The following is a 68725-nucleotide window of genomic DNA, read 5'->3' as shown; positions in this document are numbered from 1 at the left end:
GAGCATATTGAATAAACGCCCATTTCAACATGGACAGCAACTTTCTACTTAAGATGCACAATATTCCTGGACAATAAAATCTAATATTCTCCCACAAGATTTCAACACAACAACATATCAGATGAAAAAAAACATGATTTTACCTTCATTCCTGCAGAACTGAATGCATTCAATCCAATAATGCATAGATTCCTTTAAGAAAGCAAAAGAAAAACAGACTTAGAAATGACAGAATCACAAGATTATGAAGCTTAATAATCAGTTTTCAGATCTGGAAAAACACATTTTCTAACCAAAACAGTCACATTAATTTTGTATTGCCGAAAACAAACATCGAGCGCCATTTTTGCACCACTTTCACTTAACATAAATATTCCCACCCCTAACAATGGGTCATATTTTACAACCTGGAATCATCTTTCAAGTACATTTGTATTTATCTCCCATTAAATAGTGCATGTCTGAAATGCAAAGTTGTTTTCTAAAGGGTTGAGAAGGTTAAAAAAAAACAAAAAAATCTTAATGACTACTAGTAAATGGTGCTTATTTGCATGTCTGGTGGTCCACAGATGTGGAGGTCTTATGTGGAGGTATGTGGTGGTCACTCATTCAGCTGGTCTAGACACACATGACACGGACCCCCTCAACTTCTTGCATGCAAATGTTTTGGCGCCATGTCTACATACACACACATACACAGACATAGACAGACACACACACAATAGATTTTGGGTTGCCTCTCATTGAGCGACTCCCAACATTTGGGATTATCATGTTAATTAAGGGAAGCTTGTCGGGACCATGGCAGACAGTAGCAGCATGCAGTGGCTTTTTTTTGGGTGGGAGGGAATACAAGGCTTCACTTTCTGATGTGTTTCAAAGTGTTTATAGATGATACTTTCACAATGGCTCAGTCTGTGTGTGTGTGTCTTGTTTTTAATAGGACTTTATACGGCGCATATCTATAGTAGGCCAGTTTAAGATATTCCGATTTTATTTTTCTACTTGAAGGACCTTGTTGAAAATATAAACAATATATTTGTTCAAACTTTTGGCCTTAGTTTCATCCTTTTGTCTTTTCTATTTTAAATATAAGAGTGGAATTTGATTGCTTTTTGATTAAAAAAAATAAAAATGTATTTGTTCCACCATTTATTTTGAGACATGAGACAAAAGATGTATTTTAAGTGCCGACTTTGGGAATAAAATGCGTTTTTGACATCATTTGAGCTTTCTTTTATTATTTTACTATATTTATCATGTCATTTTCTTCCATTTATGGGATTAAATTGAACACAACTGACCTAAGTTTACCCACAAGGTTCATCATTTTCACCTCCTGGACTTTTAAACCCTATTTTAACAATAATACATAAACTTCTAATTGACTCCTCAACTAAAAGTAACCATTCACCATAAAGTATTACAAAACCTCTCTCTCTGGGACCCCAAATTTCTTGGTGCAAAAAACAGACATTTAAGCAGCGCAATTTGTGACAAACGTATCCAAAAATGAAAAACTCTTGAGCATTCATATTTGTGCAGAGGCATCTCACTGGAGAATCAAGAGGGTGTGGACCACTGACTCACAAAGAGGGGGCGTAGCCTCAGGGGGTGCATATATGATTTAGGACAAATGAGTCGCTCGTGCACTCGGAGGGATTCGACAGTGGTGCGTGCGCCGGTGGTGCTGGTGCTGATGCTGAGGCTACTCAAGCCGGGAGGATGGACTTAGTTAGTCCTCTTCCGCGCTGTGGAACGTGCCATATTTGCTTCCTACCATGGGGAGGATGCAAAGAGCTCATTTTTTGGAAGAAAAAAGAATGGGAGGGGAGAAAAGAAATGGATGAGGCCGTTTTGGGACGTCACGCCGTGAGTGGTTGCTCCCTTATGGGATGCCAGCCGAGGAGAGCACCGGTAAGAGAACGTCTTCTTTGCTGGATTTGACAAGGGATGTTTTTTTCTTTAAATTTGCACTGGTGGGGACGCTGTTGGTAGCTGATGGCGATGGGTGGCTTGAGCTAGTCCGGTGGAAATGTACACCGATGTCTTGGGTAGGGTGGTCGCAACAATCCAAAGTCTGCACGCCGTCACTTTGGCGTAGTGGTTTGGCTCCATGGGGTACCTCCATAAGCAAGGTTTGCGTTGCTGTATGTTTGCTGGGTATTTTTTGGGGCCTGCCGTCGTCATTTTGGGGGGGTCGGAGCGGCCTTGATTAAGGTTGGGGGGATTAGCCTTGTTAAAATGAGAGTGCTAATAAGGTAGAAGGACGTATAAACTCATTAGTCGTGGATTTTTTTCTGGCGGATTGTGCTGAAATAGTTTTTAATTCTGTTTTGAACTTGAACTTTGTAGCTGTAGTTGACAACTTGTGTTGTATTCATACTTCAGCAAAAAGACAGTGAAAATGAGATTAGATTAGAAGTTGATTTTAGCCCGTTTTGGGGGAATTTGTTATGCTTAAATGGGAGAATTTAGACTGTCAAGTGTACATTATTATTAATATTATTGTTATTATCCCAGAATTGATGACGACAGCTTGTAAGAAGAGTAAAACAAGGTGCCGGCAGCTAAAAAAAAAAGATCCCAGATGTAATCCCTGGGAGTTTAGGAGCCTACACGGGATTAACACAAGTAGAGAAAATGATTCTTTCTGCACGGTACAAAATAAAAAATAAAAAAAGAAGAAACACAGGTAGATTTTGACTTAAAATTTGTTGCAATTGAGGCGTCACCAAAATAGAAATGACAGAGGGAGTCTCTAATTCCAAAATGTGTAAAGATTAAAAGTAATACAGGTGGCATTTAATCTACACAATTGTTGCGTTTGATACTTTGTATTGACGTCAATTTGGAGTGTTTTAAACAGACATATGAAGCAAAAATATCATCAAAAAAGTGGACTGCTAATGAAGAATAATTTAAAGTCATACATTACAAGTTAAATGCATGCATGATTTTTTTTTTTAATATTATGTTCATGTTATAAACAGGATTATATCGACAAAAGGATGATTTTAGAAGTTGGAAGGAGAGTTACCTCAAACTAGCCGGTAAGTACTTCATTCTAGTTATTCATATACAGTATAATTATATTGTATGTATGATGTTACTCGACATTGAAGTAATTAGGCGTCATTTTATGTTCCTGATAGTATAATATTTGTCATTTTACTGCAACACACACACACACACACACACACACACACATAGTAGGCCACTTGGGAATAGTGTCAATAATATCATGCCACTACAAAAGTGTGTATATTAAACATTGCTTTTTTCACCAAATTCATATTCCACTATGATGCAAGTACTAGTTAACATTTTAAAATATTTTAATCATTTGTTCAGTTGCTTATTAAAAGTCCTATAATAAAAACAAGTCTTATGAAAATACTCCAAATATAAACAAAACAATTGCTATTTAAAAATATTTAACAGCATTTACTATGTAGTATATATTAATAGTATTTAAAAATAATAAAGTATTTTGCCCTGTGTGTTTGTGCTTTAATGTGTGAGTATTAAGCAAAAGGGAGTTATTGTTAACTTGTGTTCCACATATATTAATTATTATTTTATTTTTTTAACATAGCCATAATTTGTGTGTGTGTGTGTGTGTGTGTGTGTGTGTGTGTGTTAATTAGCCATCGCACCTCTGTGACCAAAAGTGGTGACATCATCCCCCCCCCCCCCCCCCCCGTGAAAATATAATACAGAAAAAAAGCATTATTTACAAAGACATTTCTTGGTCTTATTAAAATTTCAATTCCAAAACGAATTGAACTATTACAAGAAATTATAAACTGGATATATATGGAATCAGTAGAGGACTTTTAAGACTAAATCACATTTTCTTTAAGATAAAACTTACTAAAATACTAAAAGTACAGCCAGCATCAATGATTTTTTTTGCTCATATATTAAACAAAGTGTCACTTTAATTTGGCAACAATAAAAGCCAATGTAAAATGTTCCCTCATCAAAAATTCTGCCTTGAGGCAATTAAAGATGGCTAGTCGTCCTTAATAACTGGCAAAATTTATTTAAGACATTATTTTTTTAGCCATTATGTTGTGTATAATGCACATTTTTGACTCTATGTTGCACATTTTATGGATATATTCAAGGATTTTTCTCGTCTTTTTGGTCCTTACAGGTTCATCAAGGGCAGTGTGACATCTGTGTGTGTGTGTGTGTGTGTGTGTGTGTGCATCTAGGCCCGAGGGGTTGTCTGTTATCTTTGGTTATCTAGCTGTATGAGTGACGTACATTCTTCATAAAGCTAGATAACCGAAAGTAACAAGAATCCCATTACATGCCTGCAACGCTAAAGCAAAAAAAAATGGAGCAGAGCCGTGCCACAAACATGAGCAGAGAAAAAAGGTACGCCGCCATTGTGTGTCTTTTTCAAAATGCTACATGTTCAAAAAGAGTCTTAAAAGAAGGTGCGAGGGGGTCAAATATTTCTTTTAAGAAGGGAGGGGGGAAGAAAATTGAATGTTTTCAAGTTTTAGTGGTGCTGATTAGTAGATTTGTGAGTGTGTTTTATTTTTTTTAGAACAAAAATTCATGTTTTTTTTCATATAATTGAAGGTTAAATTCATCTGTAGGCATTGTTAATGTGTTTTTTTTAAAAGGGGGTTGTATAGGTGAGCCACAGTTTTTTTTACTGTATGCTGTGATGGGAAAGATTAATTTGTGAGATTGACCTCAAATATTTGAATGGATTATAGTAAGATTATAAATAAATGAAATGGTGACAGCTAATTAATAGAGCCGTTTGATGGCAAAGTTTTAGGCACTTTATAAATTCCTCCGAGGGCTTGATTACATTTTAAAATTAACATATTTGGTGATTGCATTGTTGCCAAAGTGACATTTTGAAACTATTTTTGTTAAGTCCAAACAGACAAAAGACAAAAAGTAGGGATTCATTTATATTTAATAAGGCTTTTTGACGCAAATAGTAACGTGTCAATGACTTTAGCACTTTTCTACGTCATGTAGGTTTTAAATATCATTTAAAAAATAGCGTTTTGGTCAAATTCGAACATTTATGCTGTTTTTTCCCCTCATTTCCCTATTCTGCGTCCTCCTAATTCGTCTTTTGACGGCCGTTTTGTATCTTTGCGAGTGGTGAAACAAAAGAAGCAGCGGGCAAATTTGTTCTCATTTGGAGCACCTCCTCTTTCACTTCCTCTTGCTTTTTTCTTCTTCTCCACTTTAGGATTAATTTGCATGCACGCTACTGTGCCATAAAACCTCCTCAAATTCCAAATCTCTATGAAAAGTCTACTTTTAAGCCCCGATTAGACATTTATAAAATATTTAGACCCTCCTAATGAATTAGTTTTACCACTCATCTACATAAACATGAGCTGTAAAGACGTGGTTTTGCTCGAAAGTTAATACCTGACATCATAATACATAAATAACGACTTTATTAGTCGGTTACAAGAGGGCAATTAGTGAAAAGTGGCTAAGTTGCTTTTGTGTGTTTTCTAATTTGCATGAATGGGGAAAAAAGGTTGATTTCTATGATAATAGTTCAAAGTGTAAATACAATTCACTATAGTGGATGAAGCTGTCTTACATTAACTTTAATTGTCATTGATCGAAATGCAATACATGACAAAACTTGAGCGCCAATAATAAACTAAAGTTTTTGCACAAAAAATCTTTTCAATCAGAAAGATCAAAACAACATAACATACTATTTTCCCAAATTTGCATACTTGAATCACTAAAATGGCATCAGGTCAACTTTCCAAAATCTAGCCAACCTGCCAGAAAACTCTGTAACTTCCCCTTTAAAACTCTTTAAATGTGTTCAAAAGTGATGTCAAACTGCCAACTCTCCTCACAAAACCCCAACATAGCATCCACCTTTTAACAAATACTACCATTTTGCCAGCGAAGGCCTCATTTAGCATAAAAAAATCAACAAAAAACCCCAAAAAGCCTAGCACTTTAACAACATTATCTAATTTCACATGGTCCTTTCTCTGCACTTGATTCCCCCCCCCCCCCCCCCCCCCCCCCAACTTGCCTTCTCAGATGGTCGTCCCTGATTTGTATGCATTTGCATAATGAATGTCATTTGCATGCTCGGGGGCAGAGCGTACCATGAGAACGGCTGCGTTCTGCTCGCTCATGCGCGCTTTCTTAATGCGCGCGCCATATATTAACTTCATGTAAATCAACGCCTTTTTTTTCCGCCTTCGCCAACACAAAACCACCACGCGGGACCTCGACCACAATACAACATGTAAACGAAAATAACTTGCGCGCTGCAATCCCATAATCCTCGATCCTACCCCCCCCCCCCCCCCCCCTCCCACAACCCTGCCACCATCTTAGACGCAAGACTGGCACAAAATGGCAGCGAGGGAACTCGTACGTCATGGCCACACCCCCCCTTTTCGGTCTTCATGTTAGCCACCATGTTTTTTTTTCGCGTTGTCGCCCGGTCTGAGGACGGTGTTAATTACCGACACGGTGTTAATTGTAGGCGCCGCTTGGAGGGGGGGGAAAGTGGGAAAAAAAGGATGGCGAACGCCGCTGGCTTTTGGGCGTCTGCCATTTTTTTAGGGGGCAGCTGTGGCGGCTCGGGCGTCGCTGGCGCTTTTGTTTGTGGGCCGACATTTTGTCTCACTTAGCGTAGCTGGTTCGATATGAAAAGGTGCAGATTTAACACCTAGGATGGCGAGCTGGCATAATTGGCAGGTGTGGGGAACTTATATCAATGCACTTCTCACATTTTACATTAAGATTCACTCCTACTCATTATATACGCGTTGGGGGGGGCGGATCCTGGCTTTTTACTTTGTCTCCATCTACAAAAATACGACTTGTTTGGCGAGGATTTTTTTTTTAGCATTATACTTTTGACACGGCTACATTGTGTCGGGTTATAGCAAAAGTGTAGGAATAGTTATCGTATTGATTTAAATTGTGAGGTTGGAAATCTTTCTTTAGTTTCTTGGAGGCCATAAAATGTATTTTTTTGCAGGGAGGGGGGCAAATCTAAAGACTTTTTGGACTCTATGTACTTTGATGACTACACTTTTTTGATGAAAAACGATATTTTAAGCCAGTAAGAAGGTTCACGTCTCCGTGGAGATGCTCTTGACTTTCACCTTTTTTTGTCCAATGGCGGCTAATGTTTGTGATTTGTTTTGCCGTTGCACGACGATAACAAAAGCGGGGACGTTTATCTGAATGTGAAGTTGGAATTTGCAATGGTGTGTGTTGTCAGGGGGGGGGGGGGTTAGTATAAGTAATCGTGAGAAGAAGACGAAGAGGATGGTGAAGGGGGGGGGGGGTGCAGATAGGCAGTCCGAGACAGTGAGATCTCAATAGTGAGAGGCCTTCTTTGTGCTCATGTGTGAGGTTTATTCGAGGGGGGGGTTTGATTGGGTGGCAGTTTTTTTTTTTTTTTTTGCGAGGGGGTGTCCTTTCCCGGGCCTTCAGACAAGTCCCACATTGTCTTGTCCAATGCGCGGCGGCACTTGTGGCGTAACGCCATTATTTAGGCCAGTGGAGGGAGTCTGGAGAGCAGCTTAACCAAAACGCCAATTAGAGCTGGATGGCCCTGATTAATGGGCCAGCCAGCCACACTACTAAACAATGGTGTCCATTGTCGACGTCAGACCCCCCCCTAACCCCGCCGGACGAGCCGTCTATCGTGCCTATGTACGTCGCTACGCAAAGCCCGAGCGGGCCCGTTGCGTTCTCGTCTTTTCTACATATCAATTGTACATTAACATCACAGCCATTGTAAAAAAAATGCATTAATCTGATCCCGGAAGGTACATAAAGAGATGGTCTTAAACTTTAAAAAAAAACTTTTACATTTCCCTATTATATTTAGTATTTAACAATGCAAATCACCTCAATCTCCTCCATTTGAAATATGTTGCTTATGGCAGATGCTCTTAGCACAAAATGAGCTTTTTAGCCCCCTTTTTTTAGTTTTAAAATCACGACAACTTGCACAATTAAGTTTAAAACTGACGAAAGGATGTGCAAATGTGTGTTTGGTCATGATATGCAATATGCTAATGAATAAATAACCGGAGGGAGGGGGGGGGGGGGTTCTCCTTCTCATTTGTTAATCCCCGCTTTTAACGCTTTATTTAGCTTGGCATTGGCCACGGCCTACACTTTGTTTTTGTTATTTTCTTCCCTTCTTAAGCATACGAGCTGCATAATTAGCCCGCGGTGAACGCCAATCAGGACGGTGCCGACGCGGGGTTGTCATGGGAACCCAATCAGGGCTGCTGACACCCCCCACCACCCCGGAATAAGAGCGTGGGAGAAAACGTGTTGGCTAGTTGAGACAATGACGGAGGAATGGGGAGGAGGAGGGGCGGCCTGGCGGCCATATTAGTGTGCCATCTGCGAGCAGTAAACTACAGTTTACAATGTGTGTGTGTGTGTGTGTGTGTGTGAGAGAGAAAACAAAAAGACGCTTCAAAATGTACCACATTGGATACCTTGTCACTATGTCTTTTGAAAATAATGCATCTATTTTTCTATTGTACGCTCTACATGTACTGTAAATATACATATTTAATATATGCTTCATTTTCTTGCAGGTCTTTTGGACTGAAAGCTGTGAGGAAAAACAACTACACACACAATTCATTCATAATGTGTGTTATTCTACTAATGACTTCATCTGTGGACTTTTTAGGGGGTTGTTTGAACAAAAAATGTCCTTTTTAGCAAGCAACTGTGTGACAATCTATGTTGATTAAAATACAATCTGGTGTATGATGTTGTGGATTTTTGTCAGTTATAAGAATTGTGGGCCTTCAGGTGCATTTTTAACCTTTTTAATCTATGCAAACAGGGTTTTCGGGGTATTGCAAATGAGTTTATTTGATTTTGTAAAGGATTTGGATTTATGTTGCGTTCTATGTATACTATTCTTAATTGGGGAGATTATATTTTCCCAAAAAATAGCACTATGACCTACTGTTGCACAAGCTCTATTTGCACATAACTTTGTACTATGCAATTCATTGTTACTATTGTTGAGACGCATAATAAAAAATGTAAAAACAATTAAAAAACGCTTGCAGTTTCATTTTTTTTACATTGCTAATATACTGTTGATATTGTAATGGATGTTTACTCACATTGGTTTTATTTGTTTGGTAACGATGGTGAGATTCACTTAGTAGTGAAGCCATTGTATAAAAAATAAGGGAATATCTAACATTTACAGACCGGCGCGATCGCAGTCAGGCCCACGTTTCGACCAAAAAGAGAAAAAGACATGCGGCCAGTGTGTGACTCATAGAAAGGCAGCCGGCAAATTGACATGAAGTCACAGTGAGAAACCACAACAAAGGCGGCGCAGATTTCGAACAAACAAAGCGCTTGTTTGTGTACCAATACGGGAAAAACTTTCATTTTTGTGGCAATCCACTCGGCTTTGACAAAACGACGACGAGACATGGACTTATCCGATCTGGCCTGATGAAAATGTTTAATTTGAAATTGGATTTCGCACCTGATCTGATCCAAATTCAACATCTGAGCTAAATTGAGGCCTGAAAACAGCAACTTTCCCTCCTTCAGTCCCACTCTGATTGCTACTTGAGCTCGTGTAAACTGGAGAATCCTTGACTCTAACTCATTAACGACACCCTTAGTCCCGATGAGTGAGGGCGGGGTCGGGGGGGTCTCATTGAGAGGTGGGCCCACCGGGCCAGACGGCAGAAAAGTTACGGGAACCGTCTGATTAGAATGGAATCAATGACGAGACAAAAGCTCACTTCTGGGAGGGGTGGGAAGAAAAAAAATGGTGGGAAGTGCCGCCGAGGACCCCATTAGCATGCCGCCTGGCGAATCCCCGTCGGAGGGTGGCGGGCGGGACACTATGGTAAAGAATGGCGATGGGGAGCGGCCAGGGGTGGGGGCCCCCGAGTTTGCAAACGGGCCAGACGGGGGATGCGGAAAGTCAAGGAAGACAGCTTCACAAAGACAGACGTGCTGCGAACGGGGGGGGGGAGCGGTTTTCCTCGGGGGAGGGGGGGTGCTATTCCCCGGGAACTGAGTTCAAGTTCAAGCGCAAAGTCTGCCATGCCAAAACTAAAAAGTGGCCTTGACAAGGATGGAACAATCATGGATTGTTTTCCACCATCATCAGTGACAGTGTCATCTGTACACTTTGATTTGTTAAAAAAAAATCATTTGTAATGGCTCTATGACTGCAATTCAATGAGCACTGGGATGGATAGAAAGTAGAAAGTTCCATTGAATTGATGGTGGTGGGGATGTGACAGGTGTCTTTTTGCAAGGAAGTGACTTTCACGCAGGTCAGAGGTCAATAAACTTGAAAGTTGAAAAGGCCATCGGTGAAGGGGTCACGCCCCCAAGGGCCACACACACACTTACGCACTTACGCACGTCGGTTCATTATGTCTTGTAAGGTGGTGAATTAGGGAGGAAGTGACCATTGTCCAGTTGCCCCAAAGGTCAATTTCGCCCCCCCAAAATAAGACCTTAACACCTCCTTTTACCAATATGGCCATTGTTGATGCGTTATAGTCCATTATTTGTCATTACCAGGCAATCATGTGACATAAAAAAATATATATATATAAAAATAAAGAAAAGACAGCCACTATTTGATGACACAAAACAAAGTGGGATTTGTTATTGATGCATGAATAGGCTCTCATTTTTTTTCTTTTTAAAACAATTCTATGGGAAGACATGTCCTATCTGTATATTTATGCTAAATGTTAATTTTCCAAAACCTATATTGCAATGTATCACCATTTTTTAAGACTTTTCCAACAATCTATTTGAATATACAACAATAGAGCACCCGAATTAAAGTGAATTCTCCATTGACTACCCAATTTCTCTTGGCCTTTCCACGAATTTGTGCAATGGCTATTGAGCGAGCGTTCCCAGAGCGCCGATGGCGGCCACAAAACAATCATTTGAAAAAAAAACCTGATCCGGGGGATACAAAACATCGGGCAGAAATCAACCGTGAGCGTGTCACGGCACGCTGGAGGGTCTGACTACTTAATTAGACGTATAAAAAGCCCGGGTCAGACGGAGCAGACAGCCGGAGAAAAGGCAGGCGAGATGAGGCCCTTCAAACTGTCTGCATCCCGCTGGATTTGTGTGTGTGTGTGTGTGCGAAAATGTGTGTGTGTGAGTGACTTGGTGGCGCTGTGAGAATATGTGCACTATGACTGATGAGTTTATATGTAGGAATGGTAACAATATCAGCTAAAACGTTGGAATTAGCAACATGCTAACATGTTACAATGGGAGTGACATTAGCGTTCCTGTCTAAGCAGCTTTTGGGGGAATTTGTACTGTGATGAATAACTGCCATTGGATGCTTAATGCGTTTTAAAACGGGCCGAGTGTGCCAGCCAGGGCGGAGACGGCGCATAATTAGCGGGGAAAACAAGTCGGGAGTACTTGTAATAATCACTTATTCCCACTCACTCAGTCAGTCAGTGGCTCTTTGTCGCCTGGGAGTCCAGAGAGGAGGACCGTGGATGTTGGTGAGAAGCGACTGGGAGTTCTGCATCCAGCCAGTCGTCCCAGCTGCGGCGTCTCGGGCTTTTTTTTGTCTGGCGAGCACAGAGGAAAGGGTCAGAGTTCAAATAAGTTCACAGGATGAAGCTTCTTTCACATGTTAATGCTTCCAAGGGGAGACACAGACCCACTCGGTGGATATTAGGAAATTGCTCGCACGCCGTTTGGAAAAAAATGCGACTTGTTCAGCAGGTGGTCGTCAAGGAGTTTCCATCATCGGGCAAAATTTTAAGCAAAAAAATGTTTGCAATAATAAACTGGGAGGCTAACAAGTATATAAATGAGGCATTCATTTAAGCTTTCCAAATGAATCTCTCAATTGTTGTTATTTGTAAACTGTTGCAGCACTTTTTAATCACTTAAAAAAATGAGTATTTACAAGAATTTTCTGAAGGAACGTGAGAATGTTACAACATTTTCAACTGTAGACATTGCAATATTACACATCTCAGCTTTCACTAAAGACTGCATGGGAAAGGTTTAATTTCTGTGTATATTTCTCTTCGGAGTATATTTACATTTTATGTCTGATGAAAATTGACTTAAATATGGGTTTTATCGAGTCAGTCTTGCTGCAACAAAGTTGGCGTCTGATGGAAGTCCATTTTACTTCACTCCATCCTTATTTACTGTTATTTAACTGAATTCAAATGACTTTTAAAGTTCCTCATGTTGCCAAATACAAATACTGCTTAGTGGGTGATTTAGTTTTCCTTTGTTTCCAAGATAAGATATAACTATACATATATATTTTTTTAGAAGAGCCAACCCCTCCCGACAAATAATTCCCCGAACATATTGCGCTCTCAGCACGGGTTGGAATGACAAGAAGCTATTTATGTTTTCACACCGCCGCTGTAGCGCAAATTGATGCAGTGTGAACGTGGCCACTCCCCCTTTTGCCAGCTGTAATTGGCCTGGATTAGAGACGACATTATATACCGGAGGGCCCAAAGCCAATTTTATGATCATTTTTAAACCTCTTAGTGAAGCAGGACGATAAAGCAACATGAAACCTTGACGAAATACACCCTGAACAAATACAATGTTAAATGTCAATTACCTCTGTTAACACTTCCCAAAAAGAAATTTCCAACTAAATTCCTCCAAAGATGTAAATGTACGAGTTATGGGTAGTAATTCTTTTTTTTCGTGTTTAAAATAATGAGGATTTGACTATTTTGGTCATTTATATAAAAATAACACCATAAAATGATGGCATGTTGGTTGTGATTTTCTTAACTTGGTGGTCAGATGACGTTATTTTATTGGCAAACATTCTGTAAAATCATGCTCATATTTTGGTTATCTTAATGATGGAACTAAGATTGGTAAAAAAACAACATTTGAGGAACTGGAACAAACTTTTATTCCAATTGGGTATTGCTAAAAGTAGATAATCATTGCTGCACTGCGCTTAACAGCGGCCACAGGTCATTTTGGGATGTCAAGGACCTTTCATTGACGCGTCTTCAATTAGGAAGCCACGCGTCCCGGGGTCAAAAGACACGTCCAAAAACAAGTGCTTAAATGCTGACCTTTTTTCAAACTCCGGCGTGACCTCTCGACCCCGAGGTCTAGGGCCACAATACGCTCCCATCTGGATCCGTGCGTTATTGGCGCCCGATGACCAAAATCACATGTCACCATCCTGACGCCTTTTGGGCTAGAAGAAAAAAAAACATAAGTTGCTGCAAAAAGAATCTCATTTTTACATCATTAGAAATTGTTTTTCAGATTTATATTTATATATATTTTTTTTAACGTTCAGGAATAAATAGATCAAAACTTCTGCTTTTCAAAACTGGCAATCAAGAATATGAAATTGTTTTATACAGTATTCTCATATAATATGGTACGATTATTTTAAAACCAAGATAATTGTAATGACAGCTTGTTAGCTAATTATATTCATGTATTTTCCTTGGGTCAGTGACGTCACCATTTTGGCCTCGCTCTTTTCTTTATCCGCGTATTGTGGGGCAATGTCGCCGCCTTGTGGTGACAAACTAATACTGCGGGCAATACATTCATATTATACACATTGCACTATTATATACACTTACACAGCTACGTTTAGCTTTTTTTGTTGCCTGTCTAAATGAGCTGCGAATTAAATTGAAATATATATTGCATTGCCCTACAAGGTATTACTTTATTTTTACTAAACATGCTCAAATAGAGAATGTAATCAATTTGCAAACACACTTTTAAGCGCACATCGAATCGGAAGGTGCTCAAATGTAAATAATCAAACATTCAAACAAACAAAACACGACCCGAAACGGCAAAAACAGAAATGCATGTTTAGTTTAAGTTTAAGGAGGAACTATGACTCAAATACAAACAATCCGCCTAAGTGTTTCAAAAGAATGCAATGCATAAACAACCAACTCGTGCATAATATGAAACTAAAAGAAAAAGAAAGGCTCTACCTTCTTAAATAAGAGTTTTATGTTGCGGTGCATTTGTTTGCATGCAATTTCAACGTGAGCGACGGCAGGTGAAATCTAGCGTTATCATTAAAAATGGAATGACGTTGACGCATGCGCATTGGGAGTCCAGACATAGTGATGAACTCCTTTGTATTTACATCAGAAGGATGAAAACAACCTGAAATTAAGAGTTCTGTCATTATGGATAAACAGTATATATTTTATATACAACATTAAAAAATATTTTTCACTGTGAAATTAAGAGCACTGCAGGCAACATTGGAATAAGAGAACAGTTTATTCTTTGCTCTGTTCTCCAAAACTTTATTACAACATAAAGCTGACGAACAAAACTGCGTCTCCGAAAATGTGTTTTTAAAAAAGCGGGTGTTACTTTCTTTACACTGGTTGGACAGAAAAAATGTTGGGTATGTACGTATAAGACTGCATGTATTAGCACCATTCTGCAATGTAAAAAAGAATCGCACACTTTATGCGACACTAATCGGTAAAAGCATCGTTTTCACCTTGTCAAGAATGATGGAATGTAGAATGTAATTTCTATAGGTTAAAGTGTAAGGTGCTTTTAAAACTTGATGTCCCAGTAAAGTGGCGTCTCCGTGGTGGTTTGGAAATCATCTTGATGGGCGGCCAAGTTGCTGTCCGTGGAAGAAATCAATTCGGCATCTGGGTTGAGATCTCCATACTCTGCAAGGAGATATTCCTTTGTTTGTGAGCAGTTGAAAATTGAAAAAAAAAATCTCATCTTACCTGGGATGCATCGGATTTGGGGTCTTTCCCACAGCCCTCCAGACTGACAGCGAATCAGCGGGTTGAGTCTTTGTTGGAAGCCTCGATTGCAATGAAAACGAACCACGGCAGCGGTCTCGTAGCGCTGCCGAGGCTTCCCAAACATGGAGGCGTTTCTGACCTTCGGCGGGGGTCCGCACGAAGCTATTTGAGGATAAAAACATACAATTTTAAAATCCTACAGTTGAATGGCGTTTCCTCGAGCGCGCCGGCCAATCCTCACATGTGCCTTTCTTGCACGTGTAAGCTAGATGGTAGTTGCAGGGTACGTCACTCCAGCGCCCGTCATCGTGCCACACCATCACCACGCAGTCTTCACCGGAGAGGAAATAGCTGTCGGGCTGTCCTCGGTACCAGTTCTCGTACAACTGCAGAGATAGAAAGGCCATACAACTTCTGGTACGCTAATGACGGTTAGTAACAACATTGACTCACCAACGGGTTGCCGTCAGACCACCTAAAGTCATTCTCAATGGTCTTATCGTTCAAGCCAGTCCACTGGTATTCTCTGTAGTTGCCTGGAGGTGACGAAACAAAAGAATAAGCCTTTCTGTAGAGGTCTTATGCTCAAAGGTGGGCCGGCAGGTGGTACTGTTGATGTAGGCTTGTTCCTCGGGGGTCATGATGGAGGCCAGGTGGGCTCCCTGCACGCGGCAGTGCTTCTCGGCCACCTCCCAGCTAAGACGCTGGCCAAAATGTCGGTAGCAGAAGCCATGGAACTTGTCCCAGCCTGGCTCGCAGGTCTCCAAGTCTGGGGGAAAGAGACTTTGAAAAGGGGAGATTCACAGACTGGGAAAGAATTAGATGGACAATCCAGCGAGCTCACCCTGTTGGCAGAGGTCTCCTCCATAGGTGGGCAGGCAGAGGCAGTGAATCCGGCCCTCCCGCTCCAGGCAAGTGCCCCCATTCAGGCAGGGATCGTTAAGGCAAGCATCTGGAACAGAGTAGTGTTTCAATTCAAATCCAACTGGGTTATTCATCGCCACTTTGGATGAACTTCATGTCCACTTTCTACCATCCGGGTGTGAACACCATCAGAGGATTTGGAAAGGAGAAGTAAGGAGGACACCAAATCATGAGAAAAATATTAACATTCATTTGGTTTGCGAGCACACCCACATGAAAATACGAGTGAAAAAAATGGAGATGGGATCATCTATTACAAAAATGGAACATTCATTTGCTTTACAATCAGAATATTACTGCATGTGATACATTTAAAACATTTTTCTTCGGAATGTATGTTCAAAAGGGACATATTACGTCAAGTTGTATTTATCGCTAAATAGCTAAAACAGGCCATTAATTGTAACAGTTAACAACCAGCTTTTGAATAACGACAATTGCTCATAAAGACGATATTAAATTGTGTGAATTTCGTCCAGGGTGACTTGCAAAAACAGACATTAAAACAGAATTGACAGACATATCACTGAATTATAAGACAACACTTCACAGAAGTCAAAGAACCAAGAAGGGAACCACACATGTAACGTGAACGGACCGTTAGACCAGCGCCAAAAAGTCAAAAAGGTGGAAGAAAACATGTTGGGAAACGGACAAGATGGGGGGACAAAGACAGACGAGACCAGGATGGCTCTGGGCCAGGGGGAGAAGCTGGGAGGTTTTTAGTGCGTCGTCAGGTAGAAGAAGACTGTTAGGCCGAGGAGAGCGACGTCAGAGTTACCTGAGAATTTTGCTTTACCGCTCGTCTCCGGCACCCTCTCGTCGGGCGAGACGTGGCCGGAGGGAGCCCCGGTGGAGTCAGAATCTGGTTCTGGAGTCGTGGATTTCCAAGAGATGTGGGGGGCGGTTGTGGTTGGGGAACTCCAGCTGTTGGTCTTGACTGTGGACAAGGTGGTGGAGGACATGGTGCTGAGTTCCAAATCCTTCAGAGACTCTTGAGGTATGGCGGGGGTGGTGGTCAGCAAATCCCACTTGGACAGCTCGGAATTAAAGGGTAAGATGGCGATCTCGTCCTCGAATGGCGGACCGGCGGAAGTGCTGCCGTCGAGGGCGCTCGTGGTTTCTTCGGGGCGAGCTCGCGTGGGTGATATTAGGTTCTCTTGAGAAGAAGGCGTGGCAGGTTCTCTCAAGATAGGGATGATGTTAGTTTCTTTCTCGGCGCCATCCGCCGATGTCGTCGTAGTGCCGTCGACATTCGGGGTGGTCGTGGCTTCCTGGTCAAATCGCCGTCTTATATTTTCAAGATTTAGCATAACTTTAGCTTCTTTATAAATGGGTTCGACATCAGTTGATTCTTCTGGTTGTACCGTAGCTTTACTTTCAGGGTCCGGAGCAGTAGTGGTCATTTCAAACATTAACGGCGTTAACGTAGAATCTTCTTCATGTGTTATGGTATCTTTGCTATCGTCTTTAAAAGTTGGCATGACTTTAGTCGTATCTTTCCAACTCGTCGTTGTAATCTCTTCAAACATTTCTGTTGAAGTTGATCCTTCTTTTGGGTTTACAGTAGCTTTAAATAGAACTCGATCTATATTTTCATCTTCGGGGCTTAGCGTCGATTGAGCGTCTTGAAATAACGGAGGAACTTGAGATCCTTCTTTTGGGGAAACGGTCACTTGAGCCTTCTCTTTAATTATTGGCGTAATGTTAGTTGTCGTAGGGTTGAACGACATAGTCATTTCTTCTTCTTCTTCTTCAAGTATTGCCATGACTGTAATGGCGTCCTCTGAGTCCATTGTGGGTGGCGTGGTAACCCCTTCAATCTGGCTAAGGGTAGAGTTTGTCTCCTTTTCAAGTGCTGTTTCTTCATCTTCTTCTTCTTCTTTGGGAGTTGGGGTAACTTGATCTGTTTCTTCAGGAATGCTAGCTAAAGTTGTTTCACGAGCGACATTTCCGTTCGGGGAATAATTGGGTGCAACGCTTTGGGAAACCATAGGTTTTTCTTCAATGGTATCTTCTTCGTCTGTGGTTGAGTTCAAACCAACGCTCTCTCCAGTCCATGCTGGGACGACGTTGGGTTCAAGTCCGCTCGCCTCCTCGTAACTTACGGTGGAGTTGTCGAAGAGGAGTCCATTCCCCGACGGCCGATACAGAGCGGGGTCTGTAGGCACCTCGGTGGATGTCTCGGGAACTTTGGTGGTGGGTGAACTTACCCAAAAATTAATTGGTTGGGTTGGTAGCAGCTGCTTTTCATTGCTCTCCATATTATCTTCCATGTCTAAGTTGGTGCTTCCCTCCTGGAGGGAAAGTGAGGAAAGACTGGCAGAAATATTGGTTGTTCCTGAACTCTGATTTAGAGATTCGGCTGAAGGGTGTTCATTTGAGCCAGAAGATGTCTGCTGTGTTGTGGACTCGGACTTGGGGATGGATTTCAAGACAGAAACTTCCTTGCGATTTTCTGGAAAATAAAGACATGCATACATATTTAGGATTAAATGCCGGTAAATGCATTGGTAGGTCCTAACGTCATTTAGTCATACCTTGAGAAGTATCTCCAGAACCACTCACGGGAACCCAAAATGAGGAGGGATCTGAAGGGGGTTCAGTGGTGGGGATCAATGGTGTGGCAGGCTCACTTTTCTCAATTGGGTCCCAAGAAAAAATTGGATTGCTCGCGTTTTCTTGCATATCAGATAGCGTGATGTTTAAATCTAAACCCGAGAGAGACGTTGTCGTTTCTTGTGTCTCTGGGCTCTGTGTGGAGATGTCCAACGTCAAGTCCTGGCCATTAGTGGCGTTGGACGTGGGTGGCCTTGATGTGCTTTCTTCTTCTTCAGATAGCCAGTAGGAATCTGTGCTGTTGTCAAAATTGGAAGGGATTGAAATGTTTCCTGGAAAGTCATGGATTTCTGTGCTATGGAATGTACGATTTTGCAGACCCGTCATGTATCTGGAGTCAAAGTCTTTTTCCGTTGAAGACGGGATGCTGTCAGAAAATCCTCCGTGATCTAAAGTGCCAACGCTGCTCAAAGGAGGCATTGACGTTTGGGTTGTAAATGCTGGCTGTTCCTCCATTGGCGTTTCTTTCGTTGGAGGAACTGAGAAAAGCGGGATGGTTTCAAGAACACTCTGGATCTCGCGTTCCATTTGCTCTGAACTTTGACTCTGTGGCAATTCTTTGTCTTCGTCCGTTAAGATGATGACGTCTTGTTGAAAGGTGCTAGATTCCTGCGTCCCAGTTGCGTCAGTTGGTGTACTTTGGTAACCTGGAGGTGAAAAAAACCCAGGTTTTCCAAGGCCGGCACCCGTAGACTGATTTAATATTTTTCTATACGAACCTCTGTAACAATACACATCAAAAAGGCTGGACGTCTCTGGGAAGACAGTTTGGTTGCTGAAGCGATACACGGTCTTGACCCCAGCCCGGGGTCCTCCGCAACGTTCTCTGGGGGTCCGGATGGGATAACGTACGCTACCGTCGGCCAGCCAGCCGGGACTGCAGTTATCCAGACCTTCGCTCCACGCTAGGTGGAGCTGCGCCACGGAGGCTAGCTGTGCGCCTACCGCATTGCAGTAAGCCTGGGCCTCCTGGAAGGACAACTGCTGTGGAACGTCATCGTGGAACACCTCCCCTAGAAATTAAATGGTTTTCATTAGCAGACAATGTCCAGTCAAACTGGTAGGAGTGTTTTCCATACCATCCATCTGCTCCACATAGCAATATACGTCAAAAAGTTCCTGTGGATAAATCCGACCGTAGCTTCTCACACCCGGTTCTCCGTCCATGTCTCCGGAGCAGGCTTCTCGGGGATTTTGGATTGGGTATCTGGGGATGTGGTAAAAATTATCATGTTAAGGATTTGAGTTTCTCACCAGGAGAGGATAAACGGGATAGAAAATGGATGGAACATCTGAAGGTACCTGACAGTTCGGTCTTCTAGCCAGCCTGCGTCACATTGTTCATAACCGTCGAAATATGCCGCCTGGAGCTGGATAGGAGTCGCCATTTGGGCCCCAATGGTTTCGCAAGCCTTCTGGGCTCTTTGGAAGTTAAGTGCATATCGACCCATGGCGTCCCTGTAGTGGAACACGACGCCTGCCGACAAAAATGAGTCATTCAATAAGATTTTGCAATCACGTTGTATTCAAAACAGAAATACTACCAAAAAAATGTATTAAGTAAGATTCATTTTCATGTCTACTAAATTAATTGTGCTCTAATTGCTTACTGACAAACAAAGAATCAAAGTCTAGCTATGTTGAAAGTCTGAAATTGAAAAGAAGTTATCTTTGTTTACTTTCAGCCACTCTTTTTTTATTACCTTTGACTTTGAGTCGGACAATGTCGCTAGTGTCGTCCAGTCCTCGCTGCACCTCGCAACGATAGTGTCCCGAGTCGCTCGACCGCGTGTTGGACAGCCGCATTGACAAATCCTCCGGCAAGGACCGGTAGTTGAGCAAATCGGCGCGGCCTCTGTACGCCTGGCTGATTTTTACCCTACCGCCCCGCGCCACCAAGATTTGCGTTTCGTTTTCGCCGGACACCAGCGTCCACTTTACCCGAGGCAGCGCCATTGGCGACGCAGATGACGAGCATGGGATGACGACGGCTCGGCCCAGCGGGGCGTAAAGGACACCCGAGTGGGAAATGTTCACCCATAGAGACGTCTGGACGTCGTCTGGAAAAGAGAGACGGATGATTACATTCGGGTGCGCTACGCTAACGGTCAAGAACGACTCACCCACCGTGTGTGGAAGGACTTTGGGTAGGAAAGGCCAGCGACAGATGGTAAAGTATACTGAGAAGGGCAGCGACTCTGTGGAAGGAGAACGGGTTGCCCATCAGTCAAGGTAAAAATAGGGGTGTAAAGATAATGAAGACACATTATTTCTCCTTAGCAGTTTGCACTTTCCAATTTCACACTCGTCTAAACATAAAGACAGGTAGGTCCCAGTAAATTTCAACCAAAAAATGGATATATGAGGCGTTTTTAACTGCGGTATACAATGTTGCTAATCTATTTCAAGACCTTGTGAACCCAGGAACCCTGATTTTCCACTTTTGGTGCGATAACCAAATGAGAAGGAGCTTAAAGAGTTCAGATCTGAGAAGCATGGTAGTAATGACTATTGGAAAATTGGAACATGATTGAAAACCAAGGCTTGAAATAAACCCTATTCCGGGAAAATGGGTATCCAGATAACTTCCCGAGTCTTGATTTATGGCAAAGCCACTGTACCGGGCCCCCATTTTTTTGTTGTGAATTCTCCCAGACAAAAAGCAGTTCGGTAATTGTACATTTGTAAAAAACAACCAAACTTTTTACCCCGGAAACCTAGCAAAAGTGAAGGCTGTTTTGTTTAGCAACAGCTATTTGAAGGCAGAATGCATTGTGGCAAACTGTGTCTTGACAAGCTTGGCCTGCAGTGGAAAGAAGGAAAAAAAAACATTTGGTTTCCAAGCCGAGGCTCCTTCTGACCGCAAGCCATGCGGCGGCAGCGGCGTCCCCGGGCCAGTGGCGCCCTGCCACATCCCTGTCACCAGTCTGGCCCTGTTATTAACCTACCCGGTAGCTCGTATGCTAGCCGTGCCCTCAAATGACCTCTCCGAGCCAGCAGGAAAAGCGCATTCATTACGAAAGAAAAGAGGCTTAATTCCATTTCACGATCCCTCGTCCATTCTCTGTTCTGACACGCTGCCTTTACATTGTTTCCAGTGGCCGTCACATACCGTGTTGAGGAATCTCAGCATCATTTTGAGCATTCCTGGATTAGGGTTGAAGGTCAGAAAGATAAGAAGATCACCAGAGTAAGATGTCTCCATTTAGGCCAAGTTTAAAAGACAATAGGCTTGCAAAACCCTAATTTCTGGTTGCCAGATTCACACTCATTTCGCATTGTTTTCCTTAACTGCCAATGACATCAATCCATGTTTCTTTAAATGAAATTAGAAGTTACAACAAGTAAACTCATTAAAATGAACGACATCAGAATGACAACAGACACATTTAACATTGTCAATGGCAGGGAAAGACTTTCTCAAGTTTTTGTTAACCGGTCAAGGTCATGTGTGGCTCCACTTTTTTTAACTAGGTCTACAATGTCTTATGTGTCTTATTTCTGTTTTGCTACTGCAACCAAGAAACTTTACCAAATACGGGATGAACTAAAGATCTAACCTAAGAAATGATTCCTCATCTGTGCTTTTTGTAATCGGACCATTGCTAAAACAAGGACGCAAGTGACCGTTACATAATGCGACAACAGTTATGTGACGTCCTAATCAGATCAGCACACAAATGAGAGGCTACCAAGTTAACTTTTCAAGCGTTTTGGCCCTCAAAGGCGGCCATTGAGGGCCAAAGACTTGTTCTAGTGTGTGTTGGCCGGCCAGCTGGGTGGGCCGATGAGCGCCGTCGCTATTAGTATGCTCCGGCAGAAAAAGGGAGAAAGAAAGCGGCGACAGCTGCGCGCTACTGTGCCGTTCAAAAACAGAACACAAAAAGCTGCTGAAAACTTCTTTGCTCGGACACATGAAAGAAGGGGAGGCTGGCACGGTCGCTCGCTGGGATTTTTGGACGGTGTTTCTTTTGAAATTACAGACGCCGCTGTGTCTTGAGAACAGGATCAGATTTGTGGCACCTTCATTGCATGGCTTTGGGGGGGAAACACACAAAACAAGAATGGGACTCAATGATTGGCCCAGAAATAGAGGCTACCACATGATAATTGGCTAAATGAGTTGTGGTAAGAGTTTCTCTTTTTGTTGAGAAATATAAAAGAATCAGAATCAGAAATACTAATGCAGCAAAGAAACAAAAAAAAAAAGTTGGCACGGTGGATAAGTGGTTAGCACATCTGCCTCGCAGTTCTGAAAATCAAGGCTCAATTCCCGTCCATAGCTGGGAGTGAGTTTTTTGTCTTTTTGTGCCTGGCGATTGGCTGGAAAGCGAGTCAGAATGCATCCTGCCTACTAGATTAGATTGTGATGTTAAGGTAAAGTCAGGCAAAGTGGGCACTCAGCGTCTTTGGCTTTAGCTCGACTGCGTGACAGGACAGACGGGTCGGTCGGTGGAGTGACCGTCAATTCATGTACGTGTCCATTAAGGAGCAAAGGGTTAATCTTAAATCACCAGAGGTCCACTCAAGACATAAAAGAAGACGCTTGCATGACTTCATTTGCTGTTACTTCCTGCAAGGCAAGAATGCACTTGGCTGGTTGGACTTTAAAAACAGGCTCACCCAAACATTTTTACTTAAAAATATTGTTAACAAAAGCTTTTGTCTTGGTTTCACACTGACACTTAAAAAAAAGTGTAGATTACGGCATTTGATGAGTGAAGGAAAGAAGGAAGAATTGAAAGATGGGAAGAAGGTGAAAAATGATGTCATGGAGGAAACTAAAATTGAAAAGAGACTGGGATAAACTGCCTTTTTTAGGGTTTTTTATCAAATTAAGATGCTAAATCCACAACAAGGCAATCAATAGCTTTAATTTGCAATTGGAAACCTAAAATAAAAATGCACAGCAAATGATAAAGAGCCAAATGATGTCACTGAAAAAGTTAGTGTGAACAAATTATCCTTCATTTTTGGAAGAATTTGCTATCAATAAAAATGCCACATAAAAAAATGAATGGAAAGCGATACGTTGCAAACCACAATGAGGGGAGAAAAAAAAACTTCTCCATCATTTGGAACATTATAAAAACTAACCAGCTTCTTTGACATTTTTAAAAATAGAACTATGAATGAGCAAAATATGTGGCAAGTTATACTATTCACTTCAAAAGGTTATTCCTTTTTATTACATGAATAATAATCTGGCAACATTTTACCTGAGGGTTTGAAGCTGCATCATTTCATCCGGTGTTGAGTCGTTGTGTTTCTTTGCTGCAGTGCGCTCTGGGGGGAGAAGAAGAAAAAAAAAGTGGGTGTAAAAGAAGGGGGTGGCAGATTTAGTTGCACCGTGCTGCAGGTTCTGCAACGGAGCCCCGAAAGAGAAAGACAGCCGAGGAACTAAAAGTAAAAACAGAAAAGGAAAAAAACTCCTCTCCTCTTCCTGCGCATGCTTGTCAAGCAGGGAGGGAGGGGATGAAATTAATCATGTCTGTGTCCTTAAAGTAGCTTTTTATTTAGCTTGGGGGCACTTATATCAAAGATATTTGGCGGTATAGTGGTATTAATGCAAAAAGTATTTCCCAGGTTAAGAGTAAAAAAGAAAAAAAAAGTACTTGTATGGTCTTGTATTGGCATTACTTGACCACATCCAGAGGATTTAATAATAAAGTACTAAAATAGCCTGAGCAGTAGTCAATGACAAAAAGGGGTCAGCTCTAGAGCCACATACGGCTCTTTTTAATGCCGCCTTACCGACTCCCTGGAGTGGTTTTTCTTTTGGGTTGTTTAGAAATGTTTGTATACTTTTAATTTTTGCAGTTCCATATTTGTTTTTGGGTGTTCAAACACCCGCAATCTCCCATTTAAGAGTGCATTTCGGGTGCCGTTTTTTACAGTTATTGCTTAATAGTGGCGTGTGCGCTCACCTTATTTGGACATCCTGGTCAGCCGTGCTGAAAGGCTCTTTGTGGCGCACACCTGGGGAATGTAACACCCGCACACCAGCGCGGTGCCGTCCGAAGGGGCAACGTCAAGGATGACCTGGCGGAAAAGAAGAAAAGCCACCATGTGTGCTTGCACTTGCCGGTGAGGCAACGCCACTCACACCTGGAGCTAGTCTTGTCCGACATGTTTCATAGTCCATGACAAGAATGGGGAGCAGATGTTTTGACTGTGTAAATCATCCTTTGCCGTCACCAATCCATTGATGGAAAATTGCTTCAGAAAACAATCCCTCGGCAAAGAGGCCAGGCGAGGACATTCCATATTTCTTGGTTGGTGATGCCGACACGGCGGCGAGGTCACGCGCACGCTCAGGAATTCGTCGGAGCGTCGAAATGAAAGGAGAACAAACGCAAATGACCTCTGCAAATGGCATTCGGGCTAACGTGACATCCCTTGTACTGCCTTCAAACAACTCTGTGATTAAAATGCTGCCCACTTTAGACCATTAGCTCACTCAGAGGACTGAAACACAGACATGTTGTTGTTTTGCACAAAAATAAATGAGAATATTTGGGGCATAAAATGCTGGGAATATTTCAAAGTAAAAAAAAAATGCTCTCCATTCACCTTGGTGCAATCACACACAGCACATCAAGGCTTTTGAGTCATTTTTCCTTCTGAAAGAAGCAAGAAAAAAAGCCTCAAAAGCTACTTTCCGCTGACTGGCGAGTTTTATTCCCTCTTGGATGTGAACAACGCAAAAAAGATGGATGAGGATTAAGGGAGGTGGTCTAGGGGGAAAAAAAAATGCTGCCCGCATCAAAAAATTGGCCACTCTGCCCGGCAATGTCGGCAAATTCAGACTGTGACGCATTTACTAAATATGGCGGCTGGACGCAAAATTAAAAAAAGAAATTAGAGCAGGCGTTTCCAAACTATTGCCCGCGGCATTCATTTTCTGAATGGTTACAACCATTCAGGCTTGGGGAAATTTAGGGTAATAATCAAAATATCATTAAATAGGGCCCACAAAGGAACTTCTTTTAAAAGCCTGTTTAACAAAAAAAAAGTAGTTAGTAAGTAAAAAAAAATGTAGGGAAATTGGATGAATTAGTACAGGTTATTTTTTACCATGAAGCTGGTCTGGACTGCAAGGAAAAAGGAGATGAATATTGTGTCATAAAACAAGTTATCGACAACTGACATGTCATGACCTGTACTTACTGACCCTTGACAGTCATTCAACTAAAAAGAGACGTCACCCAGGATGTCTACAAGGGTGAGTGGGTGTCTCGACTGGATGCTAAAGTGGATGTGTGGCGTAAAAAGTCACTTACAAAAAGTTACATAGTATGTATGCGTGTTTGAATGAAAAAAACTGCATAGAGCATTAACGGTGACATTTATTGAGATAAAAAAACAACAACCCACAGGGGGAAAGAAAAACAAACAAACAAAGAGAAAAACAACATCCTGAAAATTAGAGAATCTGCAATCCTAACTTAGTACCAGTAGGAGCGCCGGTGTCTCCGGTCCTCCTTGATGCCCATCTTCTCCATCACTTCCTCTTCCAAGGTCTTCAAGGAAGGCGTGTAGGTCTTCTCCAATGTGTCCTCTGGACTGGTGTCTTTGGGACCATCTAGCAAAAGAACAAGACAATTAAGAAAGTGGCAACCAGAAAGAACAACAACTTTCCTTCACCTTTCCACTGGTGAGGCACAATGCCATCACGTCTCTCCACGACTGGTTTGGGGATGATGCGACCAGTTCGGAGCGATACTCGCACTTTTTCACCCTCTTCTGTAAATTTCCATTCCACTTCTGTTGGCTTCCTAGGAGATGAAAAAAAATACATAAACGAATGTAACTTTTCTTATGTACAGCTTGAAGTCAACGTTGACGTGAGGACATTACAATGAAACCGAAAAGAAGGTGGCAGTACCTGTCGGCAGGGTCGACGAGGCCAACGTCCCGCACCATGATTGGAGATTCGCTAGCGACGTACATCCCACGGTAATCGTTGGTTTTACCAATGTATCTGTAATGCTTTTATGTAAAATACAAGTTCATTAAAAACAAAAAAACAACAACAATATGGGTAAAATTGTGGTAAAAACTAAATAAATACATACAGTGTTGAGACCCTCAAGTATGACCCAGTTTCTTCGTCTGAAGACTTGGGTGACTTTTCCCTGTTTGCCTTTGTCCTTTCCAGACAAAATCTCCACCTTGTGGACACGGAAGATATGACATGACAAGCCATTACCAAGGGTAGTTTATAAACCAGGTGTTTGTGTTTAAGCTTAATGAGTATTAAATACAACTCTGAAGTATTGGTGCTTTAAATTATTACAATATAATCAAGAATTGTCACCGTTTTGACTCTTGAAAGTCATTCTATAATTCAATTAGATTAAAATATAGTTACCCTAGCACCTCTGAATAAAAATTGAGTTTAAAAATAGTCACCGTGTCCCCTCGGAGCACAGTCCAGTCCTCGTTAGCAATGGGCTCCACGAACACCTTGTTTCTCCTCTTGCCCGGCGGATTGAGGCGCTTGGCAGCCACGGTCCACGGCCGGTTGGTCCCGTAGCGGTAGTCCTTGGACACCACCACCCGGGCGGCCATTGACAACAACGCCGTCAACCTCATGATGCCGACCGGCCCCTATAAAGAGGGGAAGAACGGAAAGCTATTGTCCAAAACATGCTGTGAAATGTGCCAGACGTATGGCGAAATTGCGAATAACCTACGGACACCTGTCTCATACAATAGCCATCAATTCAACTGATTTTAAATAGCACCATTTCTCTGAAATTGAGTGAAAAACACGAATTTACGTGAGACTTACCTCTTCTCAATGTCACAACATGAAGAGTGGAAAATGGCTGCAGCACCGCCTGTCGGACGGCATAATCAAATCAGGAACGCTACGCGTCGCAGCATTTTTACGTCATAAATCTTGTGCGCGCCTGAATCATACGCATGCGCAATATTGGGACAGATCATACTCATTTAGGCCCATTCGTGTATAAATAAGCTATAAACACGACCTTTTGTAATAAACATGTTTATTAAATGGAACAGCAGCTACAATAAACTAAGCGCAGCCTTGTAAAATAACGGGGGAAAAACTGAAAGCAACAATTACACTCAGAGAACTCAAATAGCCGTTACTTCAAACTGTAGAGTGAACGATGCATGTGTGTCAAGGTCAGATATTGACCAAAATAAACACTTTTCCCCCTTCTAGTGAGCAAACATTGTGTGAAAACCTTATGGAATAACAACATCACACATTGAACGAAATAAAACATTCTTTGCTTAAAACACCACAATGTTGTTCAACATAAGCCTCGTACATTAGTACAGTAGGAAGGAACAATAATAATAATTTAAAAAGAAAATCACAAGACTCCAGACTTCCAGTTAAAGTAAATTTGAAGGGATCAAATATTTTTTCGATATTTCACAATCAAAAACAAAACACTTGCAAGCACATACTGTATTTCTGCAAATAATGGCCAAGGATAGTGTTTAGTTACGAAACTACAACTGGTGAAAGCATATGTGGAATTTACTGTCTGAGTGGACTTTAAAGCTATTAAATAGGACTATTTGGAAATGCAAACCCAGGGCGAAAACCATATTACTATATTGTATATAGTCCACATAGAAAATTAGTCATTGACATAAATCTAGATTCCCATAATGTGTATAAATGACTTTCTCCCATCAACTTGAGAACAGAATTTTTTTAAATTGTAACGCCACACATGCAAGATCAAGACGTTAGAGGGAAAATTGAAGTATAAACTATGTTTTTCTTTCTCCTTTGGACGACTGGTCACTATTTGAGGAGATACAGTACATGTGAAAGTTGTTAAAACGGGTACATTCTTTGAATGCAAATCCAGTCACATGTCCACCTAACATGTTCTTTTTTGTCATAATCATATTAATTGAACATAAAGAGTGTCACCATTTGCAATAATTTAACTGGATGTTTACACTAAGATGGCCTAGCATGCGGGGAATGTCTTTCTGCTTCCAACGTCGACGGCGATATACGCAAATCCTCTCTAGTAGTAAGATATTCAACGGCAAAATCGCTGAGACAGGCTCTAAATATATGTATATATATTTATATATAATATATTCAATACACAATCAGATGTTAAATTATCACACGTGGACACCCTCAATGAGCACAACACCACCAAATGTAAGCAACCAAATACCACAGTACACTGAACAATACCATATGTTGAATGGCAGGGTTTCCATAACACAAAAATGGATGCCAATTGTGGAGTTTGCTTAACTTTTAAACAAGGATATGCCCCGTGGCAGATGTTTGGTTATGCATGTCAATCATTTGTGTTTATATACAATTGTCTATTGACGTCATGGCGTATGTAATGTGTGATATATACTTTTGGAAACCCTGATTATATAAACCAGTTCAAAAGTGAAGTATCAACAGTTGCCGCGCAGCTAAATGCAAAACAAATTGAAGTGAAACACTTGAATGGAAAGCAGAAAGCATGATTGAAAATGTAATTTTCTTACCATATAATATCAATTTACAATATCCATGATTGGAGATCTCTAAGCGAGACTATTTTTAAATCTGGAGTTCCCTTTTTGTTGACTTTTTTTTACTTTGTTTGACACCTGCCATTCATTCTGAAATTCCTTAATTGCACTTGGAAATAAAAAATATATACACACAATGATCCTCATTTATAAACGAGCCCTAAACGGCTCAATTGGTTGACTTACTCCATTATTATTATTATTACTGTTAGGATATATGATATCCCAAATCGGACAAATGAACATTTGTTCGTCTCGCCGTACAAACATTATTTTTTTTTAAGGTTTTTGAAAAATATGAATTGAACTAGTGAAATCTGGCTTCCCTCCCGCACGCTTCCGTTCCAGATAAGAAGCATCGACCGCCGCCTGGTTGTCTTGCGGGGTTTGACGTTAAGCACTCTCTGTAACCGACTGCAGAGGGAAGAAGAAGAAAAACGAGTCTTAAAATCTGCCCGTTTCCATAAGAAAAGCAGAACTACAACTCTCAAATTTTATGTGGCATTTTATCAACAAATGCATCTTGCCTTGTCCGCGGTTTGCTTCGCCGGTGCCGCGTTGTCAGTCTTCTCGGCCGTTTTGGAGGCAGCCACGTCGTTGCCCTTGCTCTCTGTTTTGCCGTTATCTACGTCAGAAGCACCTTCGGCTTCCGTGTCTTTCGGCCTCTTGGGTGAGACCTGACAGTTTTTGTGTCAACATGAGGTTAAATTTTAAAAAAATCACCTTGATCGACATTAAAAAAAATAAAAAACTCACTTCTGCTGAATCGTCCACTTTGCGTTTACTTCCCGCCCTGTCATTCTTCTCGTCAATGACCAGGGCGCCCTCGTCTTCATCGCTACTGCCCTCTGCGTCGGCTTTCTCCGAACCGGCAGCTTCTTCAGACACTTCTTCGTCCTTCTTTGAAGACTACAAGAGCATGGATACGATAAGAAGAAGAAAAAAGGAAATGAGCAAAAAAACAACTAAGGTTGTTTCACCTTGTAGCCTTCGTGTGTGACGGTGGGGTTATTCTCAATCTCCCAGAGACCCTCGGCAAAGCCTTTTCTCTTGTTGGCCTTTCCGAATTTCTCTTTGCACTCGTCGTAAGGAAACAGGTCTTTGGGCCCAAGGGATGCTCTGAAAAACAAAATGCTCATGTCAAACCCTATTTGGAATACAGACAGAACACTGAACAAAAGTTAAGAGTAGACAATAACAAAGCTTTGTGTTACTTACGTCTCGTGTGTCCCAAAAAAGAACACTTGATACTTGTTGGAGGGCGACTTCACTGCTCGCTCTGGAAATTCATCAATCTGCAAACACAGTAGCATATGTTCACCTCAAACTTGAAAAATAGGAAAGTTCGGCAAAAATGCAACTACAGTTTGCACTCGTTCGAATTTTTGGGGTAGAAAACCTTACATCTGTTCCCTCTGCCCTGATAGAAATTGACCCATGACCCCATATTGGGGAATTAGCTGTTAGCACTGTTTAGTAGCTATTATTTGCAACATTGACAAGCCCATTTACTCCAAATCCTCAACTTATTATTAAATTGCATTATTAAACAATTTTAAGACGTGTTTATTTGTGAACTGGTGTTATAATATCTAAATATACGTAGTGAAGTGTACTAATGTTTTTTATTGTTACCCTGAATTATCCAAGTGGTGCCTGTTACGTCTAATAGCAGAGAATATAGATTATTGTCACATTCTCAGCTTCTCTATTGCAATATTGATTATGCGCAAGGCATTACTTGCATTATATGCTAACGAGTAAGCTAACTAGCTAAAAAAAAAGCGCGGTCGGCTAGTACATGCAAGCTAGTAGGCCTCATGTCCACAAAGCCTCGATTCAATGAAAAAATAAAAACTGTGACATATTCGACAATGCTGGTCACGGAATTGCGCTTACCCTGGCGGGCCAATGCGGATAGCCTTTCATTTTAGCGAAAACCAGGTCTCCCGGTTTGTACTCCCGTTGCCTGTTGGACCTCGGCATGTTTTTTCCCGCACAAAATCGGCGTCGAGATGTCGTCGTCGTCGGAGCAGCCAAACGTTATTTGGAGCAGGATTCCACTGTACACCTGAACCCGGTGTCGTTTTTCAAAGAAATAAACGGCGAGGACGCGCCACTGTTTTTTTGGAGCGAAATGAGCGACTGCGCGACCTTTGACGTTACTGTTTTTAAACAATCGTTATCCGTTTATAATCGCGTTGCCCAATCCAAATGCGCTGGTTCCCTGTGGCCAGGGTTTGAAATTGAATCCCGCTTTCCTTCTAACAGACGCGCCTCCAACCGAGTCGACAGCGTTGAGGTTGCCTTTCACCTTCCGTCCGCAAGAGGGCGCAACGTTTGCCTTAACGTCCACGAAGAAGAAAAAACGACTCGTGTGACGTCAATGTGCTGCGACCAAGAGTTGAAAAAAGATAAACAAATAATCTTGCTGATCTACAAGCTGCAAAACCATGCCGGTGTGTAACTTTTTTCTCCAAGGCCGTTGTCGTTATGGCGACAAATGCTGGAACGAGCATCCAAGAGGAGGAGGAGGAGGAGGAGGAGGGAGTGGAGGATATAACAATTACAACCGTAATTCTGCTCCACAACATTCTCGAGGTGGTGGAGGTACTTTAGTAGGCTTGAATGATTTTATCAGAACGATGATGTCGCGCATAATCACATGTGTCAAGCTGGGATTTGTGTTTCAGGGTTTGGTAACAAAGTCTGGGTGAATCCCTCTCAGCAGAAAGGAGGCTTCAACCAGCAGCATCCCCCTCGTGGGAGTGATCACTGGGGCGGGGGAGGACAAGACGTGAAGAGCTCAGAATTTAGCTTTTCTTCTCAAAACAGATTTTCAACACTCAACAACCAAAACAACTTTGACAGGGGAGGTAGAGGGGGAGGAGGGGGGAGAGAAGCCACGCAAGCTGGGGAAGAGGATGATGAACATAAACTGTGAGTCAGCATGTGATGGAGACACATTCCATATTTTTGATTGTATGTGTGGCAGTTTAAATACTGAAATTTAAATTCTTGTTCTTGCACCACTTGTGCAGGGAGAGCATTCAAAACGACATAAAATCTTGGGAGAGCTCGGGCCAGTGGGGCTTTTCCTGTTATTCCAATTTCAAGGCACAAATATCTGGTTTGTATAAAAAAAAATCATCTTTGTGTTCGTTTTGAGACAAACAGCAAGGTGAAAGTGCTGTCGATCTATTTTCAGGCTTTACGGATTTGTCCCCAGAAGAGCTAAGGCTTGAATATTACTCTGCCAAAGCATCAGGAGACCTACAGAGTTATGTAAGTGTGGTATTAGATATGCTATTATTCCATATCTTTTGCGGCCATGTAAGGTTATTTTTTTGGTCTTTTAGTTGAATGGAATCGGTGTGTTGCTCAGTCAGTGGAGAAGCAGAGTTCAGGAACTGCTGATAATGAATCCAGCCACTCGTGCAGCTTTGGTGAGTAATACACATACACACACATACACTCACTTTAGAACAAACCTTCTATTTCTGAAAATTTTACATATTTCATCTTTTTCCAGCTTGCTGAGCTAAAAAATCCAGCACATCAGACACCATCAAGTGGCTTTGGTTCAAGCTCAGCTGGATTTGGTTCTTCCTCATTTGATTTCAGCAGTAAAGGTCATTGTTGGAGATGAAAATAATGTCTACTAGTGGAGAATGAAAGGTTTTTTTTTCTGTCACAACCTTATTTTGTGTTTTTCTTGTTTCCATCAGGACTTGGAGCGGCGCCAGTCCAAGCCAGCACTTTCAGCTTTGCTGCTCCGGCGAGTGGATTCGGCACTTCGTCAGCGCCAGCGACAGCACCATCTTTTGGCAGTGCCATCTCAGCCCCGACCGGGTTTGGCGCACCCTCCTCTTTCTCCGGCTTTGGCTCCGCCCCTCCTTCGGCCGCGTCGTTCTCCTTCGCTTCCTCGTCCAGCTCCCAACCGCCGGCTTCGGGATTCGGCTCGGCTTCGGGATTCGGCTCGGCTTCGGGATTCGGCTCGGCCTCGGGATTCGGCTCGGCCTCGGGATTCGGCTCGGCCTCCGGTTTCAGCTTCTCCTCGACCCCCAGCGACAACAAAGGAGCATTCGGAAGCGCTTTTGGGTCGGCGCCACCCACGGCAAGTTCGACGGTCCAGTCGAGCGCCGCGGCGGCGGCCTCGGAAAGTCTATACTCCGCCATTAGTGAACTCAGCCCCGAAGATCTGGAAGAGTTCAAAGCACAGAGGTTCACTTTGGGACAAATTCCTTTGAATCCTCCCCCTGAAGAAATCCTTTGCATTTAATGCCCAAATGATTTATGAATGCACATGAATTTCATTTGAATGAGTTATTTTGATTATTAAACAGATATTTTCCAACCTTTTGATGTGTATGCTTTAAAAAACATTTCAAAATTCACTCATTCCCAAAGGTCAGCGGGGTACTAGAGCCTTTCCGAGCTCAAATATGAAGAAAAAAATAGTCATTTATTTATTTACTGTTAGATAGGAGTGTCCCAAATCGAGCCACGGGTAGGCGCTGTTTCCCCACTACGGTCTCATCTGTTCCATCCCACATCTCATCCTTAGCAGCTCAGCAGCGCCTCCTGGGTTCGGCTCAACCTTACCTTGGATTGCAGCCGCACAGTAAGCAGAGTGCACAGCGGAGACGGCATGGGAAGCTTTTTCTTTCTTTTTTTTCTTTTTTGTTCCTCATCCCCTTTACTACTAAATAGCAGTGAAAGGATGCCATTGATCCAGGCGGGGCAAAAGCACAACATCATTTGACTTACGAGCTCCTCTTCTCCGCTCCTCGTGGTAAGTGCTCAGTTTCAGCACCACAATTGTGCACAATTCTGTCAGGGCGATGCAATGCACGTGATCAGCCGAGCATCTTCAACGATGGCTCACAATGTCAAAAAAAATGCGCTGGAGGAGGAACGCCTTAAAATAGATTTTTTTTAAATAAGTTATTCATACTTGTATGCAGACGGGGAATTCTTGGAGCTGTTTGCACAGTAATGAATCTGTCTTAAATGTCATTTTCCTCCCCAGTGACGTCTGATGACTTTTTAGGAAAGATCCAATGAAACATAATTTGATTTTTTTTGGACAGGTGATAAAATAGCATATTTTATCTGGTTGAAATCTTAAAATGGGGAAATTTTGCATGCCATAATCATGCTGCATTTGTTTTATGTAACAGCGTTCTTGAGGGATGTTGAAACACCCTAGAGAACTTTCTGCATTTCCATCACTTTTGCACAGGCTGCAAAATCATATTGCTTATCATAGTGAGGAGTACAAACATATTTTAGTTGAAGTAAAACTCATCACAATTTTCTCATCATTCATCCTTTCCTTGTGGTCCATAAAAACGGCTATTTTTAAAATGTTTTGGTAGCAAATACAAAAAAAAATAGATGCAAACTGGAAAATTCCCAACAAAATTCAGCCAATATCAGCAAATATATAAATTGTTACATAAAAAAGTTCAATTTATAGTCCGTAAAACACGGTAGTTCTCAAATCATAGGGAGTCCAAAGCTTGTATTTTTATTTTGTTATTCTGCATGCGTGTACATTTAAGCGGGTGTGATAGTGCGGCGCATAAGCATATTATTTCATAAGCACATTAGCATCAGGCACTTTTCAGATGGCTCGTCCTCGTTGCCAAACGCGAGACGGGCTGGGCCGAGCTCATGCTGAGGTGTTACATTTTGTCAGATGGCGCACAAAAACAAAACGCACGGGGGCCATAATGTGCCGCACCGGCCCACTGTTTGGCCAGGTCAAAATTTGCATTGAATTAGCGGCCTTGATTTCTGCTACACTTGAGCATTTGAGATGGCGTGACCGCTTAAACTGGCTTAGAGGCAAGCGGGCACTTTTTTGGCACCAAAAAAAGTGCTTGGAAGAGGATAATTATCCAAGTGCTTAACTCTTGAAATCCAATGCCTGATTCTCATTTGATCCCCCAACGTAATCCGGCGAGACCGCATCGAGACGGGAGAATCGGGAAGGGACTCGTGCTTTTATTGCAAAAAAAGAGTCATTTTGCAATAAAAGAGTCATTTTGCAAAAAAAGAGTCATTTTGCAATAAAAGAGTCATTTTGCAAAAAAAAGAGCCATTATGCCAAAAAAGAGCCATTTTGCACACATTGGCTGCCATTGACGTTAACTCCAGTTTTTTTATATAGTCATCCCAGTAAGTTAGTTGGTTATTGTTTAAAGGTAAGTGTTTTGAAATGACCAAAAAATAGTCAGAATTCACATATTCTCTTGCGTCATAGATGAATACAATGTTAATGAAAGGGAAATGAGCCAATTGAAAATGAACAACAGCAGAAATAAACACTCTAAAGTGGAATTTATTGATCTATTTTTATCATTTTTACTTCTTTGTATGCTATTGAATGTTCATTTCTAGGTAAAACGGACTATGTAAGGGTTAAAAAATCCAAACAACAAATGCATTACTGCATAGAAATTGGAATAATTTCCATTTTGCATAGAAAACACAGACTTTTCCAGCAAAAATGTCTATTCTTTGTACTTCTCTAAGCATTAATGCAGACTCTTCATGGCAAATCCCGTCGCCTTGTGCATATCATTACAAACGCTCATTTGCTCGGCGCTATTTCCCCCCCTAATCCACGCACAGCTGAGCTAGCGATCCGACGCGCTCTTCCCCGCAGTCAATCGATAGCCTTTTGGATGATCCGGACCTCCTACGGTCTTTAGACCAAAAATATTGGGACCATTGGAGCTAATCCAATGGCTTAAATACATCCACTCAAATTGAAATCTAGTTTAAAGACCGGATCACATCTTGTTATCGTGCCATCTTAAACGTGACTCACTCTCTTTTGGTCGTTAGTTTGAGGCCATGACCAAAAGATAGACTGACAATGTTGCTCCGTCAGCAAAAGTGGGCGGCGACTTTGAAATATCGCAAACGCAACGGGCAAAAGTGGGTTAAGAACGACGTGACGTGACGGGCTTGGAGCATTTTCCTGACTCATGGTTACGTTCCCTAGTGACGAATGCGGTCAGTGACACATCTCATCTCCTTCTCCATGGAAGTCAGCCCCGGGGGCGCCGAAGTGCACCACACCCTCCACCGTGATCCCGTTTTAGAGCGCTAATTCTTTATTCATTAACCTCCGTATATATCTGTCGTATTGAAGTATGCGGCTAAGCCATTCATGACGGGAGATCCATTCAAGACCCCAAAAGAAATGTCCGCAACCTTTAAATGATTATTTTTTACCAAGTGACTCTAAAATGTGCCAAAATGTGCCCACCCTTTGTGACTTGTTTCATTGCTGAGACTTCAAATGCAGCCAAAATGGTCTCCAAAGACTTTCCACACATACAACAAAAACATATCTAGACTACACCAAAAACAACAACAATAAAAAAATTATACACACATAACAATAACTCCAATTGACACTTCCCAAAATCTATATCTTATATCAGCCTTTATCTCTAACACAAATGAAAACACTCCCCAAAAAGCCATCCACACCAAAGTCCTGCCATAAACTATTACATAACTCACCCATCATAAACCAAACACACAAAAACATTCCGACCAACAAATACTCCCAAAAAAACCCTAACAACCATCATAAAATCTGATAAAGACTTTTGCAAGCATCTAAAAAAACCTTCCCATAACTCCACCATCATAAACCATCCACCAAAAAAATCCTTTCCACCAACAAACACCACTCAAAAAAACCTTTAAAACTTTATTTACCACATCAATTCCAAACACAATTCTTAACATACCCGCCAAATATTAGCTTTCTCAAGTTTTTCACAACCAACAAAAAGACCACCACATTCCCCATCCAAATCGCAATGCCAAAAGACATATTAAGGGCAAATTCACTCTAAAGTTTATGCATTATTAAAGTCTTCCTACTCCAGGAATGTGTGCTGTAGCATCAATAAAATGTGCATTGGTCCGTACAACCCTTAGCCAGTGTGTATAAAATAAAAAATAAAAAAATAAAACATGTTTGCAGACACTTGGCTTGGCTTCTTCAATAAATGGGGATACATGAAAGGAAGGCTATTTTTACGAGGCGCACTAGATAAGCTTCAGTCAGAGGATTTTTTTTTTTAAAAGGTCACTTTGACATAATATAGTATGAGCATCAGATAACAAACACAGCGGGGGGGGTGACGAGGATACACAACAAGAATTCCTGGGACGTGACAAAGCGCTAAGGCTATTATTACCCTCATTTATGGAGTAAATACAATCATGTACAAAAGCCAAGTGCTTGTAGTGTCTGCTCTGGCTTTTTAAAGGTGGGAGCTCAAATATGATTGGCCAGAAATAACATCAGACAAGCTTGACATTTGTGTCTATGTGAGCGTTTTGTTTTGTTTGTTTGTTTTCACACTGACCTTTGTCTTCTTCTTTGTTTTGCACTTACTGTAATTCGGCAATGCTTTTGAAGGCTCTTTGGATCTTCTCATTTGGCTCGGTTTTAGGAATAGAAAAATTAGGGTTCCATGAGAAGTAGTAGTAGGTTTTTTCACCACATCCCCAAAACATGAACCCTAAGTCGTATTGCATGAATAAAATTTGTTTTGTGTCAAAAACTAAATGCCAAATAATAAAAAACTGGAACAAAATGAACAAAAATACAAACTAAACAGGGCAAACCGCTGAATAGGCAACATTACTTACAAAAAACAATACTCCCACAAGGACACAGAGTTTAAATACACTGACAAGGGTTGATGACAACCACAAAAAAGGGAAAAACAGCCAGAAAAAACCCAGCAGGTGAAACTCATCTCCAATCATGCGAAGAGGACAAACTAGGAAGTACACCCAACAAACGGTGACATAAGCATTGTTAAAAAAGATGAAATATATGACAAAAATGACTATTTATACGTGTAATTGGTCTTAAATAGTGAAAAAGTGTGCAGCGTTGTCCAAAGGTCAAAGGTCATGCTTACCCACAATGAAGTTTTTTTATCTGAAAATAGCGTTTTCTCCCTCAGCCTCACCTGGACTTTGCCACCCCCCCACCGGTCCTCTCGACCAGCAGGACCATGATGCTGAGCAGCTCGGTGGAGGTGCCCAGCCCGGGTGGCCTCAGCAGCTTGAGCGGACTGAGCGAAGCCGCCCGGAACGTGGTACGTTCCTCCAGCATCTCGGGCGCCATGTACAACTTGGAGAAGAGCCCCGGCGGCGGTAGCGCTGGCGGTGGCGGCGGCAATGGAGGGGGCGGTCCCGAGTCCGGCTCGCTGGCCGGCAACAAGAAACGGCGATCCAGCTTGGGAGCCAAAATGGTGGCCATCGTGGGCTTGTCACAGTGGAGCAAAAGCACACAGCAACTTAACCAGCATGGTCAGTTCTTCTTCTTCTCTTCGATTTTTGTTCTTACAATTTGTTTATTCATTTTATAGTCATGCCAACAACCTTCATTCACTCTTAAGTTATTCTGCAGTGAGAAAGCAGGACTTTTATTTTTTGTAATGCCGCTCACGTTTTTGACATTCAACCCCCTTCCGCGTTTCTCGTGCAATTTGTACCGGCCCACTTCAAAGCAGTCATAAAATGAAGGCCTTGTTAGGAATGAACTTCCAAATATTCCTACTTTTACAAGAATTTTTTTACACATTAACCCATTGACGGCCATGGATGTCCAATTTGGAAGTATTCAAATATTCCCTGAAATTCAGCCTTCAAAACCCAATGATATTTTGCATTTGTACTTTCTTGTGCTTATCAGATAAGGCAAAAATGTGGGCCCACTTTTCAATAAAATCCATTTCCTATAAAAGTATTGTTTTTATAAGCGGCTTTAGGCTTCAATCTAATGTTAACTAGGTGGGGGGGATGCATGCTAATGACAGGGACATTATGTTCTCATTTGCCTCCCGTGGGAATAATTATACAGACCAGATCCTACTGGTGCAACAGAAGCCCACTTATGCCTGGTGGGTGGTAAGAAAAGTTTTATATTTCCATCAGTAAATGCCAAAAAAAGTCCAAAACACTCACTTGATTTTATCATTTTCTTATGACTGGGTTTGTTTCTGGCTTCAATCCCCGATCTTGACAAAGTGACAATTTATGGCCTGTTCTTATCTAAATAAAAAGCTTTTTGTTCAAATGCCAACATACTTAATGTACGCTTGCATTAAAAAGCTTGGCATTAAAAGCCTGTGTGCTTTAAGTAGAAAAATATTAGATGATTGTCACCTTTGAGTATTGCTCACATATGAGAGGCCCTGGAAAAAGGATTGATTTTCAATAAATGGTCTGAGCTCTTCCATTTTGAATATATATACAACCTCTCTTCCTGGAAAGTAAACAGAAAATAGCGGACACGTGATGAGTACTGTGTACACGTCCAAGACACGAGTCGTGCCAGTGTTAGGAGAGTCGCCAAATATCCCGCGGGCAATGTAAACAGGAACACAGAACGACATGAACTTGGACGCATGCATTTGTGGAAATGCGGGTGTCAACTTTGGAGTGAAATATTCCAATGGCTCATAAGGAAAAAAACGTAAAAATACGGATTTGACACTTATTTATGTTGTGTCTGACATGTTGACAAATGGGAGCGCTAAGCAAGCATGAGGAGGAGGATGGATGAGGGGGGGGTCTAAATTTAGATGTTCTCAGCTGCCAGGAGAACACATCTCGCCGGGAATGAAGTGATGGGATCGTGCCCCCGGTGCTTTTACCTCCAGCAATATGGCCGCTCTTCTTGTTATGGTGGCATCACCTCAGTTTCACTTGCGTGAGTCATTTTGCAAAAAAAAAAGCCAGCAAATGACAAACAGCTGGGTTCCTGGGTTAAATTATTCAAAAATATTCAAGTTTGGGACCATTATAGTGCATTCTTCATTAAATAAACACAATTTTTTATCAGTGACGGTCGCTTTTTGTGACAACAGATCCAAGTGAAGATGCTGTAATATCAATCAGGGTCCTTTTTAACATTCTACGCAGGTGCTCATTATTGGATAAATGCGCTCAGGTGCCGCGTTTTGATTGGCAGGCGCATTGATCGTCCGATGGGGGCTTGCCAAGTGCACCTGGGGGGAAGTCCACCATTGGTTGATGGGCTGGTGGCTAATAAAGCACTCGTTTAAATCGTCCCCGGGGTCTCGTAAATATGGCGGAGGGACAGAACGTCGACGGTGATGTTTTAAATTAAAGGCGACAAAGATGGATGTTGGTAAAAAAGGGAAAATGGTCTGAAATGGATGACGTAGGGGTGATTATTTGTTCTATTCGGGCCGTTGAAGTACCGTGCTTTATAAAATTAAATGATGAAGGTTTAAGGGGAAGCTTAATGGAATAAATGGAGATGAATACTTTCATAGACATTGATTTAGAAACGTGTTATTATGTCTGCAAGGCGGTGCTCTGGTCACGCTGCATTTTGGGGAATTAGATCTAGTCAGTGTGCAAATATAACTGGGATAAATTCAATTCAATTCCTTTATTGTTATTATACAAGTACAATGCGATCAAGTGTACACATAAATAAGGAGTCATATAAAGCTTAAACAGGCGGAAAAGTACATTTTTTGGGGGGGTTCTTTTCTCCGGTCTATTTATTGCCGGCTATTATTAGGGCCTTCTAGAAGAAAAAAAGGAGCTCACACGCATTATTTCCGCAGGTTTGAAGCGGTGACTCACTCCAGTCAGTCGGTCGGTAGCTCTTATCTCCGCAGGTTTACCCATGCTTGGAAAATACAAAAAAATAGAGCTTAAACGGAGGGCGACCGCTCTTGAGATTTAGTCACTGGGCTCACCCAAGGGTGGTAAATTAACGGAAGACAGGCAGGTCGGCGTTTCCCAAGCGGAATTTGTATTTTCTGATGTGTTTGTCTGGTTTAAAGATTCAAAAAATAGTTTCGTATGCATTGCATCACGAATCAATAAAAAACAATCCAACTTATCAGCCAGGGTAGTGAAATAAAAGCAGTTATGATATAGTATTTTAGCTCATGCACTATTATTATGTTTAATCAAAAGGTGGTGGAATAGCAGTGCCCTGCAACTTTTGAATAAACATCACCATGCAGGAAATTGCAACCCAGTATATACAGTAATTATGTGTGAGTATTTGTGTAAGTAAGTTAAAAAAAATGATATGTTGAGAGCTGCTTGGTGCATTGGAGCAACACACGCAAACACACTTGTGCTCGCAGCCAATGTAAACACAGCGGCAAGCTTATTTCTAAATCTGTTTCATGGCTACAGCGCGACAGGTGACTCTCAACGGGTTCCTTTTCTCAAAGTCCAAATGACATTTTGCTCTTAAGCTTCAGTGCGACAAATCTGGCAACATTCTGAAATAGTCACAAGCCTAATCATAATCATCAGCAAATGTGCCATGCAAATCTTTCCACTTCTTTGGAAAATAGACATAAAGATCCCCCCTAACATCCGTCCTTAAGTTTAATGTCAATAACCAATACATTAGGCAGATCTGTATTGAAAGGGGGAAATTACTAGCCAATTAGATTGGCCTTTTTCCCTCATTGTAATGAATTGAGATTGGACAGAATCCTTCTGCTGTAAACCATTAAGCGGCCGGCAGACATCCTGCCGTACGCTGAGATGAGTACCAAGCATTTCCCATGCATGGCAAAAAGGTTAATGGCTTCCTATTGGTCACAATTGTCCGGCCCTGAGACTTTATTGGCATTCATGAATGAGTTAAGGACAACACAAGAGATGTTTGGTGCGTTTTTACTTGATTAAAATAGAGGTATTCATAGTACTAACACTATTCAAGGAGAAATAAAGTTAAAGTGGTTATATAAGTGTATTTATATTTGTGGAAAACATGTTGCAATGCTTCTTGATGTACACAAAAATGGCGTTTATTGATCTGGAAGAATTGTCGTATTCATTCCATTAATATAAAACGGGTTAGGATGGTAGTATTAATAGGGGTGATCCTATGTGGTGGTTTTTCAATTGTGGCGGCCATGTTTGGTGCGCATTATACGCGATATTCGAGGGATTACTGTAAAAAAGTGATGCTATTCAAGAAATAAGGCAGTTGACTTTACAACATTTTAAATGCAGCATCTGGGGGTGCTTGAGTGAAGTACATATGTTGTGGAAATAAGGAATAAGGCAGCAAAATAATTATTATAAAGTCCCAGATCTTAAGATGGCAAAATGGAGTGAAAGCAGTGGTAGGAAATAAATGTGAACAGACCCAATTTTGATCCCCCCACTTATGTAACTGTCACAGATTCATCTCTGAATAATCTCTATTTTTAAACTCTACCTTTTTGAAGCCTTGCTTTTTTTGGCTGGAAATTGAGCAGAGGGGCCCAGCAGTGAAGACGCCACAACAAAATCTTTCATGGCAGACACCCTTGCTTGGTTACTGTTGCTACGCGCCGCTCGCTGCCGTCACCGCCGCATCCAATGGGCGCGCGGGCTAAAAACAGGATTTCTATATTACAGCTCATAATGAGAAAGGCTTCATCAATGTTCTCTGCAAATGTCAAAGCAGCTTTAATAATACGCAAGAGGAAAATATATGTGCGCTTTCCATACTTGCCATTCATTGGCTACTAAGCCGCCATTGTGAGACTTAAGACTATATGATCTCATATATCTGGATTGTTTTTTTTTTAATCCTTACCTTTTATGAGCACAAAGTTTTCCCATGATTAGACAATTAAATTCTTACGTAATGTCAGATTCGCACTAATTACACAATGTGTTTATTTGCTCTAGCCTGGTAATAAAAAGTAAGTTCAACTGCTGCACATATTTGCTTAGCTTGCGTTGAAATAGAATTTATTGGCTTGATATCCAGATAAAGTTTACATATTATACAACACGCTTATTTATTGACTTATTTATGCCTGGGGTGTCTTTTGCTGTGTCTGTATTCTCACAAAAACGAGATAAATAAAGTTATCTAATCTAATTATTAGGATGCGCCCTGCATGTTTTATTTATTAGTTTTGGACCACACTGTGATAGACTGGTCGCCGATTCAGGTTGTCCGTAGTTCGCTGGGATAGGCTCTAGCACCTCCGCGACCTTTGTCATGAGGATAAGCGGTTCAGAAAATGAATGAATAGTGTTGAACCATTTTCGCTTGTAGTAGTGGAAGCAAACATAAGAGCCAGTAAGTGATAATCAATGTATTGTACTCTAAAGTTAAATACAACTGAACTGACTGGTAAATGTACTGTGGTGGATTTATTTGCTTGTGAGCCGCATTGGCTTACTGGTGAGCGAGTAACCGGATATGTGATACCCAGACGAATTCTTTGCGTAGGTGGTTTTGATACAGACTTGCACAGGCCAAATATTTGGCTGGAGATTCATTTATGTGAAGAAATAGTAGTTTGGGGATCAAGATAGTTCACACATAAGAGTCCAATCTATGAAGTGATACGTGGAAGATAATACGGATGATCACCGGGCGCCAGGAAAAGGCACTCGTAAGGGGGGGGGAAAGGCTTAGGAGGGAATATGCCGGCCGGGGCTCTTGGTGCAATGCAGGCTGTGTTGCCATGGTAACGGGAAAGGGGGAGCGTGCCGAGGAAGAAGAAGAAGAAGAGGAGGAGGAGGAGGGGATTAGAGAGGAAGAGATCACTGCTCCTTAACAGGGTCTGTTTTGATAGGAGAGGAGGGGCAGACTGATAAATGAGTAAATAGCGTTCAAGTCCAAGTTGAACCACAAAGACTGCCTTGTCATCCTTGTGAAGTTGAGCCCATATTTCCAGACAAAGGTTTAGGTTCATGACAGTATTTTTTGTTTTTTTTTACAATAACAGGGAGGAGCTCGTCTCCATGGCGCCAGCTGTCTCAGGTGGCATCGCCCCGATCGCAGGGTTGTCATAGCAGCGTCAACCCAGGGCCCCACTTTACTCTCGCTCATCTTCCTCACGTTAAAGTCTCCCGAAAATAACGTGGATTTGTTTGCGCCAGGCAAGGGGGGGGGGGGGGTGCTTCTTTGGGTGTTGGTGTGGCCATGGTGATGGGGGCGAGGGGTGAGGCGGGTGAGGGGATTTTAATAAGCTCAGAGTTGCTCTGGCCTAATGAAATGAGATGACTATGTCGGAGAGTCGCTTTTAACTAGCAACAAGGGCCAAACCTCTTTTTAATAGGCTAATATGGAAGCTGCCTGATATCCCTGAACTAATTGACTCGAGTCAAAATACTGAGTGCAAAAAATATATTCCTGAATCCGCTATTTTATATTCTTCAACTGACATTTCAGTTGTTTTTAACTTTGGAGGGATTGTAGCATTTCTAACACAGTGTCAGGTTAAAAATGAATGTTTGCATAAATAATGGAAAATTAGGCATGGGGGTTCTTTGGTCTGACTGGCGACCAGTCTAGAGTGTGACCCAAAGTCAACTGGGATAGACTCCAGCACCCCTGGGTCTGATAAGGATAGGCGGTGTTGTGGAAATGAATGAAAAAAATAATTGAATGTGCCACTTTTGTTGATCCATGTCATATTTTTGCCATTGCAGTACAAGGTTTGTAAGAATTATTTTTAACGAGTTCACTGAATGGTCTTACTGACAAAAACAGATAGTTCACAGACCTAAAGTTGGATGTGCAGGATATGCAAGAAATGATTTTCCATAATATCCAAGTCTTGGCAGAGTGGGGGCGGAAGCCATGCCATCACAACGGCGTTTTATAATGAGCGGCGCAGAACAAAAGCAACTCTTCCGTGGCTTTGTGTTTAACAACCATTGTCACGTCTGTAGGAACACATTTGCAAGGCTTTAAATCCTTTCTTTAGGGATTGAAAAAGTTTGCCTAGACCGCATTCACGTGCACGGCTTGGTAAACAGCGCCTCACATTTTTTTTAGAAATACCATTTCTCAAAGGGCAACCAGGAACTAGATGACACCCTGTCATTCGATGGCCGTTAAAAATGGACCGTCATTAAGAATAAAAAGACATTTTTTTGAACCGGAAAGGTTCATTGGCAAGTCGGATGTGTGGCTAACACCAGTTTGGAAAGTGTAAATGCAGCAGACAAGCGATTAAAATGATGATCATGCCGCTCATGTGTAATGCCGCACTTCCTGATTATACGCTACTTCTTATGCTGATTGGATTAGTTTATGCATTTATTGCGCGGCATTCAAAGCCGCCAGCACAGGTGAAAATAAGTTCACCATTTTTAGAAAGAGTCGGAGCATATTACGTATTTACTTGAGCATTCTCTTTCTTCTGCCAAATGACTGTTTTAAAGCATCTCTTTGTGGGTTATTTGGAATCATTTGCTTACAAATGATGATCAACAAGTTCGCTGCAAAATAAGATGAAGTCATTGCCAGTCGTCAATAGTGATGGACGTGCAATTTATTTGTAGAACAAGTAAAGAAAATGCCAATGAAGAGAGCTTAATGGATCATATTGCAGTATTTGTGCAGATTTGTTCATAAGAATCAACAATTTAAGGTGGTCGGACGTTTGGTTGCCGGTCTTTTGGTCGCGGGAATTTTTTGGTCGCCAGTAAAATGGTGACAGAGTAGTTTACTGTTAAAACCAGCTCTCCAAATTATATCCATGAGAGAGAGTTTAATATCTAAGAGATAGAGAGTTTAATATTTAAGTACTGTTTAAAAACTAAGTACATATGACCGGGGACCAAACATCCGGCGACCAAACATCCGGTCACGCAATTTTTAAAGCTGTGATTTGCTTGGAATGATTGATTGGATCAGATTATCCAAAATGATTTTGGACTTGACTTTCCAGACGGCGGGACCAAGAAGCTTCGCAGCACCATCCGACGCAGCACGGAGACGGGCATCGCCGTGGAGATGAGGAACCGGGTCACGAGGCAGGGCAGCAAGGACTCCACCGACGGCAGCACCAATTCCAACAGCTCCGACGGAACGTGAGCGACCGCCTGGTGCCGCCGCTCGGCCTGAGCATTCAGCACCAGTGACAACTTATCCCAAACCACAGGTTCATCTTTCCTACCACCCGCCTGGGACCCGAGAGTCAGTTCAGCGACTTCTTGGATGGATTAGGCCCCGCTCAAATCGTTGGGCGGCAAACCTTAGCAACCCCTCCCATGGGTAAGCCCCCCCCCCCCCCCCCCACGGATTGACAAGGTTGGAAGAAAGCATCTCATACAATTGTAAAAGCCTAGTAAGTTATTGTGGATGAAATAGGGATTGTTAATACTATTTAAAAGGCATATCATTCTTTGCTTCCATCTAGTGGTGGCAATTGTCAAATGAACTGAATTCATTTGGATATCATAGATGAATGGATTAGTCAGAAAAGGAATAAATACAAAAAATATTTCCCTCTTTGCAGGCGACGTCCATGTTGGCATGTTGGACCGTGGAGGCCAACTGGAGGTGGAGGTCAACCAGGCCAGGGGTTTGATTCCCAAACCGGGTTCTAAAAATATTCCAGGTGCACCCCTTTCTTCCCCCTTAAGGCTCCCTGTAAAATAATAATAATAATAATTCAAATTGATTTCATTTTGCACGCAGCGACCTACGTAAAAGTCTACGTCCTGGAAAACGGAGTCTGCTTGGCTAAGAAGAAAACCAAAGTGGTGAAGAAAAACCTAGACCCGAGCTACCAGCAGCCTCTGTTATTCGATGAGAGTCCTCAGGGAAAAGTCCTCCAGGTAATGGACAGACTCCTCCTTTCTCTGGATTATCCATTTCTGGTCTTTAAAAAAAAGGGTCTACCCACAGGTCATTGTATGGGGGGACTACGGACGTATGGACCACAAGTGCTTCATGGGAATGGCCCAGATCCTGTTGGAGGATTTGGACCTCTCAGCCACTGTAGGCGGCTGGTACAAGCTGTTCCCTACCTCCTCCCTGGCGGACCCCAGCATCGGACCTCTGACCCGACGCCTGTCCCAGTCCTCCTTGGAGAGCGCCACTAGCCCGTCCTGCGCCTAAGTCCGAATCCCGCCGACCCCTTCGTACTGTACATAGCACTGAAGACCAAGCGCGAGAGGCCACGGGCTCCAAGCGCCATTTTCTAAGTAGGGAAAAACTCATAAATTCCAGCTCCTCCCAGAAAAGGTAGCATTTTCCCTCCTTCATCTTTCAAGTGACCACAACGCGATTGGTCGCAAACCCACGTTCTAAGATTCCTGGAAGACACTTTCCAAAACCCTCTATGCCAAACTTAAGACAAAAAAACCCATTATTTTTTAAAACCAAAGCAACCGTTATCGTCGTTGTAGTTGCAAAAATATCAAGTATGAATATGTAGCAGAGTTAATGACCTTAAAGTTATTATCTGCGAGCCAAAGGCATAACGAGAAGCAGATATATTCACATAAGGGAACGTATGTGAGGTAGCAAGTTAGAAACGATGCTATTGTACAGGGCAGGGCTAAATTTATATACATAGATATGCACACATATACTACTATATTATATTTATTTGTGTTTATGTCCGTATGGGCCGAATCCGCATGCTTGCTTGCTTGCAAAACCTTTGCGAAACCTTTTTGAAATGGCTTCAAACTTTTCTCTATAACATTGGTGAAAGCGGGTTGGTCCATTCATTGGCTCCAGACGTCCAATCTATTCCATTTCCTTTTAAAAGGATGGGCGTCTGACCGATCGCAAGCGGATTTGATTGGACTCCAACCGCGTTGCACTGCATTTTAAAGACAGCACTTTATTGTGAAATATTATCCCCACACTATTAATGCTATTGTTTTGACATGTGATGTTGTGATTCTTCTGGATTTGAATGCCAGCATGGAATTAAGTAGTAATGACGCAAATTTGCTTCGTATATTTATTGGTCTTGGCTTGATTTATTTATCCGTTTTCCTGATATGACGCTTGCATCTCAGTTATGGAAAAGTCAGCAAAATAATTTGTAGCACAACATTTCATTCCCTTCTTAAACAGGTGATTGGTATTTACTGTTTTGCGTTGCATTTTTGTACTCAATATATACTTAATTTTTAAAAAAAAAGGTACATTCCATTCACTAGTTGTATCAATTAATCCCAATCTGATTTAATCCAAGCACTTAATTAACTTTTCCACATTTTTTTATAGCGCAGGGGTGTCCAAACCCTTTTCAACCCCCCAAAAATCAAACAAAATTGGAAATCCTTCCATTTTTATTTGTCAAATATACTCAGAATAAATTGAAAGGAAGTGAATAAGTAAAAAAATACTCATCTGAAGACCATTCCAAAATACTATATACATATTTTTACACTACTAGAATAACTTTCACAACATTTTCCACATTTTTTTTAATATTAGTTAGCCTTAGCTAATGCTGAAGTGACTATCTCCCTCTACTGCTAAAACTGAGAATTGCAATGTAGCCTGAACTTAAGCTTCTTATCAATTGAAAGTTTGGACACCTCTATTATAAAGAATATATATCTATATATCATAACTTGTGGGCCACTGGCATGATGTCAAATGAGTAGAAAAACGTTTTTGCACCTTTTTTGGGTAAAAAACAGCACCTTGTAGAACATCCATGATCACCACTGAATGTTTACTCCTTGGCAAAAAAAAGAGAAAAGAATATTGGCTGTGTAAATTCCAGTCTTTTAAAGTTTTACGGGCGTATTTGTAAATCATTTGCCGTACAGTGAAACAAATCCAGCATCCAAAAATCTTCTGAATTCCGCTACCCCAACAAAGCCAAGTAGAAAATGGCCTTTCTTCCTCGTGTACGCATTTATTGCATCGCATTCCCAGCATCAAAGTGTAAATAGCTCGGAATAGATTGCTATTCAAAGGCTGTCGCCATTCTTCAAAGTCCCTCTAAAGTGAAAATGCTTTTTAAATTAGACACCGAAAAAGAAACACTTCCTTTTTTTGTGCGCTCACTGCCAACCACAATACAAAAAAAATCATCCCAATGACAAATTCTCACAAGCTTTATCAGTCTAACTTCACTTTACAGGGTCTTTAATCTTCACCAAAATGTTAAATCAGTTTCTTGACGTCCACTTATTGGAAAGTGGAGTTTTTTATAGCACTAATTATAATATTTACTCAAAAAACACAGCGTTAGGAAGTGGTTCCGGTGACTTCTTGAATGTGAAGGTAGCGAAACGGGTCTCTGGTAGTAGACATGCTTTTTATTCTTTAAGGGGTTGCGCATGTTGACTCGTTTATGTGCAAAAAACAAAAAAACAAAAAAGAGTACTGTATTGTCAATCAACTTGTTGAAAATGTATTTTATTTTTTTATAGTTAGAGAGGAATTATTCCAGAGGAGGTGGAAATACCTCGTGTTGATGAGGGCTTTGTTCAGTTTAAAATGGCCTTATTGTTCCAATTAGAATGCTTCACTATTGTATTACATGTATTTTTGCTTGAAATATTCTTACTGGAATTATACATACAGTATATATATGTATACAGAATAGTTGTGTAAAGTTTTCTGAATGTATTTCTTAACCCTCACACATATTCCTTATTTTTTATTTACTGGGTAGCACAGTTTTTGTCCTTTTCACAACTGTATGTTTTTGTGTATTATAATATTTTGAAAGCAGTCGCTTGGTTGAAAGAAGCAGGCACCCTATGTTTTTTTTATTTATTTATTGGAAGTGTAATGAAAGGGTTGATGGCACAATTATGGGTTGGTTTGATTTGTGTATGTGGAGATTATTTATAGCGTGATTCTTTGATTCGGGAATAATTATTCATTTTTTTAACGGCAGTTGAAGTCACTGGGGGATGGTTAAGAGATGTAATGTGTACTTGTTTAAAACATAAAGCTGTATTTTGGGTTTGCAAATGCTGAAACTTTCTATGGGAAGTTAGCTGAGGGAATTTGGAAGGCTTCCTCTTATTATATAGCATTGTGTTTTGGTTTATATTCTATTTGTACAGTCTTAAAATATTCCATATGCGGCATAAATAGGTTTAGAATGACATTTATAGGAGCCCCAATGGTATGGTAATTGAGTATGAATTGATTTTTCAATTTTAGATACATTAAAGACAAAGAATTTTTCCAATTGGTGCAAATCCCAGCTAGTTCCCATGAAAAGTATGACATTCCCATGTTAATGTAGCACTGGCTCTGCCAATTTTCTCCGGGCAATAACAATGGACTGTAACATGAAAGTTGTTTAAATTGAAGCATTTTTTGCAGCGTGCAACACATCAAATCTTAACCTGACACTACGCCATGCGTAGAGAAGTAACGTTAAAGTACTACAGGAGCTATTTTACCATCTACTTTTCAACAATTTCATCTTTCTTCCGGGTTTTTTCAAGTGTAGCAAAGTGACACAGTAAACTGTACATCTTGTAATATTCTTAATAATATGTCCATGTCTTAATTTGTCTGTCTAAAAAAAAAGATATTTGAATTATTTTGATCTGATAGCCATTTTCAAGGTCATGTATTATTATTATTATATTCACTGTACTCTCAAGACAAGAAACTCTAAAAATATGTGACATAGTTGTCATAATAGTATACAAAAATTATAAGGAATAAATGAAAATATAGTATAATGAAGTAAGGCCTGAAAAAATGTTACATATTGTTGCCAGGTTCTGTAAAAATCTGCCACTTTGAAAATTAATTTAACATAAAAACAGTTAGAAACCAAAAAGCTCTATATACACAAAATGCATAAAGTGAAATACAACTGAACTGAAAAAAACATATTGTCTTGCGAGTACTTATAAAAATGCACCTCATATTTGATCAAATAGTTTTTCATGCTGTCCAGAGCAACCATCTTTGTTGTCAGTCTCCCAATTTAATCCCCCGTGTCCCCCCGTCTGAAAACGTTGGTCATTTCCAAGCCAGCAAAGCACAAAAGTCCTTGAATGCAACACAATGAGTAGAAAGCAACTTGCACACAAAACACAACAATCCTCACAAGCACACACACAAAAACACAAAGATCGGCATGAGAAGACAAATATTCCTTTCTCTAAATCGGCCTTAAGCTTTCCACCGAGACGTTTGCGAGGGTGATGTGCGAGAGGATGCATTTTATGGCAAAAAGTAGAAAACATTGGAAAGCTGTCATTTTCTACACGTGCTTTGTAAATGTTTTCTATGTGCGGTATTTGATAATGTAAAACTGGTATTTTTGTGGTTTGTAAGCTGCAAAATTGGTTACTCGCGGTGCACGTTGTTTTTTTTTTAGAGAAAATTTCAATGGAAAGGGTTATAAAAAAAACATGTTTTGGAGTCGGAAGCCTGTATTTGCATGTGTTTTGATTGAGAAAGTCAATAAAGTTCTTTTGAATCACACATATTGTTTGCCTGGTTTGCATTTTTTTTACACTTTTTTAACAGAGATGGCATTAAATGAAAAGAATAATTATTTATGTGTAACTATGGCAACTAGAGAGAGGCAGAGGATGCACAGTATGAAAAAAAATAAAAATAAAAATTAAGTGATTAAATAGGGGCATAATAAGATTGAAATGTTTCTGGTCATTGCTCCAGCACCCCCGGGACCCGATATGAACCAATGAATAAATAAATGACAAGTAGGACACATTCCTCTATTTCTTTCATTTGACAGAAAATGTCATTAAAAACACATTATAAAGAAAAAGAGATAATTTACAATCATAAGTTCATGCATTTTGTTAAAGATACATTCCGAGCATAATCGGACATTCAGATGCAGTTTGCTTGTTTGAAAAAAATAAATAAATACAAAGAAACATGACCTACAATGATGATGTTTTGGTCTTATTGTAAAAAAAAAAAAGCCCAAACATTTGCTCATAGAATAAAACCTCAGCAAAATTCCAGTGTGTATTGCTTGACTGATACACTAACAGAAGATAAAAAAGGAAAATAACAGCACATTTTCCATTTTTGTCGCCCTTAAAAGACACATTCAGAACATGAAAACATGACACAATCATTGTATAAACATTCCTGTCATGCAATTGAGCAAAAACGCAAAACCGAGCGATCTCGCTAAGCCATCGTGATGCTTTGTAGCCAAATTTTCTGCATACAATTATAATCCTGAAACTCTGCACAGGCCAAAACTATTTTCAACGCTATCTTGGCAGTTGTACGTACTTCTTCTCGCGCTATAAAATTAACAGCACGCCGGCTACATACAAGATATACATAACAACGCTTGTAAAGCTAGTCTTTATCTTTGGTTTATGCCAAAATCAAAGCTGCCAACTACCTCGCAATTTCAGGAGTTTACCTAGAAATGCAACCCAAACTCTATTATTACTACTATTATCTACTATTTTGGAAAAGTAGCACAAAAAAGCTCTGCAAAATTGAGTTCAAGGCTCTCACATACAGCGGACAAGATATTGATTTGCCTTGCTCGTTAAAATAAGGAACGTGTAGCTGCCTCATTAGTAGATTTAAAGGAATTTAATACCATTTTAACCCCCTTTTTTGCCCGTATATCATTCCAAATGTGCCTGAGTGCTACATCCATTCTGAAAATAAAACCATTTTGTTGATTGATTCATTACAATCAACAACACTTTTCATTTTTACTGTGCTTAAAACTACCCCTTAGCTTCCCATTTTAAACTATAAAACAGCAAATTTATGGGTGCCGCCATTAGATATTGTATTAATATTCAGGGGGGCTGTATTTCAAATAGAAATGTGCAAAATATTCATCATTTTCTTCCTAGATGAAACCCGGAGAGATTGCTTATTATTAAGGGAAAAGGAAGAAATGATAAAAAAATCAAAGTTATCAAAATGTGCACCTTTGACCCTGTTTGCTGCACGGACGAAAAGTTCCCAAGGCAAGTGTGGACATTTTTTTGTTGTTTGAGGCAGGATCGGACTGGGGTCGGTCGGTCGATTGGTCGCTTGATTGGTCGGTCGGGCGTGGCAGGCGAGGGAGGAAGAGGTAGTTGTACTTTTGTTTTGTTTTTTTTACTCTTGTTTCTTCCTCCGATTGTTGGAAAAGAGTCCCAAGTGCTCTCGTTGAGGGCTCGCCAAGTTCTCTCTCGAGGATGTAATACCGTTTATTTCCAGACATGTGCCGTCATGTGCGCCGAAGTCGGGGGTGCCGTACTTCCCGTGGCTTGACTCAACAGATTCATGCCAGACCGCATGTGCTGCATCTGAAAAAGATGAATGAAATGGTTCAATGGTCATTATTATATTTGGTTATTATGAAATTAGTAATTTCATCACTTTTAAAGTGGCACAAAAACTGAATACTTTTGACAATGTTCTTATGCAAAAAAAGGAATATTAAAGCAGCTCTATACATAGTATCTTCCATATTTTAGCTCATAGGTTAGCAAAGAGCCAGATGCACTCATTGAAAGAGCCACATGTGGCTCCCGAGCCATAGGTTCCCTACCCTTGGTCTAAGGTGTCTTTTTCTGTGTCTGTATTCTCACCCTCTGTGAAATTTCCCATATACAGGATGAATAGTTATTTCATCTAATATAAAAACATTACAGCAATATTTTAGAGTTTACATTTTGTAGGTTAAAATTCAATAAAGGGACGTTTTGGCATGTCCAAAAAGAAATAACACACCCACACACACATCTGTCCAATGTTCCATTGCAGCTGCTGTGCTCCAATCACTTGCTGATTGGCCAACCCCAACGCCGGGCCTCCATGGTGTCCCATCACCCCCGCGCACGACTGCACCATTCTGCTGTCCCATCATCATGTTTGGGCAAACGCCATGTTGAGCCGCCATGGATCCGTTCTGCTGCCGGGCCATCGCATCCACCTGAGACACGCCCACTGCCCCGCCCATCCCGGCCACGTGGGCTAACGAACGGTAGGAAGCATACGGGTGTGTCGGGTAACCCATTTGGTTCATGTAAAGGCCTTGGAAAAGAAACAAGAGGGTGAAATTTATCACAAAGTTCCGGAAAATACTTCCATTAAAATATAGTGTCTGACTTTTGGATTGAAATGTATTTGATGTACTATAATGCAAAAAAAAAAAAAGGGAGGATCCCTAACCGTGAGGATGCGGCGCCATACTGCTTTGGTGCACTGACGGCGTGGAGCCGTACAAGGACAAGATGGAGTCCTTGGACAGCTTTCTGAACGCGCCCTCCGCCTTTCGGGGTGCCGGATCCAAGAACAGGCTGAGGTTTTCAGGCACGGAGGCGGTCACTCGGCTCTGAGGCAAGAAGGTGGAGGCTGCCTAGAGTTGAAGAAATTGTTTTTAGTTGTAACAAAAGATGGAAAACGCCCACGCCATCATGCAGATGACGCACTGTGTTGTTTGTGGACGACGTGGAAGAATCTGAGAGGTGACTGAATAGATCCAAGGCGGGATGTGCAAAATGGCGACTGCCTGGAACGCCATTGGACGAGGCGGGACAGGGTGTAGGTGAATCTAGAGTACAGATTAGAAATGCAGTAAAGCTGATAAAATATATAGGTTTACACATCCATGTATGTATATATATTTGTAATTAAGTATTCATTCGGACTATAGGTCGCACTGGGCATTTTTCTTTGTTATTAGAAGGTCAAAAAAGTAGAATAAATCAATTTATGTTAATGTATTGGAAAGGAAAGAGATGTATTGGGTGTTATGAAAAAGTACAAAAAATATGCTAAGTCAAAAAATACACGACTATATATATTTTTTTAATTTTATGTGTATTCTATCGACAATACAATACCTAATCCCAACAAATCCGTCACGCACTGGGAGTCTGTTTTCGGGCTGATGTCTTTTTTCTGTCAAAAACGACAAAATGAGTCAAAAAAAGCAACAAAAAATACATCATTGTGGCAGCTCACTTACAATTTTCATTTTCTCAAATACAACAGGTTCCTTAGGGATATTCTCACAGCTCTTTTCTTTCTGCATTGAGAAGGTCATTTTTAATGTCTGACAAAAATAGTGGTGCTGATGATAGTGGCAACTCACCCGCAGCATCTGAATATCCAGGACTTTATCCATATATTTTTTCCTGTCGTACTTGTCCCTGATGAAGTTCTCCGCCGACTGGTCGCTCTCGGGTCGCTGGAAGCATTGGGGTAAGAAGGCTTCGTACAAGCGTTTTGCCTTGGCGTTTCCCATCTCCTGAACGCACTGCGGTGGGAGTAAATATAACAACAAGACCACCCCATAACCGGAATGAATATCCTACCTGAACTTGTTCCTGCGTCCAGCGGTCCAAGTTGACAGACTTGACTTTGGAGATGTGTACCCCGAGATTTCGATGAAAACCAGCGCATCTTATGCATATGAAGATACCCAAATTCCACGAAGACCACCTGGGACCTAAAAAAATAATGGATTTAGATTCTCCTGGGAGGCCAAGTGCAAAGAATCCAATTATTTTTAGACAAATTACACAAAGTCATTCTACAATCCAGCAGGGAGCTTGTTTTCATCATACAATCTTCTCACAGATTCATTTTTCATTTTCAGAACCACTTTAAGATCTACTTTTCAATGAGCCAACCTCCCGTGGGTTAGAATTCAGGGGTGTGGGGATGGTGGGGGTTGGGGTTTTTACTTCTTGTTCCACAGTACCTTTGCACAAAAGTGGAATGTTACAAGTGCAATCAGTGCATTGGAGTCAGGTGCTCGTTGTTTCATCCCTACCCCCGAGTTGGTTCAACTCTGTGTCTGTGGAAAAAGAAGCTAACCCAACCCATCACCATCCCCACCCCCACTCTTGAATTCTAACCCACGAGAGGTTGGCTCAATGAAAAGTACCACACTGAACTGGATTTCAACCCAGCACTCCAGAGCTGTGGGGCACACGTGCCAACCACTCAAGCCGCTGTAAACACATATAATTTCTATCAATTGGACAATTTATGTCTAAAATGCCTTTCATATAGTATCTGCATTCTCAAACTTGCTACTGTGACAATAATATTTCCCAAATATGGGATGAATAAAGTTATCCAATCCAAGGAGACTGAGAGGGAAATTTCACCAAAACACAGACTTTTTTTGCTCCAAGATCTACTTCTCAATGAGCCAACCTCCTGTGGGTTAGAATTCAAGGGCGGGGGTGGGGATGGGAGAGTTTGCTTCTTGTTCCACAGTACCTTTGCACAAAAGTGGAATGTTACAAGTGCAATCAGTGCATTGGAGTCAGCTGCTCGTTGTTTCATCCCTACCCCCGAGTTGGTTCAACTCTGTGTCTGTGGAACAAGAAGCAAACCCGACCCATCACCCTCCCCACCCCCACTCTTGAATTCTAACCCACGAGAGGTTGGCTCAATGAAAAGTACCACACTGAACTGGATTTCAACCCAGGACTCCAGAGATGTGGGGCACACTCAAGCCGCCGGAAACACACATAATTTCTATCAAATGGACAATTTATGTCTAAAATGCCTTTCATATAGTATCTGCATTCTCAAACTTGCTACTGTGACAATAATATTTCCCAAATATGGGATGAATAAAGTTATCCAATCCAAGGAGACTGAGAGGGAAATTTCACCAAAACACATAGACTTTTTTTGCTCCAAGATCTACTTTTCAATGAGCCAACCTCCTGCGGGCTAGAATTCAAGAGTGGGGGTGGGGATGGTGATGGGTTGAGTTTGCTTCTTGTTCCACAGACACAGAGCTGAACCAACTCAGGGGTAGGGATGAAACAACGAGCAGCTGACTCCAATGCACTGATTGCACTTGTAACATTCCACTTTTGTGCAAAGGTACTGTGGAACAAGAAGCAATACCTCAACCCCCACCATCCCCACCCCCGACCTTGAATTCTAACCCACGGGAGGTTGGCTCATTGAAAAGTAGATCTTGGAGCAAAAAAAAGTCTATGTGTTTTGGTGAAATTTCCCTCTCTGTCCCCTTGGATTGGATTGGATAACTTTATTCATCCCATATTTGGGAAATATTATTGTCACAGTAGCAAGTTTGAGAATGCAGATACTATATGAAAGGCATTTTAGACATAAATTGTCCAATTGATAGAAATTATATGTATTTCCAGCGGCTTGAGTGGTTAGCACGTGTGCCCCACAGCTCTGGGGTCCAGGGTTGAAATCCAGGTCGGTGTGGTACTTTTCAATGAGCCAACCTCTCGTGGGTTAGAATTCAAGAGTGGGGGTGGGGATGGCGATGGGTCGGGTTTGCTTCTTGTTCCACGGACACAGAGTTGAACCAACTCGGGGGTAGGGATGAAACAACGAGCAGCTGACTCCAATGCACTGATTGCACTTGTAACATTCCACATTTGTGAAAAGGTACCACGTATGACTTCTTCCAGCGGGGGTGTTCCAACCTTTTTGCTGCAAAATCTACTTTTCAATGAATTCACTTTCACAGGCCGCTGGAAAATGCTCAGCAATTATTTATGTTGATGTAACTTGACATCAGGGACATATTTATGCCTGTACATCATTTCAGGATTTGTCCAATTTTCATTAATAATTAAGTAAGGTAAGTGAGTCCAAAAGCATTGTGAGGATATTGATCTCCCTTCTTACTTGTTGCTGCAGTGTGGCTTTTTCAGCACTAGGTGGTGCAAAAAATGCATCGTCCATTAAAAGAGGAAGTTGTGCATTAGAACAAATCTGTTTTTCTACGCTGTGCCACACTTTGAGATATACATTGCATACAATAATGGTCACCCACAGGATTTTTTGGGGCATGACGGGCAGACGTTGCATAAAGATGAAGTGTGTCTGGCAAAAGCATTAGCTGCCACGCTGACTAATAATAGAATTACTGCGCAAAGCCTTCTTAACTGCAGCAAACACTTGTGAGGGATTATCAAATATGCGCAAACTCCTCGATTAGGGGAAGACGTTTGCTGCTTTGGATGTGATTTCAAATCTGCATTTTCTCCCCTGGCTGTTTGGAGTTGTGCTTTCTCTCGTACCTTTATCGCTTTGCAGCAGGCTGACCTTTTAGTTCCTGCTTCTGAATTATTGCCAACACTGCCTTTGTTTTTATTGCATCTTTTAATGTCATCTACAGTAAGCATCTATCTTACTATAAAGCTATCTAGTAGTTGGCCTATCATATAGAGTTAAAACGTCTGCAAAATAGTTTGAATACAAATGAAAACTGGAAAAAAATACATGTTTATATAATGAACATGCACAATTTGCAACTTATTTTATGACTGCTATTCAGTACTAGGTACACCAAAGAAGCTAATTACGGACGAGTGGTCCTGATGTTTGTAGAGGTTGCCTAGCAACCAGATAAGGCCCGAGCTCGGGGAGGCACAAGAGTTGTGTATTGTTTACTTTGAACAGAAATAGTCAGGACAGTAGGAGGCCATGTTAGAAATAAAGGAGAGTTCTGGGAAAAAAAATTGAATCCCGTCGATGCACTGGCGGAGAATTACACTCAAAAAAAATTTCTAAAGTTTGTTAAAAATACAAAGCCATTTTAGTTGTAGTTACTGGCTTACACTGGCACGTGCATGAGAGGCCTGCCAATGCATACATCTCATTAGCCGACATCCCACAAGGATAAATGCTACTTTGGGCAGTTAATCCCACCGAGCTGCAATTGCAGGAACCTGAGCGCCACTCAAGCACATGGCAGCTGTACAATGTGTTGACACGTGGATTTGTTTGACTGACATCCATCAAAGTGGGACATTTTCAGTTACAAAAAAATGTATGTGACGTTTATATCCATTTTTTGGTATCATTGTATTGCATTTAAACATAGCCAAACAATTTTGAAGCCCCTCACAGCCCTCCAGCACCCCTGAAGCCATCCTATGACCCAGTATTAGTGGTTTATATTAACCAACAGATGGACCCTGATTGATAATTCATATTTTTACCATCTGCATTAAAATGTGAGGGCCAATTTTGATGGGAAACAATAAGACTGGAAATAACATGGTTTTTAGATAGTGACCTTTTAAGGTCTAGTTGAAAAAATACTTTGATAGTGATTGAAAACACTATAATACAAAGTACTATACACACAAATAGAATGTGATTGGGTGTCAATCTCTCTTTGAGTCCATGACTCTTGGGATGCTAAGAGGAAAATCTCTTCCGGCACCTGACTTCTTAAAAACACGTGAGGGGCGGGGTTTGGAGGCATGACATCAATAGATGTCGTCCCCACGGCAACGCAAGAACGCAGGCCCGATAAGAGCCTCTGAAAAATAATGCCACACTCCAATTAAAAAAGCATGAAACCAAAAATTGTCCATTCAATTGTTTTTTTGGTGTTTTTTTTACCACCACTTTAGTAAAATACTTAACCTGAGTGACTTTTTTTTACGCAAATACAGATGTTTTCCCTCACTAATCTCCACCTGTCACGTAATGATGACTTTAACGTGCCATCTAAAATCAGGCCACTTCTTAAAATGATACAATTCCATGCAATATGAATCAAATAAATCAATCATTTGCATAAAAAGCTGTCATAAAAGTGACAACATCTCAAGTTGACCAATGAGAGCCTTGCTTTTATCCCCCCCCCCCCCCTTGGGAGATCATGTTTTGCTCCATCATATCTTATGTTGTTGGGAGACAAGGTGGAAAGGACGAATATGAATAAATCACAACATTAAAGCACTCAAGAGCCCGTTTGCAGAGTTTCATTAAAAATGTGCGTAGTCAGCAACTTGTGTCACTCCAACCTGCACCGATTTAGTAAATAAGACACGCTAAGATGCACACGTGCACAGCTGGAACCCGCTTAGTCATTCCACCATTGATAATATTCCCGTAAGCGAGCCGGGAAGGATGCCAGCATGGATTTTGATGGGAGGATTTATAGCAGAGATGGAAGTGCTGCTAAGTAGCGTAGCGAGGGATGACAAACACTGATTGTACTCACATTCAATGCTTCTCAAGGTCTCGGGTCATTTGCGTCAATACCCGCACTTTAGCCACTAAATAAAGCCTTCTGTGACAACTGTGACTATCCAAATTTATTTTTTATCATTCAAAAGATCACTCAGAGATTACAGAGTCATATTATTTTGCTTTTTATCTATCAAGACCGGTGAATGTATTGTTATTTTTTTGATTTTTCTCTTGTCTGACTTGCTTATGTGTTCAAAACAAGAGAGTTTAACAGTGGAAAAACTGGTTTAACAAATGAATGACCATCTCAGGTCACCTGATACAAAGCAAGAAACTCTAAAAAGACATTCAGAAAATGGAAAAAAAACAACATTGTTGGACATGAGTATTAGTACTTCATTTTATGACTTATTTTATGCTCATTATATCTGAAAAAAAGGAACTATTTGGAATGCATAGGAGTTTTTTTGTGTGCAATTTAGGAAAGTTAATTAGAAAAAATGTGAGAGAACAAATTAGACAAATAGCATCAATACTTGAACTTTCACGAGAGTCATTTCTCTTACACAAAGTACACCGAGTACTTTTGTGCAGGTAATTAAACATGCATGAACATAAGACATGAAAGAGCAATGAATAATCCAAATGATAATCAACATCTACATTACTAATTTGATTGAAATCCCAATGAATTGACATTCATTTGAAACCAGCAGTTTGGCGATAAAGAAAGATAGATAGTGTCTTAAAAGGCAATGGTGCAATCGCCTTGACGCATGGTGTTGCCTGTTTGTATTCAGCAAGAAGACGACCCACCTTTGGATTCGCAGTCGGCGCAGAATTTATTCTCCTCCAATGCCAGCAAAGAGTTGAGCACCGACTGGTATCTGTCGACGTCCTTCACCGGTTTGCCCGTCATCGTTGCCAGAGAGAGTTGAGCTCACCTCGGTCGGTCCACAGCAGCCACGCCGTCCACTGATTCTCAAATAACCCTCCTTGCTTTCGATTCCTGGAAGCGCTGAGCGGCAGACTGGCGCTCCACGATGGGATGAGGAGGAGGAGGGAGGAAGAGGAAGAGGAGGAGGGAGGAGGAGGAGGAGGATGTTGAAGAGGATGAGGAGGAAGAGGAGGATGATAGTTAGTTAGACTGCCACCCAGTTGTCTGTTGATGTAAAGTCAGTTTCTAACGCGTTTGTTTTGTTCTTCCTAACCACAAGAGGGCAGTCATTGTACGCCGAAGTGTTTGCAGAATCATCAAGATAAAATGTGAGCACGAATAACGTTTCATTTGCTTCAAAATAAGAGGTTGATATTGCTCATAGTCGTTTAGTACGAGTAGTGTGGACACGTTTGATGAACTAATTACTCTTCAATATTAAATTATAGATTTTTTTGAACTTTTTTTGTAATATATTAGAGCTTTGACGCGGAACTATAACAGAATATTTTTTCTTTTGACTGTTCCCGGAAATTGTTCATATGTGTAATCGACATTGAATGTTGGACGCCAGAAAATAGAGTGACTAATACGGAAACAGTTCAAAAGTCTCCATAAATATCATTTAAAAAGATTCATATTCATTTAGCATTCTTTCTGTGCATCATATAACAATTTCCACAATGTCCAGGCAATCCAATCGCACAACAGACAGCAAGAAGATGGTAAGCATTTCTTTCTAAAAAGATGAATTATACATTGTAGTGCGCACGCGATGCTATCCTTAGGTTAGCGCAACCTGGTGATAAATCACTGATCTGTTATGGAATTTGAGCAATAATATTTTGTGTAATATCTTTCCGTGTAGAATTCTGAGCTGTTCACACTAACGTACGGTGCTTTGGTCACACAACTATGCAAAGACTACGAGAACGATGAGGAGGTCAACAAACAACTGGACAAGATGTGAGTTTGCAAAACGCAGCATTTAAATAAGGGACTATAATTAATTTAATGGGATATGAATTGACTTCCACAAATAAAATGCATACTTGGTTATTCATCTACTCCCTTATCCCTAGTAACCGTGATGATTCACTTTCTAGTCAAATCAGATGTTTTGGAACACTATTTATTTGCACAATGTGTTTATGTCAACGGCAATTTCATATATTACACAGAATGAATATTGGCAGTTTGCTATGCCAAACATTTTTAAGAAACTTAATCATCACTGGCTGCGGATGATCATGTGACATTGCCTGTCCAATCAGTGTTGCGAGAAATTGATATCTTGAAATACATAAAAAAAATCATATTCTTTTACACTAATGTAGGGTTCAGTGAATGCGCTTATGAAACTGGTTAAGAACGAATGAAAGAAACATATCATGTGGCTGAAAGTAAATTTTCAGGAATTTCTGCTTGATGTTTCCCGGCCTCTGATGAGTTTGTCATCATTGTTCAGTGGGCCAACACATCACAGGGGACCTTTTTAGAGAAGTAAAATCTCCTGCCAGATGATTCAAGTTGAAACCACCACATCTTCCATCTCATTACAGGAAAATGTGTGTTGATTTCACGTTCTTATTTTCCCCCTTCTCACTTTCACAGGGGTTATAACATCGGCGTGCGTCTCATCGAAGACTTCCTGGCACGCTCCAGCGTCGGCAGGTGTCAAGATTTCCGAGAAACGGCCGATGTCATCGCCAAGGTGATTGGACGCTCGCGGGCTAATCAGAGCGTAACTGTGGATATCTTCCAAATGGAAGGATAAATTCTTCGAAAAATACATTTTATTGAAACATCCTTTTTAATGCCGGGAGAATTAAAAAGAAAAGTTTCATTTTCACCCCCCCAAAGCCAAGATCTCTAACTTTTTAATATGTACCCACATTGACAAGAACTTCATATGTTCAACATGCTGACATAATAATCCTGCTTCCATTTCCTTTGAAACACGTGTTCACATTTCCTTCCCTCGCCGTCGTATTTTGTAGAGGTCATCATTTCCTCTGTGACCCCAAGAAGAAAAAAAAACATTTTTTAACATCTGCTTTCAATATGTAGGTTGCGTCACGACGTACATGTTATTCCATACTTTGTCATAACCGAGAACTGCAGCCGTATTGAACATTTTTGGGTGGTTACAAGCAATTTTCCCTCTTCTCTGCGCAGCAGCCATCATATGGCGCGTAGTAAATAAAATCCAAACTTTTTATTTTTTTATTTTATACCCCTTTTCTCATGATGGCGCAGTTTACTTGGCAGCCAATGGCAGTAGCTCTTTCCACTATTAAGCTTTTCGTGTTTACAGCATGTTTTACATGGAAAAATTAGCTTTTCCCCACCCAATTCTACCATTTTAACGTTAAAGGCCTCTACCCCCAGGTGGCGTTTAAGACCTACCTCGGCGTCACCCCCAGCGTGACCAACTGGAGCCCCGCTGGAGACGAGTTTTCCCTAATCCTGGAAAGCAACCCATTGGTTGACTTTGTGGAGCTGCCCGATAACCACAACACGCTGGTCTACTCCAACCTGCTATGCGGCGTTCTCCGAGGCGCCTTGGAGATGGTAACTTAGCACCACAACACGTAGCTAAACAATCATACGTTCTGCAGTAAATTATAGATTGGCTTCTGCAGTGCATTTTTAGAACAAATGTCTTTTTGTCCATCTATCAGTGTCAAAATAAAACACATCCCCACTAATTTATTACCATCTTCCATAACACTATCTTAGCTTTGTGTTAAACTAAGCAGACCCACATAAGATCCTCCATCACTAGATTCACTTTTATCATATTTTTTCCTGTTTGGTCCATTTTTTTTCTCAAAAATTACATCCAAATGTGAACAAAAATGTCTTTTTTCCCCCCTGTACGTACTATAATGTCTATATGAGAAGTTGAGGGTGGGTGGGAAAATCCCATTTCTTTCAGAATGGTCTTTTTTCTTTTTTAAACCCAATGGAAAGTTTTAACGCACCGTGGTAAATCGTCGTGATTATTTTTTAAAATTTATGAGCTCATTTCACCCCTGACATGGATCCTGCTTTCCTGAATTTAAAAGTGGAACATAACAAGCCTGTGTTCATGTGAGTTATAGCTTTTAATCATTTGTTACTGTAAAATATTGTTACCTATTTTTGAATATGGAACCACCTGCCAGGCTGCATTAGAATATTATTTACCACCAACTTATTTTCATGACCTTTTTACAACATATGTAGATATAAATGCTTATTTATGTATTAAATTAGTGCCAGTTCTTCTTAAATTGCACTAAGCGTAAGTATTATTGTCAAATCATGCACTGTATTGAATAAGCAGGGAGGTTTTTCATTTATTTAGTGAAAAATGAGGCGTACCTTTTTAACTTGCAGGTCCAGATGGCTGTGGATGTCAAATTTGTCCAAGACACCCTTAGAGGGGACAACGTGACAGAAATTCGCATGAAGTTTATCAAAAGGATTGAAGAGAATCTCCCCGCAGGAGATGAGTGACAATATTGTCAATTAGTCATGGCGTCATTCGCAATGGTTGTCTTTTTTTCTTTTTCTGGAAGAGAACACTCACTTCTCAGACGACAAAGAAAGTGCGATTCATTCAAAAACCGCTCTGAAATCCAGCAAATTTGTGTGGCTCTACCACTTTAAATATGCTTTGGATTAAAACGATCTTATCTATAGTTAACTAATTACAGATCTCTTCCTCTTGAAGGAACACTGGCTTTTCTCACACAGTCTTTTTCTCATTATTATTTGCTCAAAACAGACAGTCCCCCATCAGTGAAAATCTTGCTGTAAAGTCACAATATGTTTTTTTTAATTGTCTGTCATGCTAAATTATATATATGTTATAAAATGCAGCATATTAGATAGTTTTTCTGGCCCTGTTCTTTTTACATTCACTTTAAATCATTTTCTCCCTCCAAAACCAATGGTTAGCTGTTTATTTTAAACTTTTTTTATTTTTAAGGGGCAAACAATTACAAGTGTGTGTTTACATGTTTGCTCACTGGGGAACAGTCTGTTTTTTAAAGGCAACTGGTTTTCTGGTGGTCACACTTGTGAATGGCTTTGCAGTAACAAGAACAAACTTCCCATTTAGAAGCAGTACACACCTTGTCAATAACTGCAAACAGACCCCTATGGATATATAGATCCCGACCCCCTGCTAGAATAATATTGTGTGTTCTATTTTGGAAGAAAAATGCATGAACAACAAGGAATTCTCAGCCTAACCAGCAGAGAGCACTGTTAGGATAACATTGGAGTGACGTTTATGTCTGTCAAGAAGCAAAATTTGAGCCCACTTTGCATTTCTGGATCATGACAACTATACTTTGAGTGCCATATTTGGAAGAAAAAAAAGTGGAATGTAGACTTGCCAGAGTATATAAATTGGTGGATACAATATCAGCTTTTGAATATGGAAAAAGCAAATATTTCTTAGCGGGGTGACTGTTTGTTGTTAGTGTGATTGACTTTTAGGCGCAATAGGGTGCATTTTTTTGTGTTTTGGTCCAATGAAATAGTGGTAGATATTTTTTTAATTCTTTTTTTTAGAATGCAAACTTGTCTTATAAGGAAAAAAAATATTATATCAATAGTCATTCATGGTGCAAACAGTTTCATTCTTTTTGCAGGTTTGTCAAGGTGTATACAGGCAGTGAATATTAGCAAAAAAGTCTAATAAAAATTGGCATAATGTAATTGTGGGTTGAAAATTAGCATTTAAAATGGGGTGTGTACTTTTAAATTTTTGGACTTATCTGTTACTCAGTATCGATCAAATCTACCCTCAACAAAATTTAGGTATACTTTAGTTTCTCTGCAAATATGTATTCTTTCATAGCAATTTTTATATTTCTAACCAACCACACAACCCAGACATTTTCATCATTTAAAGCCATTTTTTGTTGGCACATTTAAGTGTTCTGAAATTATCCAAACGGTTGTATTTGCTTATCTTTTTATAATCCTCTTACTTTCCATCAAAGTGACCCAAAAAACAAGTAGCGAATGTCAAGAGCCTTTGACAATATGCTCCGTTCGATCTGATTCCAAGCCAGCTCCATTTTTCCATGTGGCCTTTATGGGAAACAAATGGTGAAAAGCACGCTGGAACCGAGTGTAAAAATTGCTGCACAATCTGCTCAGCATCTCCAAAATAACTGAAAATTTATTCGGACATTCATTTCCAGCTCATCTACATATTCCCATACAATAAGCCTATACACTTTTGTATAAATAATGTCAGTTTCTTTGACCTGGTGCTTTGAATCACCCGATATTTGCCAATTCTCCTCCAGTTTGTGTCTGGTCAGCAGAAAGCGAGGAGATGACAGCACGATTGACAGCACTGTTTTAAGTGTGAGCAAAAACCAGAATGCAGTGAGTCAGCAAACAAGTGTTATTGGTTAAAAGAATAGGCTATGAATACCATTACTGGCCCAGGCTAGTCAAGGAAGAATGTGCTCGTTGTTGGTGACAAAATTGTCGACAGATCTGAAAAAAAAAAAGTATTTTGTGATAAACTGATGCCATCATTTAGGATTTTTAGGGTAGAGAACTATACTATTTAAAAGACCGTAGAGATGAGTTTTTTTGTTTTTATTCATATTCATATCCATTCTCAGAGTTGAAAAGTCAGAATACAGGAAAATATGTAGTTTTTTTTGTCATTTCACTACTTTTAAGGTACAAAAAGTCTCAAAGTCTCACATTGTTTTGCTGTTGCTACAAATCAGTATCAATGGTAAGCATGCAGAATAGTCATAAAAACTCAATTATGGTTAAAGTGGCACTCCTATTAGTGCGTTTGAAAAGCCACATATGGCTCCCGAGCCATATATTCCCTACCCTTACTCTAGAACAAGAAACTCCCGATTTTAATTGCCATTGACCTCATCCCATTAACCTCAATAAGCATCAATTTAAATGTATGTCAATGTTTCCTAAGGCAAATAACCCAAAACTCCCATTTGACTAAATAACTAGTACATGTCATCTTTTGTATTTCCAGTCTATAACTGACTGTATCTTTTAAAGTTCTACTTGGATCAGTGCAGCTAATCTGCGACAAAATACGAGTCCAAATCAACAGCTCTGTTTCCAATATCTGGCAACCCTTTTTGTTCTCCAAACTGAAAGAACCGTTCTTGGTGAAACAGCTCCTCTTTTTTGCAATCCCTTTTTCAGCCCCGGTTTTCTTTCCCCTTTATTTTATTTTATTTTTTTTGTTCCTCGTACCGCATCCGTCCGACAGCTGCAGAACTTTACAGGTCGGAAACGCTTGGCTGAAGGATGGCGCGAGTCGGCAACCAAATATCTTAAATTTACACAGACCGACCTCGAGGGCGGACGTCACCTGTCCTCGCCGTCCTGAGGCCCGTTTTTCCCCCCGCTTGCACATGTTTGTATCGCTTTTAGAGGCGTTATGGAGTGCATTAATTCCCAGTGAAAAGCAGGAATGCGAGTGCTCCGCTTCACCAAGGCGCCAAATCCCAACGGGCTTCCCATCTGTGTAGTATCGATCGCCTTGATCCAGATGTAGACGGCAGGAAATCACTGTCCAAGTGGCAAAAAATGGACATAATCTGTACTGTTCTTTTAAAATGACAAAAATACATCTAACCCGATGTCAATCTGCCAGAGCATCAATCTCGTTCCCAGTAAATCCTCCATTACAAACTGGTTTAAGTGATTGGACGTGTTTTTGGATGGATTTCAAGTCTTTTAGCTCCGTGCCTCAGATTTTTTAAAATAGCAATTGATAGTGTCACATAGGAAAAAAGGTTTTTTAATTGTCTTTTCTTGAGTTCAGTCATGATAGAAAAGCATGACTTTGGGCACTTGAATTCAAATTTGTAATGAATATAATAGGTTTGGTTGAGTGAAATATTGAATTGAATAAGCTTCCAAACACGGCTATTTCAGACATATGTTTTCGTTCAAGACGTTTGATCAGCACGGAAGAACTAACATCATTTTTTTTTTTTTTTAACAATCCACTTGACAGCAACCCACAAGGTCTTATTTTATTCTAAATGTTGTTTTTGGATCATTGTTGTTACGACTTGACAGCTAAATCCCGATTCAGCGTTGTGATGTTACAACCCTCCAAAAAATAAAAAAGTACATTCCCTGCTATTAATCCCAAATTTTTATGTTTGCATTTAAGGTGTCAGATTCAAGCATTTCTTATTTGATGGCTTTGCTTTCATAATCTTGCCTGTTCCAATTCACATTAATCATTTGCCATCAATTTATTGCCTAGACGGACCTTTAATAACACTGTCTTTAGCAATTTTTATTTTACATATCATCCTTGTAAAAATTCCCCCAAAAAAACCCTTAAATTTAACTTTTTTTTGCTTCAGACCACTTCTCCTGAATCTTATAGCTTTTCTGATTGATTGTCTAACTTTTAGGCTCATATTCCCTTTTAAAATTTCAGGTCTGTGTTTCTCATCCTGCAAAGCATTTGCACTAAAATCAATTGAAAACCCCCCAAAAATGTACACCTCTAACAGGCATATTTTCCCATGTCCTTGAACATTACATTTTGATTCAAAGTACCTCGGAATGAATCGCACATGTCGTCTGATTTCCTCCTCTTGCACATTTAACCACGCCCACTTAACATAGGCTTCACCTGTGGGCCTCCATTCAGCACCAAAGTGTCGAAATCCCCTCTCCACGGTCCTCATCAAGCCCAAACCTTTTTCCAGTTAGCCCCCCCACCCCAAGTCCACCCTTGTCATCTCCCTAACGCTTATACCAACGCAACCCAGACCAAAAACTCTTAAAAAATCTTTAAAAAAAGAAAACCACAGGGAAAAGATAAGGGATGAACCTGTTAAATAACATGTAGCATTTAGTCCCGACTCCCACGGTGCATGCCGCCTGTCAACATTAACATCCGTCAGCCGGCTTTAAGGACACTCATATGGTTCCTATAAGGGGGAAAAGGGAAGGCAAAATTGGATGCGGATTTTACAGCAACATGCATAGCGTTGGGTCCGTTCTGAATGGGACTAAAAAGATGCGTCACGTCATCTGCTATGTTCATTATGCGGCATTTTGATTGTCACTAAAAGCCCAGAATCTCCTCTTGTAGTCCTTCCAACTTCCATTACACCAGCAATGTGTTATCATCATCACCGTAATATCATT

The 68725-nt window shown here is 40.9% G+C and overlaps 7 protein-coding genes and 1 long non-coding RNA gene across 12 annotated transcripts; 4 read left to right on the top strand and 4 right to left on the bottom strand.

The window, feature by feature from the left end:
- The first annotated feature begins 1663 nt into the window (after positions 1–1663).
- LOC144215020 (uncharacterized) lies at positions 1664–4341 on the top strand. Its single transcript, XR_013330326.1, has 3 exons — positions 1664–1917; positions 2994–3053; positions 4163–4341. It is a non-coding gene; the product is annotated as an uncharacterized LOC144215020 (long non-coding RNA).
- A 9959-nt stretch (positions 4342–14300) lies between these two features.
- Positions 14301–23735, bottom strand: LOC144215065 (brevican core protein-like). The gene is made up of 14 exons (XM_077743843.1): positions 23576–23735; positions 20484–20554; positions 20060–20416; positions 19659–19833; positions 19436–19563; positions 19076–19369; positions 18278–19003; positions 16519–18195; positions 15658–15765; positions 15424–15582; positions 15267–15349; positions 15055–15199; positions 14793–14975; positions 14301–14729 (listed from the first exon to the last, which is right to left on the bottom strand). The coding sequence occupies exons 1-14, from the start codon at positions 23596–23598 to the stop codon at positions 14608–14610; spliced, it is 4251 nt and encodes a 1416-aa protein (XP_077599969.1). The 5' UTR covers positions 23599–23735; the 3' UTR covers positions 14301–14607.
- A 1952-nt stretch (positions 23736–25687) lies between these two features.
- mrpl24 (mitochondrial ribosomal protein L24) lies at positions 25688–27258 on the bottom strand. The gene is made up of 6 exons (XM_077743646.1): positions 27154–27258; positions 26772–26969; positions 26435–26530; positions 26245–26348; positions 26004–26134; positions 25688–25941 (listed from the first exon to the last, which is right to left on the bottom strand). The coding sequence occupies exons 2-6, from the start codon at positions 26952–26954 to the stop codon at positions 25805–25807; spliced, it is 651 nt and encodes a 216-aa protein (XP_077599772.1). The 5' UTR covers positions 26955–26969; positions 27154–27258; the 3' UTR covers positions 25688–25804.
- Positions 27259–27356: 98 nt separating this feature from the next.
- hdgfl3 (HDGF like 3) lies at positions 27357–31244 on the bottom strand. Its single transcript, XM_077743041.1, has 6 exons — positions 30801–31244; positions 30120–30196; positions 29882–30020; positions 29658–29810; positions 29429–29578; positions 27357–29315 (listed from the first exon to the last, which is right to left on the bottom strand). The coding sequence occupies exons 1-6, from the start codon at positions 30885–30887 to the stop codon at positions 29295–29297; spliced, it is 627 nt and encodes a 208-aa protein (XP_077599167.1). The 5' UTR covers positions 30888–31244; the 3' UTR covers positions 27357–29294.
- Positions 30778–33262, top strand: nup42 (nucleoporin 42). The gene is made up of 7 exons (XM_077743039.1): positions 30778–31511; positions 31595–31841; positions 31943–32031; positions 32110–32186; positions 32261–32347; positions 32434–32533; positions 32630–33262. The coding sequence occupies exons 1-7, from the start codon at positions 31355–31357 to the stop codon at positions 33181–33183; spliced, it is 1311 nt and encodes a 436-aa protein (XP_077599165.1). The 5' UTR covers positions 30778–31354; the 3' UTR covers positions 33184–33262.
- A 224-nt stretch (positions 33263–33486) lies between these two features.
- Positions 33487–51149, top strand: rims3 (regulating synaptic membrane exocytosis 3). The gene is made up of 7 exons (XM_077743040.1): positions 33487–33696; positions 37916–38264; positions 45653–45794; positions 45866–45978; positions 46223–46324; positions 46405–46544; positions 46615–51149. Exons 2-7 carry the CDS (start codon positions 37967–37969, stop codon positions 46825–46827), a joined length of 1008 nt encoding a protein of 335 aa, XP_077599166.1. The 5' UTR covers positions 33487–33696; positions 37916–37966; the 3' UTR covers positions 46828–51149.
- A 971-nt stretch (positions 51150–52120) lies between these two features.
- On the bottom strand, positions 52121–60649 carry smap2 (small ArfGAP2). 5 transcript variants are annotated; one of them, XM_077743567.1, is made up of 9 exons: positions 60424–60649; positions 54984–55117; positions 54761–54925; positions 54635–54694; positions 54510–54567; positions 54096–54217; positions 53836–54022; positions 53395–53697; positions 52121–52967 (listed from the first exon to the last, which is right to left on the bottom strand). In XM_077743567.1, the coding sequence occupies exons 1-9, from the start codon at positions 60524–60526 to the stop codon at positions 52777–52779; spliced, it is 1323 nt and encodes a 440-aa protein (XP_077599693.1). In that variant the 5' UTR covers positions 60527–60649; the 3' UTR covers positions 52121–52776. The 5 variants fall into 5 exon arrangements, with proteins under 5 accessions (XP_077599693.1, XP_077599696.1, XP_077599697.1 ...); XM_077743570.1 differs by having other exon boundaries at positions 53399–53697; XM_077743571.1 differs by having other exon boundaries at positions 53405–53697.
- Positions 60650–60905: 256 nt separating this feature from the next.
- On the top strand, positions 60906–64425 carry trappc3 (trafficking protein particle complex subunit 3). Its single transcript, XM_077743451.1, has 5 exons — positions 60906–61269; positions 61413–61510; positions 62159–62258; positions 62936–63118; positions 63929–64425. Exons 1-5 carry the CDS (start codon positions 61228–61230, stop codon positions 64046–64048), a joined length of 543 nt encoding a protein of 180 aa, XP_077599577.1. The 5' UTR covers positions 60906–61227; the 3' UTR covers positions 64049–64425.
- The last annotated feature ends 4300 nt before the right edge of the window (positions 64426–68725 follow it).

The sequence above is a fragment of the Stigmatopora nigra genome, chromosome 21 (assembly GCF_051989575.1).
Source record: "Stigmatopora nigra isolate UIUO_SnigA chromosome 21, RoL_Snig_1.1, whole genome shotgun sequence".
Taxonomy (NCBI): Eukaryota; Metazoa; Chordata; class Actinopteri; order Syngnathiformes; family Syngnathidae; genus Stigmatopora; species Stigmatopora nigra.
This window is presented reverse-complemented; position numbering and strand designations above follow the sequence as displayed.

Excerpts from the sequence above, each read along its gene's own strand:
- LOC144215065 (XM_077743843.1), bottom strand. The coding sequence starts at position 23,598 with ATGATGCAGCTTCAAACCCTCAG. Across the intron at positions 19,370-19,435 it reads CTATGTGGAGCAGATGGATG|GGGAGGTGTTCCACGATGAC; the intron begins GTATGGAAAACA and ends TTTAATTTCTAG. Across the intron at positions 14,730-14,792 it reads CCAAATCCGATGCATCCCAG|AGTATGGAGATCTCAACCCA; the intron begins GTAAGATGAGAT and ends ATCTCCTTGCAG.
- mrpl24 (XM_077743646.1), bottom strand. The coding sequence starts at position 26,954 with ATGAGGTTGACGGCGTTGTTGTCAATGGCCGCCCGGGTGGTGGTGTCC. Across the intron at positions 26,135-26,244 it reads CTCGTCGACCCTGCCGACAG|GAAGCCAACAGAAGTGGAAT; the intron begins GTACTGCCACCT and ends TTCATCTCCTAG. Across the intron at positions 25,942-26,003 it reads TGTGCCTCACCAGTGGAAAG|ATGGTCCCAAAGACACCAGT; the intron begins GTGAAGGAAAGT and ends TTCTTTTGCTAG.
- hdgfl3 (XM_077743041.1), bottom strand. The coding sequence starts at position 30,887 with ATGCCGAGGTCCAACAGGCAACGGGAGTACAAACCGGGAGACCTGGTT. Across the intron at positions 30,197-30,800 it reads ATCCGCATTGGCCCGCCAGG|ATTGATGAATTTCCAGAGCG; the intron begins GTAAGCGCAATT and ends CTGTGTTTGCAG. Across the intron at positions 30,021-30,119 it reads TTTTTTGGGACACACGAGAC|AGCATCCCTTGGGCCCAAAG; the intron begins GTAAGTAACACA and ends TTTGTTTTTCAG.
- nup42 (XM_077743039.1), top strand. The coding sequence starts at position 31,355 with ATGCCGGTGTGTAACTTTTTTCTCCAAGGCCGTTGTCGTTATGGCGAC. Across the intron at positions 31,512-31,594 it reads ACATTCTCGAGGTGGTGGAG|GGTTTGGTAACAAAGTCTGG; the intron begins GTACTTTAGTAG and ends TTTGTGTTTCAG. Across the intron at positions 32,187-32,260 it reads CAGGAGACCTACAGAGTTAT|TTGAATGGAATCGGTGTGTT; the intron begins GTAAGTGTGGTA and ends TTGGTCTTTTAG.
- rims3 (XM_077743040.1), top strand. The coding sequence starts at position 37,967 with ATGATGCTGAGCAGCTCGGTGGAGGTGCCCAGCCCGGGTGGCCTCAGC. Across the intron at positions 38,265-45,652 it reads ACAGCAACTTAACCAGCATG|ACGGCGGGACCAAGAAGCTT; the intron begins GTCAGTTCTTCT and ends TTGACTTTCCAG. Across the intron at positions 45,979-46,222 it reads CTTAGCAACCCCTCCCATGG|GCGACGTCCATGTTGGCATG; the intron begins GTAAGCCCCCCC and ends CCCTCTTTGCAG.
- smap2 (XM_077743567.1), bottom strand. The coding sequence starts at position 60,526 with ATGACGGGCAAACCGGTGAAGGACGTCGACAGATACCAGTCGGTGCTC. Across the intron at positions 53,698-53,835 it reads TATGGCGCCGCATCCTCACG|GCCTTTACATGAACCAAATG; the intron begins GTTAGGGATCCT and ends TTCTTTTCCAAG. Across the intron at positions 52,968-53,394 it reads TTGGACAGATGTGTGTGTGG|ATGCAGCACATGCGGTCTGG; the intron begins GTGTGTTATTTC and ends CATCTTTTTCAG.
- trappc3 (XM_077743451.1), top strand. The coding sequence starts at position 61,228 with ATGTCCAGGCAATCCAATCGCACAACAGACAGCAAGAAGATG. Across the intron at positions 61,270-61,412 it reads CAACAGACAGCAAGAAGATG|AATTCTGAGCTGTTCACACT; the intron begins GTAAGCATTTCT and ends CTTTCCGTGTAG. Across the intron at positions 62,259-62,935 it reads CGGCCGATGTCATCGCCAAG|GTGGCGTTTAAGACCTACCT; the intron begins GTGATTGGACGC and ends CTCTACCCCCAG.